We start from the raw sequence: 72,089 nt of genomic DNA, 5'->3' as shown, positions 1-72,089 counted from the left end.
TCAGTTATTCAGGATATGTTACGTGCATGGTGAAACATCAGAAGAAGGTCACTTACCAGATTGTCTCTTCTGCTGAGGAACACGTGCCTAAGCTGCAGGGGGTTACAATTCCTACCAACTGCAATTAGGATGGGAGCAGTCTATGTCAATGTCAGCTTGAGTCAAGCAATATCGAACGGAAATAGGCAACAGATGACTTACATACCTATAGGGAAAATTTATTGTCAATCTACCAGTTTGAAATGCTTTATTATTTTGACTTATTTGTACTAAGTTTTCTGTTTTCAGGATCTGTTGAGCAACTCATTTGGAATTTCTAATATATGGAATAAGGTGGTAGCACTGTAGTGGGTGTCATGTTAAACCTCCTAAGAAAGTTAGATTTGCTAGAGTTTTAGCACATTGGACGGGAGGAAGATGCAGAGGAAAATTTTTGAATGTTAGTCCAGTTAACGTGGATAAAGCCCAGTTCTATAAATGTTTATTAAACTTAGACTCTATCAGGCACTGTGCTAGGTGCTGAGAATGAATGAGATGTGGAATAGCACCTGCTTGGGAGTACTTCATAGTTTGGTAGGGAAAACAGACATGTATAGTCTGAAAAACACTGTAATAAAAATATGAGCAAAGTTATGTGAGAGCTCAGAGAAGGAAGTGTGTAAATATGTCAAGAAGAGCAAACAAGGGCTTCACAGGGTGATGATGTTTCATTATTTCATTCCTTCAGCAAATAACTAATCTGTGCCCAGTAAGCACCAGGCAGGAGGGCTCAGCGCTGGCGTGTTCTCATTTACCCCGGGAGAGCAGAGCTTGACGGATGCCTCAAGGCCATCTACTCTGTGACGAACATCAATCCAAGAAACAAAAGCAGCCTATGAAATAATCTCTTCTCATGGAGTTGTCATGGTTTTTTAAATTAAATTAAGCAGACATGCCAACTAACCATGTGTCGGGCACACTGGGTGCTTTATAGACAATGTGTAGTTTAATCCTCAAGACAAGTCAGAGTTCAAAGAATAATTCAGTTCTCTAAGCATTTAGTTCTTTAGCAGCTCCTCTGGACGGGGCATTGTCCTGGATGCTGGAATTTTGAGAGTCAGAAAACATTTCTATCTTCATGGAGCCCCTGGTTCAGTGAGAGACAGACACATCGATATAATTCTGATGGGCTATATTAGGTGCTGAAATAGAAATATGGCACACGGTGCTGAGGGCACACAGAAGCAGCCAGCACATCCTAACGTGTGGGCTCCAGGAAGGCTTCTTGAGGGAGACTCAAAAGGGCGGGTGAGTGGAGGTTAGTTAAGTGCAGATACAGAGGAAGGTATTCCAGGAAGAGGGCAGCCTGAGCCAGGCGTGGCGGCGTGGTGATGAGAGCTAAGACAGGTGTTGTTAGCTCCAATTCAAAGATAAAGAAACTGAGCCTCAGTGAATTTAAAGAACACCCTCCTGACCCCCCCGCCCCAGGATCGCCCACTGGAAGGGGTGAGCCAAGAGGACAAAGTTCCTATTCTTTCCATCCCCTTAAGCTGCTTCTTCCCCAGAATTGAACATGTAATCCTGATAACCGGGAGCCTAAGCACTCTAAGGGGAGGAATTAAATTGACTGTAAATGCCAAGAAGACAGACATCAGACAGACAGTTAAAGGAAATTTAATGAAAGAAAAAAACAAAAGAGAAAGGGCAGGAGACAGAAGATAAAGGGAGAAGGAGAAGCACTGAGAATCTGAATTATTGTGTGAATAGTTGTTACTAGCACCTCTTGAATGCTGCCCTTTTGAGAACAACGTACGGGTGTCCACATGCAGCTTCTCGGACTCCCACTGTCTCTTTGGTAACACACTTTATCCCAGTCATTGCAAAGCTTGTGTTCTCGTCATGGGAGTCCGATGGACGCCCCGACCTTTGCATAATAATTCTTTTTTCTACACTGGGATATGCCGTATGCACAGAAGGCTCCCTAGTAATTTTCCTATGACTTGTTCACTGAGACAAACTTCTTTCATACAATTACTGCAGTGATGACCTTGAAAGGCAGATGTTCCCCCTAAGTATTAATGGACCTGGAAAATTATTAACATTGGGCCTTTCCTTCTCTTCTTTTGTACCTTTTGTCATTGTAAATAGCCAGACAATACAAAGCCAAACCAAAAGGCACACTATATCTTTCTACCAAGGAAAACAAAGCCAGCTGGTGACCCTGTGTTTGAAAGTGAGTCCATTTGGGGGTGGTAGCCAGCTGCTTTTTTACACACCTACATAGTTGGTGGCTTAGAAGTGGAGCCAGTGTGAAGGATCCAGCCCATGGCTACTCCTGCTGACAGTTGATGGTTAGGATTTGTCATTGTTTTGCTGTATGCTTTCATAGGAATGTGACACAAGGTCTTACATTCAAGTAAAAAAGGAATAAAAGTTAATGAGCTGTTCAGCTTAGTATTGGGGAAATGCATTTATAAACTCACGTACTGAAAATGCTGCTTCCACAGTAAGGAACAGCCTGGCATCAATTAAATAGACCACAGTAGGAGCGCATTGCAACCAGTTTTCCACTTCTCAGTTTCTTTTGTTCACAAAAATGTGTTAATGTCTGTTAATCACCTGGCTTCACTGCTGTTGTAATTTCACTTTTCTCTGCTTCAGTTCATGAAGCAACTTTCTGTCTCTTTACTTTCTTAATGAAGGGCTTAGCATGTACATTCTCCATTAGAAGTCTGACAAGGAGAATGCAATTCAGCTTTTTCTCTTACCGTCAATAAAAACAAATAAGACCAGGGCAGATGCTGGAGGAAATGTGTAAATGTAAAAAAAAGAAAGTTTACTTCCTTCACCTCCTCCTCTACCCCAGCGCTGTCCCTGCCTCGTGTTCAGTAAAAGCCAGCATCAGCTATTCGTGTGTTCTCCACAAGGAGGCTATGTTTAACTTTTGTTTGCACTGAAATCGCTTCAGCAAACAGTGTTTTGGCATCACACAGGGTTGCCCACGTCTACTGCATGATCACGCACCATCTTCACCACAGCCACACGTGCACACACACGCATTTTCAGAAACAGCTTAGGCTCTGTGTCCAAAACATCAAAAGGACTTAAAATTTTTTTTTCTCTCAATTAACCAATTAGAGAAAACACCACGGGCTTGACTAAATAATAGAAGGCTGACCTCTCAGATACAATGGTTCCAGAGGTATGCCGGATGGAAAAGGAGGCAAGTTCCAAGAGAATTAGAGTTGGGTTTTCAGCAGGGTCCTGATGCCTTCATCAAGTAACTGTTCTTTCATAAAAAGGTCCTGTTACAAATAAACGAAGCAAGATTTAATTAAAAAACAAAAAGTCCTGGCATGTTACAGCGGTTTGGGGTAGATTGAAAGTCTGACCATGGGACATTATGTGCCTGTGTAATCCAATCTTCCCTCCACAAACTATGTACTATCCAAACTGCAAGTGATAAAATCAGGCCCGGCAATAAACTGCATACCATTAGGTTGGAAGTGTGATTTATAGGCCCAGTCTTGAGCAGACCTAGAAGGCAAAAATAAGTTGTAGGAGCAGATAACAGATTCCTAGTGTGATCACTCCTGCCATATGGTTATAACTCCCTCAATCCATTTCTATGGCCCCCTAGGTAGTTTCTATTGGCCAGGTGACTACAGAGGGAATATTTGTGGCCGTTACAGATGGAACCACACTATATGTTGGCACTAGCAAAAATGAGTGGCCCTGAGACATAGATAAAGGAAATCCTCCCAGTGGACATAACCTCAAGGAGTACATTCAATGGTCCAGTTTCCCTGGAAAGAGAGAAAACTGAAAACGTAGATTCGTGGGCATTGCTTGATGCTCAGGAATTTCAAAAGAATAAGATTAGATGATTGATGACAAGGATTTCTGCAGAAGAGCTATGCAAATAGACCTCTCAGAATGGGCACAGGGGTGGAAGATGAAATCTATCCCATGCAAAGTCTCACCAAAGGTTATTCAGTGCAGAGGAATCTCAATAATCAAATGGACAGAATGGCCCATTCTACAGATGTTGAAACATCCCTAACCATCTCCTGCTCGTGCGATGGGTTCATAAACAAAGAGAATCTAATGTCTAAGATGAAGGTCATTCATGGGCTGAATCACATGGACTTCCCCCAGCCAACATGATCTGGTTAATACAACTCCTGAGGGCCCAAACTGCCAACAGCAGAGCCCAATACTGTGTATCTTCCCTGGTACTGCAAACCAGCCAGCTATGTGGAGAAAGATGACTATTTGTGGCTTCCTTCCATCATTGTGAGTCTGCGATACCTACACAGGCATGAACTTTATTCTGAATTTGCATATGATAGCCCTGCCTGTCTGCAAATTTACAAATTACTTTAATGCCCAGTGATGCACTCCAAAACAATGGCTAAATCTCTTCCTAAAAAAGTGAAACATGGACTGTTGCCTATGGAATTCATTGGCCTATAACACAGAAGCAGCTGCTCTTATAAAATGAATGATAAACTGGACAATTGAAGACCCAATTTAGGAAACAGCAGGGAAATGACTTTTAGAGTTTGGAGTGCTGTCCTACAGAATAATGTTTAAGCTCTGAATCCAAAACAAATTTATATTTTGTTTCTCCCTTACCAGAATACAGGGGTCCTGGAATCACGGGGTGGCGTGAGAAAGAAAGGAGGCATGGTCCATTGTATTAATTGACACCAAATCACAGACCGTAGCTAATGTCTCCTCTGCTCAAATGATCAGAGACTTGAGATGAACAAGATTTGAGGACACTTGCCAAAGAGATTTGGGGAAGAGATGTGGATAAGATCAACTCAGAAGACACCCAGAGCGTGAGAATATTTGCAGCCCTTGTAAATCTCACCAAAAAGGCCGGAATTGTAGGGAAGGCTCTCTTATGAACTATTTCAAACATAAAATGGTGTCCATAAAAATATAATAAAAACCTGTGTACCCACTACCCAGATTATGAAATAAAACAGTACCAGTACTATTTAAGGTCCCTGGGTAACCTTCCATGATCTCACCATCCTTACTCTCTATACCCCCTCCTAGATGTAAACACTGCCCTGAATTTAGTTTTTTATGTTCCCATTCATGACTTCATAAGTTTATTATACACGTACATATCAACAAAAAATATGTCAATTTTCATATTTTTCCATTTTATATACATGGGAGCATACTATCTGGATCCGTCAGCAACTTATTTATTTTTTGCTCAAGATTAGGAAAAGCATCCATATTTAATTTTCAATAATGTATAATTGTCTAATGAGTGAGTTTATTATGATTGTAGTTAGCAAATACCTTTTGAGTATTATATAAGTTGTTTCTAAATTTCTTTTTGCTATTATAAATAATTCTGTAATTTTTGTACCTGTATTCTTGTACATTGAGTTTATCTTGATTTTTCTGTATAAGCAATCATCTTGTTTGAATAAAAACACTCATTTATGAACACTGATTTCTACTTTATTTAGTGTATTACATAGTGCATTATAAATACACACACATATATGCATGCATATATGTGTATGTGCATATATGTGTGTGTAGATATAATATATGGTGTGTGTGTGTGCATGTAATAACAGATTTATTAGGCTAAACAGTCTATGATGGGTGTTTGTTTCTTCTGAGACTTTTTCTGGAGTTGGAAGTCAGCAGGCAGGCAGTCAGGAAGAACATATGGGAAGTGAAGAGGGGAGAGAGCAAGAAAAACTGGAACCTTCAAGGATGATCTGGAACTCATAAAGATGGACTGGGACCCATGTGCCGTGTTGGTTGGGGGAAGTCCATGTGATACATACTGCCTCCAAGCCTCCAACTTACATGATGGGAGTGTCCTGCAGGAGAAGCTGGTGCCCTGAATCATGAATTTGTTTCAATACCTGGGCCAGGAGTTGGAAAAGATGAGGGACTTGTAGGCCCAGCTGCCACAGCGTGTAAACGAGTGAGCCAGTGGACAAGCTTTCTGCATGAGCTGCAACAATGCCTTTTGTTTTGCTTCAACCTTCTGAGCATAAAATATGTATATATATATATATATATATGGCTTACGTTGCTCTTCTGCTTTATAAATCACATGTGAGATGTCTCTTATAGTTCATCGCAACTGGGATCTATGCTGGGAGGGGAATTACGGGAAACATGGTTCCATTTTTAGCATTTCAACAAAATATCAACCTGCCAGATTAACCGTATCCCTTCTCTTTTGTGTCCATTTCTCTTTCATCTCCATTCTTCATACTATTGAGATGGGTTTACTGGTGGTAATTATCTTTACAAGTTAGTCTATAAGTTGAAGCCCTCTTGTGGAGGGCTCACAAGAGTCCTAGGGATGGAAGGGAAAACCTCTAGAGATTCTGGCTTGAAAATGGAATAAATCATTCGGGAGAATTTGGGTCTTCTCTCAGAGAGGGCATGAGCGTGCCTTTGGTTGTATGATGAAGAGTTGCGTCATGTCAAGGAGGACTCTGTTTGGTGGGGGGATTGGCAGCAGGAGCAGTGAGAGGGGTGGGCTGTATTGGGCACGTTCAGCTGGTGATAGTACAAAATAAAAACAAATCTTCCTTTTGGGAAATTTTCTCACTGTGAATAGATTCGGTGGGAGGCAATTTCCTCATGCCTGACTCCTACTTTATAGAACAGTGAGGAAAGACCCTCTACCTACTTATAAATCACTTCTGGAACTTTGAAACTTCAGTGAATAGCATAAAGATGGAGCAAACAATTGCAAGTCAGCTTCATCACAGTAAAACAACAAAGGCCACACATTAAATACAAAGGACAATGGGATTTTAAATACTTTAAGTGAATAACAATGAGGACTCTACAGTTAATACCCATTTACCATCCATTGTTAGTAACAAACTTTTCAGGAATTTTTGTCCTAGAGAAACCAACTGATCCTCCATTCAAATATTTGGTTTATTTTAATTTTATTTACTTAAATAACATCATTGACTTTATATATATTATATATAATTATATTAAAAAATATATATATAATTACAGAAATGGAGGATGTGAAGAATTATATGGTGATGTTTGATTTATTGGATGGTCCCAACAGCTGGTAGAGTTGGGAGCATAATTTACTTCTTGGTGGGCTGCTTGATTAACAGCATGAACAGTCTCCTGGGCGAATTAGAATGTCATAGGGCACTGGTAACCATTTAAGTGTAATGGCATGAAATCAGAAATTACAATGGGAAAGGTATCTGGGCTGTCCAACCTCTTAATGACTAGTCCTGAAATATCAGAGATAGCAAGGTTTTTTTAGATGTTCTTATAGAAAAAGACAAAATTGAATTAATTTCAGGTAGAAGCATGTTGCTTTAATTCAGTCTCTAAAAAGAGTGAAACAGAAAAATATATGGCAATGAATTTAAAGTATTAGAAAAGTCAACACCACATTGCTTTTTGAATACTGATTTCTACTATTTGTAGAAAGTCTTGTAATGAAGAGCTCGAAATTCTCCTTCTGCCTCCAAAAGCCAATTATGGACAGTAATAACCTGTACGACAACACTGGGTAAATATTGCCAGAATATGTTAAATGAATTGCTATCAACAATGGCAGCTTACTAAAAGGCATATTGTATATAGAAATAAAAATCATTTCTTCTTTTTAGAAATGGTAGGTGAGTTATGGTTTTCAATAAATCTATAATTTATAAATTTATGTGTTTATAAATTTATAATATTTATTTGTAAATAAATACAGTGTTGGTGCAAAAACAGTCGTATTATCAATAACAGCTATTGCATAGCAGGCACCTACTTTGTGTTAGCCAGAGTCTCAGATCCATTATATAGACTATCATTAATCCTTACAACCTCTGTGCAGGAGATAATTATTTTCCCTACTCACGAATAAGTACATGAAGGCCCAGAGAGGTCAATTTTCTTGCCAACATTCACAGAGAAAATTATTGGTAGATCTAGTATTTAAACATTTTCAGTCTGACTCCAAAACCCTTACTCTTAACCATTATAGCATGCTGCTGTTTCCATTTGAAACTTGCTTTTCCCCTACAACTATGTTCACATGGAGCAACACAACTGGAGTAAAACCAGCCTCTTCTTTGAATGAATGGGTCCATTTTATGAATGGTTTAGAATCAGCAAATTCCATGGTATGCAGATATCTCAAGATAAACTTCCAGAGAATGCTTTGATTAGCCAACTTCCCCATGAGTACTTAAAGAATTTGGAGTAATCATTCATGTTCCTCCATCTTGTAGGAAGCAGAAAGGAATCAAATCAACTCTGAAAATCTAGATTTTTAGGATCAAGACAAATACCTAGATCTGTGAAGTCATGAGAAAATAATAGATGTTTCAATTTAAGAATAGTATTAGAATGGATACAGAGGGACTTGATTATGAAAAGTTTACAGTAAATAATGTCTCTCAGGTCGTCATCACTTTTAATATTAGCAGGAGAATATGTTATAGGCATGACATAAACCAGAGCCCATGTTGCCAAGGTTCCGCATTATGGTATCAGATTTGGGCAGCCCCAAGCTAAAGATTTGTTGGCTGTCTTCACCATAAAAAACTGGGACGAGACTACAGAGACAGAATGATGACCTCGAGTTTCATTGACTTAGGGGACAAAGGAGTGCAGGCCATCCTGTAATATACATGCCAGTGATTGTGACGTAATTAAGATTGTGTGTGCTTTTTAGTTTTCAGCAACTTCCTTTGGCCACACTCCTACACTGAATTGTCAGAGTGTTGATCAGCTCCTTATATTAATAGCACAGTTCTTTCTCTCTCGGCCTCTGGACTGCATTTAGATTTCCTCAGATTAAACCACTTATAAACTTAGGACAAAGAGAGACTTTGGAAACTGATAAGACTTACAAAGAGCATCCACTTAAAAGACAGAAGACTTAATAAAATTCATGTCAAAATGTTTCTCTTTTCTCCTCAAATGGAATCTCCATTTGCTCACTGCCCAAGTATTAAACTCGATTCTCCTTTTCAAATCCTCTGAGCATAGAATTTATAATCTCGTAATCTCAAGGAAATAATTATTTTCCAGAGAAAAAGAGTGGAAGACTACGAAGTGAAAATAAAATATTCTTCCTGTTCCTTAAATTAAAAAATCATAATATTATGATATTTATAATGGTATGTAAAGGTTTGTGTAATTAAGGCAGCTTTATTGGTGAGATAGTGCTAATGAAAAAAGAAATTTGGCTGATTCCCGTAAAACTGATGGTTTCCTAAACCTAGAAATTATATCCATTTAGCACACTCCACACCCTAGGGAAGTTATAGACGAGATGCTTTGTTCACGGAATTTTTTTGAATAGCTAGTGAATATTGGTATGTGAAAATCTATCATTAAAATAGTCCTGAATGAAAAAAAATGCGATATTATATTCAATGTTATGAGGAGACCCAATTTCGAAATAAGAAGCTAAATGAAGTTCTGTAACACCTCTAAGCAACCATATTTCCACAGTTCTAACAAGCATATCTAAGAAATATATATCCTTTGCTATAACATTAATTTGTAACAAAAGCTCCACGAAGTCTGAGCTCTTTAATAAGAACGTCAGGGGTGTTAGATCAAACAAATAGGTCTTTACTAAATAGGCATGCTATTACTTTTCTTAATTTCCTATTACCTCCTTTCTCTATCATATTGATTACTCTATTTGCATACACAGTGAACACATTGGCATTTTTCTTCATGGTTTGTAAGTTTCATGGTAGAAGTAATCCAATAAAACTTGACTGTCAGCAGCCAGATTTTAGTAGGAAGATACAAAATCATGGAACCATCGTTACTCCTTTTTCATGTATTACCCTTTCCCAGTATTGCCAGGGTGATTAATATAACATGAAAATCTATACCATCTCACTCCCCTAGTTAAAAGCTTCACTGAACTCATTTATTAATCAGCATTTGAATGAAAAAAATCAGCATTTGCTAAGCTCCTACTACATACTGGACACCCTAAGGTGCTGGGGATGGAGGAGCTGACAGTCTAGTCATGGAGACAAGAGGAGTAAACAGTTGATTACAGTGTACTCTAGATCAGCGGTCCCCAACCTTTTTGGCACCAGGGACCAGTTTCGTGGAAGACCATTTTTCTACGGACGGGGTTGGGGGTGGGGGGATGGTTCAGGTGGTAATGCGAGTGATGGGGGGCTGCAGATGAAGCTTCGCTTGCTCCCCCGCCGCTCACCGCTCACCTCCTGCTGTGCGGCCCGGTTCCTAACAGGCCGAGGACTGGTACCTGGGGGTTGGGGACCCCTGCTCTAGATAAATGCTCTACTAAAAGAGTACTCTAAGGCGGTGAAGGACACTATGTGAACATTTGGAAGGCGCTCCTAAAGCCAAGCTTCTCATTCCCTCTAGAATAAACTCCAAGTTCCTTAGTGTGGTTTGAAAAGCTGTCATGGTCCAGCCCCTTTCTACCCAGCGACACCAGATGGTTGGTTTGTTACCGTCCCTCCCATACCCTGCTGTTTCCTAGTTTTCCTCATTTTATCCCATCTCCTTAGACTATGCTACCCCATCCTGTCTGCCTGGTAAATACCTACATTAGGTATCAAGACTTAGCTCATAGAACCTTCCTGGCTTTCCTCACCCCTCTACCACTCTGTACCCCATGTCCAGCCTTCTAGTACTTCTATGAGAGCTCACACAGTGTTTGTAATACCCACATTTACACGACTGACCGCCTCACTAGACCATCAGTTGCGTGAGATTAGAAATGAGGAATACTCATTTTGGCACACTCAGGGTCCAACATAGCCTCAGATGAGTTAATGCTAATGAATCATTTTCCTGTGACTATAGCAGTGTCACATCCTCCTTTATCTCGGGAACAACTCTCTGAGGTGGGTGGGGCAGGGATCCTCCCCTTCTGTTTTACAGGTAAGAAACTGATGTTCAAGGTAGTTTACCTGACTTGCTAAAGTGTACATCACCAGTAAGTGGACAAGTTCGTTCTAGAACCCATTGCTGTCTGTTTTGTATTTCAGGGCTCTGGCTGGCATATCTTACTGATGTCAGTCAAATAAATGAACATGGTTCCTACATACTACCACTTCTCTTTTCACAGCAGACCTTCTATCCTGTGACAAAATGATAGGACAAATAAGTAAAGCGGCTAATCAGTCCAAATTCATTCCTCCATGACAGAGAACTATTTCCTAGGAAACCAAACCTGGGCAATTTTCTCAAAAATCAAAGGGAACAAATAGATGGCATGTTTAGTTAGCAGCAGCTATTCAGTAAGGAGGCTGAAATTAGTCATTAAGGTATTAAAAAAAAATCCACCACATAAAAAAGCTTGAATATGATACAGTACCCAAACCGGGTGTATTCAGTTGTGAGACTTTCATATTAAAAGAAAAATAGGCTTAAGTGGAAAATAATAAAATGGTGAATATTAATAATGCTCTAATGTCTCTAACCCAAAAGTACTATTTTCTAAGTAAATGAACAATTTAACCATCAGCTAAAAATAATATTTGTTTCTTCCTTTATTTTTCCTTTTTAAGAAATCCATCATATAGTAATGAACTCAGCCTGTATCAGCATAACTGCAGTGGCAGACGAGAAAAAGAAAATGGCAATCATCCATTTAAAAAGAAATCTAAGCAGGTTGCGTTTCTCCCTATGACACCTCCCATTCCACACACATACACTACAAGCACAGGACAGACACTCACGCAGATGATTTTGATGTGTGGCGCATTAAAGAGAAGTTGCCCCTAACATATTAGCTTAAGCTGTGTATAATGCAAGGCACACCTGAAAAGGAGTGCAGGTGTACTTGCGTGGCTTGGGGAGGCTCAAATTTCTTCATAGGCACAGCTCCTGGAGGGAGATTTCCCATGAAAGGGCAGGCGTTAGTGCTTATACCTTAACCCACCTTTTCTGGCTTGTGGCTAATTTGCTCTGAATTGCTTTATTCTTATTATGCCTCTGGAATTGTATGGTTTATTGATGTCAACTTGGACAATTTTGAATTGTTAGAGACAAACATGAAAGCTGACCATGAGAGACCTCTCTATATGATATTTGGTTACACTTTTGAACTATTAAATCTACAGCTCTTTTCTGTTGGGCATGTGGGGAGATTGCCCTTATGATCTCTTATGACCTTGGAGTCACCTGCTCTTCTGAAGACCAGTCCAACTTCTTGCCCACAAGCCCCCTATATCCCTGTAGTCCCACTAGGTGACTAGGCATCGGGTGCTGTTTAAGCATTTCATTTACTGAAGAATCAGGTAAGCATCCCAAAGCAGGGCCAAATATTGGGACCAGAACTTGGGACTTCAGATATCTCCTGTCTTTATGCTTTTTCCCTGCCTCCTGTTCAGGGGGTGGTAGAGAGCAAGACGGGATAGACGACTGATTCTACCACATAGGAAACAAAGTCCCTAGAATGTAATATTGGTCTGTATACAGATTCTCGATAAGAAAGTAGTGGCTAAAGTGTTAATTTCAAGATTAAGTCCTCTCTGGGCCAGTGGCTGGATATTTCAAAATCAAAAATTACATAAAAGTAGATACGGAGGCAGTAATGATAGAATCCAGTGTTATTCATCTTGTAAAATTACAAGAACTCCTCCTATTGATCAGAGCCTCTGATGTCTAAGTGCTGTCACCTCTTACATTTTGCAGCATGCAAAAATATAGCCAACTAGCTGATACTGTCTTTCCTTTCTAGCCTTCTGCTTTCTTAGTTGTGAATTAAGGTGATTTACCATTTAATATCTGCCAGCAGCCAGCCATTTTTCTTGATCTGCTGCCTATAAGTGAATTGATGCCTTGCTTTTTCCACCGTCAGCCTTACAAAGTTATGAAGGGGGACAATTCAGACTGGTGCTCCTTAGCATGTGAAATGTCACCAGAATAATGTTTGCTAGTGCCCGTTGGATCAAGGCTCTGCCAGCAGTTCTAATCTAAACTTAATTTTCTGGAGTTTGTAAGAGGAAAATGGGAGATTAAAGCTTGACTTTGGAGAGAACATGTTAGTACAATGAATCAAATTCATGTTGTCAATGCTTAACCACTAACCCCAGAATAAAGTCCATACTTCCATATATGGCTTCTAAGTCCCTCCCTGCTCTGATCTCAACCATCTTTTCCTGGTTTTAGCCCCACAGTACCTGGAGCATTGTAAATCCCATTCTCTACCCTGCTGTGAAAGTAATTTTCTTAAAAAAAATAAACTCATCACCCCCTTACTTGAAACCTTTCAGTGATCTCCCATTGACCTCAGGATAAAGTACCAAACCCAGAACATGGCTTAGAAGCTCACACATGATCTGACACCTTCCCAGTTCTCTACTACCTGCTGAACAGCTTTCTAATTCCTTTTTTTTTTTAAACATCTTTATCGGAGTATAATTGCTTTACAATGGTGTGTTAGTATCTGCTCTATAACAAAGTGAATCAGTTATACATATACATATGTCCCCATATCTCTTCCCTCTTGCGTCTCCCTCCCTCCCACCCTCCCTATCCCACCCCTCTAGGGGGTCACAAAGCACCGAGCTGATCTCCCTGTGCTATGCCGCTGCTTCCCACCAGCCATCCACTTTATGTTTGGTAGTGTATATATGTCCATGCCACTCTCTCACTTTGTCACAGCTTACCCTTCCCCCTCCCCGTGTCCTCGAGTCCATTCTCTAGTAGGTCTGTGTCTTTATTCCCATCTTACCACTAGGTTCTTCGTGACCTTTTTTTTTTTTTTCCCTTAGATTCCGTATATATGTGTTAGCATACTGTATTTGTTTTTCTCTTTCTGACTTACTTCACTCTGTATGACAGACTCTAACTCCATCCACCTCACTACAAATACCTCCATTTCGTTTCTTTTTATGGCTGAGTAATATTCCATTGTATGTATGCGCCACATCTTCTTTATCCATTCATCTAGTGATGCACACTTAGGTTGCTTCCATGTCCTGGCTATGGTAAATAGAGCTGCAGTGAACATTTTTGAACATGTCTCTTTTTGAATTATGGTTTTCTCAGGGTATATGCCCAGTAGTGAGATTGCTGGATCGTACGGTAGTTCTATTTTTAGTTTTTTTTTTTTTTAAACATCTTTATTGAAGTATAATTGCTTTACAATGGTATTTTTAGTTTTTTAAGGAACCTCCATACTGTTCTCCATAGTGGCTGTATCAATTTACATTCCCACCAACAGTGCAAGAGGGTTCCCTTTTCTCCACACCCTCTCCAGCATTTATTGTTTGTAGATTTTTTGATGATGGCCATTCTGACTGGTGTGAGATGATATCTCATTGTAGTTTTGACTTGCGTTTCTCTAATGATTAGTGATGTTGAGCATTCTTTCATGTGTTTGTTGGAAATCTGAATATCTTCTTTGGAGAAATGTCTATTTAGGTCTTCTGCCCATTTTTGGATTGGGTTGTTTGTTTTTTTCATATTGAGCTGCATGAGCTGCTTGGAAATTTTGGAGATTAATCCTTTGTCAGTTGCTTCATTTGCAAATGTTTTCTCCCATTCTGAGGGTTGTCTTTTCATCTTATTTATGGTTTCCTTTGCTGTGCAAAAGCTTTTAAGTTTCATTAGGTCCCCTTTGTTTATTTTTGTTTTTATTTCCATTTCTCTAGTAGGTGCGTCAAAAAGGATCTTGCTGTGATGTATGTCATAGAGTGTTCTGCCTATGTTTTCCTCTAAGGGTTTGATAGTGTCTGGCCTTACATTTAGGTCTTTAATCCATTTTGAGTTTATTTTTGTGTATGGTGTTAGGGAGTGTTCTGATTTCATTCTTTTACATGTAGCTGTCCAGTTTTCCAAGCACCACTTATTGAAGAGGCTGTCTTTTCTCCACTGTATATTCTTGCCTCCTTTATCAAAGATAAGGTGACTATATGTGCATGGGTTTATCTTTGGGCTTTCTATCCTGTTCCATTGATCTATATTTCTGTTTTTGTGCCAGTACCATACTGTCTTGATTACTGTAGCTTCGTAGTATAGTCTGAAGTCAGCCTGATTCCTCCAGCTCCGTTTTTCGTTCTCAAGATTGCTTTGGCTATTCGGGGTCTTTTGTGTTTCCATACAAATTGTGAAATTTTTTGTTCTAGTTCTGTGAAAAATACCAGTGGTAGTTTGATAGGGATTGCATGGAATCTGTAGATTGCTTTGGGTAGTAGAGTCATTTTCACAATGTTGATTCTTCCAATCCAAGAACATGGTATATCTCTCCATCTGTTTGTATCACCTTTAATTTCTTTCATCAGTGTGTTATAATTTTCTGCATACAGGTTTTTGTCTCCTTAGGTATCTTTATTCCTAGATATTTTATTCTTTTTGTTGCAATGGTAAATGGGAGTGTTTTCTTAATTTCACTTTCAGATTTTTCATCATCAGTGTAAAGGAATGCAAGAGATTTCTGTGCATTAATTTTGTATCCTGCTACTTTACCAAATTCATTGATTAGCTCTGCTAGTTTTCTGGTAGCATCTTTAGGACTCTCTATGTATAGTATCATGTCATCTGCAAACAGTGACAGCTTTACTTCTTCTTTTCCAATTTGTATTCCTTTTATTTCTTTTTCTTCTCTGATTGCCGTGGCTAGGACTTCCAAAACTATGTTGAATAAGAGTGGTGAGAGTGGGCAACCTTGTCTTGTTCCTGATCTTAGTGGGAATGGTTTCAGTTTTTCACCACTGAGGACGATGTTGGCTGTGGGTTTATCATATATGGCCTTTATTATGTTGAGGAAAGTTCCCTCTATGCCTACTTTCTGGAGGGTTTGTATCATAAATGGGTGTTGAATTTTGTCAAAAGCTTTTTCTGCATCTTTTGAGATGATCATATGGTTTTTCTCCTTCAATTTGTTAATATGGTATATCACATTGATTGCTTGGCATATATTGAAAAATCCTTGCATTCCTGGAATAAACCCCACTTGATCATGGGGTATGATCCTTTTAATGTGCTGTTGGATTCTGTTTGCTAGTATTTTGTCGAGGATTTTTGCATCTATGTTCATCAGTGATATTGGCCTGTAGTTTTCTTTCTTTGTGACATCTTTGTCTGGTTTTGGTATCAGGGTGATGGTGGCCTCGTAGAATGAGTTTGGGAGTGTTCCTCCCTCTGCTGTATTTTAGAAGAGTTTGAGAAGGATAGGTGTTAGCTCTTCTCTAAATGTTTGATAGAATTCGCTTGGGAAGCCACCTGGTCCTGGGCTTTTGTTTGTTGGAAGATTTTTAATCACAGTTTCAATTTCAGTGCTTGTGATTGGTCTGTTCATATTATCTATTTCTTCCTGGTTCAGTCTTGGAAGGCTGTGCATTTCTAAGAATTTGTCCATTTCCTCCAGGTTGTCCATTTTATTGGCATATAGTTGCTTGTAGTAATCTCTCATGATCCTTTGTATTTCTGCAGTGTCAGTTGCTACTTCTCCTTTTTCATTTCTAATTCTATTGCTTGAGTCTTCTCCCTTTTTTTCTTGATGAGTCTGGCTAATGGTTTATCAATTTTGTTTATCTTCTCAAAGAGCCAGCCTTTAGTTCTACAGATCTTTGCTATCGTTTCCTTCATTTCTTTTTCATTTATTTCTGATCTGATCTTTATGATTTCTTTCCTTCTGCTAACTTTGGGGTTTTTTTGTTCTTCTTTTTCTAATTGCTTTAGGTGTAAGGTTAGGTTGTTTCTTTGAGATGTTTCTTGTTTCTTAAGGTAGGATTGTATGGCTATAAACTTCCCTCTTAGAACTGCTTTTGCTGTATCCCATAGGTTTTGGGTCGTCGTGTTTTCATTGTCATTTGTTTCTAGGTATTTGTTGATTTCCTCTTTGATTTCTTCAGTGATCTCTTGGTTATTAAGTAGTGTATTGTTTAGCCTCCATGTGCTTGTATTTTTTACAGATTTTTTCCTGTAATTGATATCTAGTCTCATAGCGTTGTGGTCGGAAAAGATACTGGATACGATTTCAATTTTCTTAAATTTACCAAGGCTTGATTTGTGACCCAAGATGAGGTCTATCCTGGAGAATGTTCCATGAGCTCTTGAGAAGAATGTGTATTCTGTTGGTTTTGGATGGAATGTCCCATAAATATCAATCAAGCCCATGTTGTTTAATATATCATTTAAAGTTTGTGTTCCCTTATTTATTTTCATTTTAGGTGATCTGTCCATTGGTGAAAGTGGGGTGTTAAAGTCCCCTACTATGATTGTGTTAGTGTCGATTTTCCCTTTTATGGCTGTTCGTTTTTGCCTTATGTATTGAGGTGCTCCTATGTTGGGTGCATAAATATTTACAATTGTTATATCTTCTTCTTGGATTGATCCCTTGATCATTATATAGTGTCTTTCTTTGTCTCTTGTAATAGTCTTTGTTTTGAAGTCTATTTTGTCTAATATGAGAATTGCTACTCCAGCTTTCTTTTGATTGCCACTTGCGTGGAATATCTTTTTCCATCCCCTGACTTTCAGTCTGTTTGTGTCCCTAGGTCTGAAGTGGGTCTCTTGTACCAGCATATATACAGGTCTGGTTTGGTGTGTCCATTCAGCCAGTCTATGTCTTTTGGTTGGAGCATTTAATCCATTTACATTTAAGGTAATTATCGATATGTATGTTCCTATTACCATTTTCTTAATTGTTTGGGGTTTGTTATTGTAGGTCTTTTCCTTGTGTTTCCTGCCTAGAGAAGTTCCTTTAGCATTTGTTGTAAAGCTGGTTTGTTGGTGCTGAATTCTCTCAGCTTTTGCTTGTCTGTAAAGCTTTTAATTTCTCTGTCAAATCTGAATGAGATCCTTGCTGGATAGAGTAATCTTGGTTGTAGGTTTTTCTCTTCCATCACTTTAAATATGTCCTTCCACTCCCTTCTGGCTTGCAGAGTTTCTGCTGAAAGACCAGCTGTTAACCTTATGGGGATTCCCTTGTGTGTTACTTGTTGTTTTTCCCTTGTTGCTTTTAATATTTGTTCTTTGTATTTAATTTTTGATAGTTTGGTAAATATGTCTTGGCATGTTTCTCATTGGATTTACCCTGTATGGGACTCTCTGTGCTTCAAGGACTTGATTAACTATTTCCTTTCCTATATTAGGGAAGTTTTCAACTATAATCTCTTCAAATATCTTCTCAGTCCCTTTCTTTTTCTCTTCCTCTTCTGGGACCCCTATAATTCGAATGTTGGTGCGTTTAATATTGTCCCAGAGGTCTCTGAGCCTGTCCTCAATTCTTTTCATTCTTTTTTCTTTATTCTGCTCTGAAGTAGTTATTTCCACTATTTTATCTTCCAGGTCACTTATCCGTTTTTCTGCCTCAGTTATTCTGCTATTGATCACTTATAGAGAATTTTTAATTTCATTTATTGTGTTGTTTATCACTGTTTGTTTGTTCTTTAGTTCTTTTAGGTCCTTGTTAAACGTTTCTTGTATTTTCTCCATTCTATTTCCAAGATTTTGGATCATCTTTACTATCGTTATTCTGAATTCTTTTTCAGGTAGACTGCCTATTTATTTCCTCTTCATTTGTTAGGTCTGGTGGGGTTTTGCCTTGCTCCTTCATCTGCTGTATATTTCTCTCTCTTCTCATTTTGCTTATCTTACTGTGTTTGGGGTCTCCTTTTTGCAGGCTGCAGGTTTGTAGTTCCCGTTGTTTTTGGTGTCTGTCCCCAGTGGCTAAGGTTGGTTCAGTGGGTTGTGTAGGCTTCCTGGTGGAGGGGACTAGTGCCTGTGTTCTGGTGGATGAGGCTGGATCTTGTCTTTCTGGTTGCCGGTCCATGTCTGGTGGTGTGTTTTGGGGTGTCTGTGGCCTTTTTATGATTTTAGGCAGCCTCTCTGCTAATGGATGGGGTTTTGTTCCTGTCTTGCTAGTTGTTTGTTTGCCATAGGGTGTCCAGCACTGTAGCTTGCTGGTCGTTGAGTGGAGCTGGGTCTTGGCATTGAGATGGAGATCTCTGGGAGATTTTCGCCATTTGATATTACATGGAGCTGAGCGGTCTCTTGTGGACCAGTGTCCTGAACTTGGCTCTCCCACCTCAGAGGCACAGCCCTGATGCCTGGCTGGAGCACCAAGATCCTGTCATCCACATGGCTTTGGGTAGCTGGTTTTCCTTAGTTAACAATCATCTTTTGATGTTCCCCATTACCTGCACAAGTCCCCTCCCCTGTCACCTCCCCCCTGGTACTTTAGCTCAGGGAGGAAGGAGCTCAGAGGGGCTTGGCTGAATAATCTCCAATTCCTTTAACATGCCACCCTCCTTCCCACTTTATAACCATCATGTATGCTTACATTTTGGCTTGGGACAGTCTTTACTAACATACACATCATAAACCTAGTTTACTCATTCTAACACAGGCAGACCTTGTTTTATTGCACTTCACTTTATTGTACTTCGCAGTTCACAGGTATTGTTGGGGGGGGGTTCTTTTCTGTTTGTTTGTTTGTTTGTTTTTTTAACAAATTGAAGGTTTGTGCCAACCCTGTGTCAAGTAAGTCAGCCAGTGCCATTTTTCCAATAGCATTTGCTCACTTCGTGCCTCTGTGTCACATTTTGGTAATTCTTGCAATATCGCAAACCTTATTATTATTATATTTGTTATGGTGATCTGTGATCAGTGGTCTTTGGTATTAATATTGCAAAAAGATTATGACTCAGTAAAGGCTCAGATGATGGTTAGTATTTTTTAGCAATAACATATTTTTAAATTAAGGTATGTACATTGTTTTTTTAGACATGATACTACTGCACACTTAATATACTACAGTATTGTGTAAAGATAACTTTTATATGCACTGGGAAATCAAAAAAATTGTGTGGCTCACTTTATTGCGATAATTGCTTCATTGCTGTGGTCTAGAAACAAACCCACAGTATCTCTGAGGTAAGTCTGTAGTCTCTCATTAAATATGACTTTCTCAAAGAGATCTTCTTTGACCATCTTCCTAATGTAAATTCATTCCTAAATATTCTATATCATAACACCCAACATAATAATTTTGATAAATTTCATGTGTGAATATTTGATTATTGTTTCTTTTCTGCACTGTCTCATAAACCCTCTGAGGGCAGAGATTCTATCAGTATCCCCAGGGCTAATGAACACAAGTCTAGCACATAGTAGGTGGTCAATAATATTTGATGAATGAATGAATGAGTAAGAATACAGAATAAATAAGAGTTCGGCACAAATACACATATTCTAAAAGGATGAATGAAACCCACACTCTTGCCAAATTAAACTATATGTTTCCACCAAGGCAGCTTTTCTCTTGCTCTATTTTCTGCTTAAAATTCCCTTTCCAAATCTCTATCTGTCGTTTTTTAATAACTTTTATTTTCTCAGCACTTACCTCAAATGCCATAAGTAAAGTCTACCTGGTTCCCCAACCAGAATTTATTTCCTCTTCATATGCTCCCTGTGCCTATAGTACTATTATTATTTTTTGCCACTTCCTTAGAGAAATTACCACATTCTACCACAGACCATGCTCAAAACTTTGCATATTTTTTATTGTCTAGACTTTATGCTCCCAGGGAACATCAATCACCACTGTTAATGCTTCTTTCATACTGCATATAGTAAATGCAGAGAAGGTGACTTTGCAAGATAATGGCAGCTGTCTCCTCAATAGCCATTTCTCCCTTCTCCTAATGTAATGAAATTTTTAGTTGGGTCCATGGCTTCCAAGAACAAAAGACTACATATTCCAGCCTCCTTTGTAGCTACATTCAGCCATATGACCAATTTCTGACCAATGGGATATAAACTGAAGTTGTAACTTCTGGGTTATGTCGTTGAAGGGAACGGGTGTGTCTTTGCCTTCGTATTTTCCTTTTGTTTGAGAGAATGCAAGTGAGTAGTTCTTTCAGAGCTGTCTCAACCAGGCAGGGAGGGACAACGCCCCAGGAAAGACAGAACAAGAAGAGAGGAGTTCAGAGCCTGACACCAGGGAACACGGTGTAAGCCTAACAATGCAGCATTTCAAGGAGCAGGTCCATGCTACCAGTTCAGAGCCTGACACCAGGGAACACGGTGTAAGCCTAACAATGCAGCATTTCAAGGAGCAGGTCCATGCTACCAGTTCAGACTTCAACATTTAGGAGAAAGAAACTTCTCTAGTTTCAGCCACTGCTATGTTTTTGTCTCAATTACATGCAGCTGACTAGATATCTTCACTAACAGCAGTGTTATTGGCAACTTTCTAGTTTATATAATTTTCAAAGGAATAAACAACTTACTATGGGCTACTTGAACAGCATTTTTGCTAGATGCTACAGTAAGCACGACTGCTACCTTTTTTGAATGTTCTTAAATGCCTTAGCTTTCTTTTGGTCAGTATCTGATCTGTGTTGTTGTGCACTCAAAAATGATCATAATTCTACAAATAAGTGCCTTGCATCAGGCCAGTATGCCACTTTTTCAAATAGGCAAGATCACTCAGCATTTGTGGCCAACCCTTGCCTTGCTCTGTCTTCACAGTGACTTGTTTATCTACCTACTGCTTCTGAACCTGGTTTGTTAAAAATCAAAAGGAGAGATTGGTTTTGTCTATGAAGTAGAATCATGAGCTATAACTGGGAAGTCCTCTTCACAGTTTCTAGCTTGGAACTGATGTTAATGGGGATGGAATACTGCCCACAGATTCATAAGGGCAATGTGTTTTAACCAAACATGGGTGTGCACGGCAAACTAAAAATATCAATGTGATTCATTTTGAGCAACAAGTGATCAAGGATCTAGGCAGGCATGGTATAAACAATAATGTTGCCTGTCACCCCAGTGTAGACATTAATAATAACTGTTCCTCCCTCAAAAGTGTCCCTGTTCAGATAATAAATATTATGTTCATCCTAGGACCTCCCAAGGCTCATAACTGTAACTCAAGGATGTCAAGTTAGAATGAAATGGGGTTCATTTAGTAGTAGAGTCTAAAGAGCCTGTGAGAACAGAATAGAAGGGAGCAGCCGAGGGCTAATGACGAGGAGCTCAGGTCAGGGAAAGAAATGTGAGGCTGGGAGTGGAAACAAATAGCCTCCCCATCCAGTGAGGTGTGCCTGTTGAAACAACAGTCAAAGAATGGCTGGAGGGACCTCCATTTGCTAGAAGATGTGGTGAAGTGCTAGGAATATGTCTTATCTTGGTGCCTCAAGTTATAGAACTTATTTCTCAAGTTCAGGGATGGCAATAAGGATTTTATTCTTCATTATTTCCTTAATTTAATTTTCAAAGAGAACATCAATCTATCATCAAATACTGTTCACTGGTATAAATCTTTTCCACAGTCCTCCAGTAATTTTAAACTAACTCTACTACTATCACTGTTATTTAGTAATGCGTGCAGACAGTTAAAAACAAATGGTATATAATAGCCATAAATGAGGAGTAAAAGTTATACCTTGGCTTTCCCTTTGTGATAAAGAGTTAAAAACTACACACACACTTATAGTGGTTATAACCAACACTGTAAACTCACCAAAAAAGATAACCCACATCCAAAGACAAAGGAGAAGCTGCAATGAGAAGGTTAGAGGGGCACAATCATAATAAAATAAAATCCCATAACCGGTGGGTGGGTGACTCACAAACTGTAGAACAATTATAACACAGAAGTCCACCCACTGGACTGAAGGTTCTGAGCCCCACATCAGGCTTCCCAAACTGGGAGTCTGGCAACAGGAGGAGGAATTCCCAGAGAATCAGATTTTGAAGGCTAGCAAGATTTGATTGCAGGACTTCGACAGGACTGGGGGAAACAGAGACTCCACTCTTGGAGGGCACACACAAAGTAGTGTGCACATCAGGACCCAGGGGGAAGGAGCAGTGACACCATAGGAGACTGAACCAGACCTACCTGCTAGTGTTGGAGGGTCTCCTGCAGAGGTGGGGGGGCAGTTGTGGCTCACCACGGGGACAAGGACACTGGCAGCAGAAGTTCTGCGAAGTACTCCTTGGCGTGAGCCCTCCTGGAGTCTGCCATTAGCCCCACAAAAGAGCCTGTAGGCACCAGTGCTGCGTTGCCTCAGGCCAAACAGCCAACAGGGAGGGAACTCAGCCCCACCCATCAGCAGACAAGCAGATTAAAGTTTTACTGAGCTCTGCCCACCATAGCAACAACCAGCTCTACCAACCACCAGTCCCTCCCATCAGGAAACTTGCACAAGCCTCTTAGATAGCTCCATGCACCAGAGGGCAGACAGCAGAAGCAAGAAGAATCACAGTTGTGCAGCCTGTGGAATGAAAGCCACATTCACAGAAACATAGACAAACTGAAAAGGTAGAGGACTATGTACCAGATGAAGGAACAAGATAAAACTCCAGAAAAACAACTAAATTAAGTGGAGACAGGCAACCTCCCAGAAAAAGAATTCAGAATAATGATAGTGAAGATCATCCAGGACCTCGGGGAAAAAAAAAATGGATGCAAAGATCGAGAAGATGTAAGAAATGTTTAACAAAGATCTAGAACAATTAAAGAACAAACAAACAGAGATGAACAATACAATAACTGAAATGAAAAATACACTAGAAGGAATCAATAGCAGAATAACTGAGGCAGAAGAACGGATAAGTGACTTGGAAGACAGAATGGTGGAATTCACTGCCGTGGAACAGAATAAAGAAAAAAGAATGAAAAGAAATGAAGACAGCCTAAGACACCTCTGGAACAATATTAAAGGCACCAACATTCACATTATAGGGGGTCCCAGAAGGAGAAGAGAGAGAGAAAGGACCCGAGAAAATATGTGAAAAGATTACAGACAAAAACTTCCCTAACGTGGGAAAGGAAATAGCCACCCAAGTCCAGGAAGCGCAGAGAGTCCCAGGAAGGATAAACCCAAGGAGAAACATGCCGAGACACACAGTAATCAAGTTGACAAAAATTAAAGAAAAATTATTAAAAGCAACAAGGGAAAAATGACAAATAACATACAAGGGAACTCCCATAAGGTTAACAGCTGATTTCTCAGCAGAAACTCTACAAGCCAGAAGGGAGTGGCATGATATATTTAAAGTGATGAAAGGGAAGAACCTACAACCAAGATTACTCTACCCAGCAAGGATCTCATTCAGATTCGATGGAGAAATCAGAAGCTTTACAGACAAGCAAAAGCTAAGAGAACGCAGCACCACCAAACAGGCTCTACAACAAATGCTAAAGGAACTTCTCTTAGTGGGAAAAACAAGAGAAGAAAAGGACCTACAAAAACAAACCCAAAACAATTAAGAAAATGGTAATAGGAACATACATATCAATAATTACCTTAAATGTGAATGGATTAAATGCTCCAACCGAAAGACACACGCTCGCTGAATGGATACAAAAACAAGACCCATCTATAAGCTGTCTATAAGAAACCCACTTCAGACCTAGGGACACATACAGACTGAAAGTGAGGGGATGGAAAAAGAAATTCTATGCAAATGGAAATCACAAGAAAGCTGGAGTAGCAATACTCATATCAGATAAAATAGGCTTTAAAATAAAGAATGTTACAAGAGACAAGGAAGGACACTACATAATGATCAAGGGATCAATCCAAGAAGAAGATATAACAATTATGAATATGTATGGACCCAACATAGAAGCACCTCAATACATAAGGCAACTGCTAACAGCTATAAAAGAGGAAATTGACAGTAACACAATAATAGTGGGGGACTTTAACACCTCACTTACACCAATGGACAGATCATCCAGACAGAAAATTAATAAGGAAACACAAGCTTTAAATGACACAATAGACCAGATAGATTTAATTGATATTTATAGGACATTCCATCCAAAAACAGCAGATTACACTTTCTTCTCAAGTGCACACAGAACATTCTCCAGGATAGATCACATCTTGGGTCACAAGTCAACCCTCAGTAAATTTAAGAAAATTGAAATCACATCAAGCATCTTTTCTGACCACAACACTATGAGATTAGAAATTGATTACAGGGGAAAAAAATGTAAAAAACACAAACACGTGGAGGCTAAACAATACGTTACTAAATAACCAAGAGATCACTGAAGAAATCAAAGAGGAAATCAAAAAATACCTAGAGACAAATGACAATGAAAACACGATGATCCAAAACCTATGGGATGTAGCAAAAGCAGTTCTAAGAGGGAAGTTTATAGCAATACAATCCTACCTCAAGAAACAAGAAACATCTCAAATAAACAATCTAACCTTACACCTAAAGGAACTAGAGGAAGAAGAACAAACAAAACGCAAAGTTAGTAGAAGGAAAGAAATCATAAAGATCAGAGCAGAAATAAATGAAATAGAAACAAAGAAAACAGTAGCAAAGATCGATAAAACTAAAAGCTGGTTTTTTGAGAAGATAAACAAAATTGATACACCTTTAGCCAGACTCATCAAGAAAAAGAGGGAGAGGACTCAAATCAATAAAATTAGAAATGAAGAAGGAGAAGTTAAAATGGACACTGCAGAAATACAAAGCATCATAAGAGACTACTACAAGCAACACTATGCCAATAAAATGGACAACCTGGAAGAAATGGACAAATTCTTAGAAAGGTATAACGTTCCAAGACTGAACCAGGAAGAAATAGAAAATATAAACAGACCAATCACAAGTAATGAAATTGAAACTGTGATTAAAAATCTTCCAACAAACAAAAGTCCAGGACCAGATGGCTTCACAGGTGAATTCTATCAAACATTTAGAGACGAGCTAACACCCATCCTTCTCAAACTCTTCCAAGAAATTACAGAGGAAGGGACATTCCCAAACTCATTCTACAAGGCCACCATCACCCTGATACCAAAACCAGACAGATACTACAAAAAAAGAAAATTACAGACCAATATCACTGATGAATATAGATGCAAAAATCCTCAACAAAATACTAGCAAACAGAATCCAACAACACATTAAAAGGATCATACACCACGATCAAGTGGGATTTATCCCAGGGATGCAAGGATTCTTCAGTATACACAGATCATTCAATGTGATACACCATATTGACCAATTGAAGAATAAAAACCATATGATCATCTCAATAGATGCAGAAAAAGCTTTTGACAAAATTTAACACCCATTTATGATAAAAACCCTCCAAAAAGTGGGCATAGAGGGAACCTACCTCAACATAATAAAGGCCATATATGAAAAACCCACAGCAAACATCATTCTCAATGGTGAAAAACTGAAAGCATTTCCTCTAAGATCAGGAAAAAGACAAGGATGTCCACTCTCACCACTAGTATTCAACATAGTTTTGGAAGTCCTAGCCACGGCAATCAGAGAAGAAAAAGAAATAAAAGGAATCAAAACTGGAAAAGAAGAAGTAAAACTGTCACTGTTTGCAGATGACATGCTACTATACATAGAGATTCCTAAAGATGCCACCAGAAAACTTCTAGAGCTAATCAATGAATTTGGTAAAGTTGCAGGATACAAAATTAATGCGCAGAAATCTCTTGCATTCCTATACAGTAACAACGAATGATCAGAAAGAGAAATTAAGGAAACAATCCCATTCACCTTTGCAACAAAAAGAATAGAATACCTAGGAATAAACCTACCTAAGGAGGTAAAAGACCTGGACCCAGAAAACTATAAGACACTGATGAAAGAAATCAAAGATGACACAAACAGATGGAGAGATATACCATGTTCCTGGATTGGAAGAACCAATATTTTGAAAATGACTGTAGTACCCAAAGCAGTCTACAATTTCAATGCAATCCCTATCAAATTAGCAGTGGCATTTTTTACAGAACTAGAACAAAATATCTTAAAATTTTTATGGAGACACAAAAGACCCCGAATAGTCAAAGCATTCTTTAGGGAGAAAAAACAGAGCTGGAGGAATCAGACTCCCTGACTTCATAGTATACTACAAAGCTACAGTAATCAAGACAGTATGGTACTGGCACAAAATCAGAAATATAGATCAATGGAACAGGATAGAAAGCCCAGAGATAAACCCACGCACCTATTGTCAATTAATCTATGACAAAGGAGGCAAGGATTTACAATGGAGAAAAGACAGCATCTTCAATAAGTGGTGCTGGGAAAATTGGACAGCTACATGTAAAAGAATGAAATTAGAATACTCCCTAACACCATACACAAAAATAAACTCAAAATGGATTAAGACCTAAAGGTAAGACTTGACAGTATAAAACTCTTAGAGGAAAACATAGGAAGAACACTCTTTGACATATATCACAGCAAGATCTTTTTTGACCCACCTCCTAGAGAAATGGAAATAAAAACAGAAATAAACAAATGGGACCTAATGAACTTAAAAGCTTGTGCACAGCAAAGGAAACTATAAACAAGATGAAAAGACAGCCCTCAGAAAAGGAGAAAATATTTGCAAACAAATCAAAGGACAAAGGATTAATCTCCAAAATATATAAACAGCTCATGCAGCTCAATATCAAAAAACCAAACAACCCTATCAAAAATTGGGCAGAAGACCTAAATAGACATTTCTCCAAAGAAGACATACAGATGGCCAAGAGGCACATGAAAAGCTGCTCAACATCACTAATTATTAGAGAAATGCAAATCAAAGCTACAATGAGGTATCACCTCACACCAGTTAGAATGGGCATCATCAGAAAATCTACAAACAACAAATCCTGGAGAGGGTGTGGAGAAAAGGGAACCCTCTTGCACTATTGGTGGGAATGTAAATTGATACAGCCACTATGGAGAACAGTATGGAGGTTTCTTATAAAACTAAAAATAGAATTACCATATGACCCAGCAACCCCACTACTGGGCATATACCCATAGAAAACCATAATTCAAAAAGACACGGACGTAGAGAACAAACGTACAGATACCAAGAGGGGAAGGGAGGGTGGGATGAATTGGGAGAATGGGATTGACATATTTACACTAATATGGATAAAATAGATAACTAATAAGAATGTGTTATATAAGAAATAAGTAAATTAAATTAAAAAATATATATATGGGTCTTTTTCTGGACTGTTTCATTTCAGAAGTGCATCTATCTCTCCTTACTTTAATACCATGGTGTTTTAATTACTGTCATTTTATCAATAAGTTTTGATATATGGTAAACCAAGTTATTCCACCTTGTTCATTAAGATCTTCTTAGTTACGTATACCTGTACGTTTGCACTTTCACATACATTTTAGAATCAGTTTGTGAAGTGTAACAGATTTAAAAATTTTTAGTTATGTTAAAGCTATAGATCAACTTGTAGAAAACTGATATCCCCATATAATTGAGTGTTTTAATCCATAAATATAGTATAGCTCTCTGTGATAGTTTTTTCTCAACTTGGCTGGGCTAAGGGATGCCCATACAGCTGGTAAAACCTTATTTCTAGGTGTGTCTGTGAGAGTGTTTCAGGACGTGATTAGCATTTGAATCAGTAGACTGAGTAAAGAGATCTTCCCTCACCAATGTGGGCAGGTACCATCCAAGCCATTGAGGGCCCAGATAGAAAAGAAGGGCAGAGAAAGAACAAATTCTCTCTCTTCTGGGGCTGGGACTTCCACCTTCTTCTGCCCTCCCACCTTGGAGCTCCTGGTTCTCAATCCTTCAGACTCCCAAGACTTAAACCAGTGCACTCCCTACCCCCACCCCCAGCCCTGTTGTAAGCCCTTTGGACTTGGACTAAATTACACTGCCAGCTTTCCTGGTTCTCCAGCTTGTAGACAACCAGTTGTAGGACTTTTCAGCCTCCATGACAACGTGAGCTGATTTCTGTAATAAACCTCTTTAATATATATCTATATACATAAATATCCTACTGGTCTGTTTCTCTGGAGGATCCTTACTAATACATCCTTATTTCAGTCTTCATTAATTGCTCATAACAATAGTTTAGTAATTTCTGTATAGAGGTCTTGCACACATTTAGTTAGATTTACACCTAGGTATATGATATATTTGCTATTATTTAAATGCTATTTTAAAATGATAATTTTCAAAAATTATAAAGGTATTCAAACTCTTTGCTAGGACTCCAATGAAGTAACTGAATAAAGGGGAGAGAGGTTGTGTGAAATGATACAGCAGTGGATTTGTAGGGCAGTGAAACAGTTCTGTATGATACTGTAATGGTAGATACATGTCATTATACATTTGTACAGACCCATAGAAATTACAACAGAAAGAGTGATCCCTAATGTAAACTATGGACTTTAGTTAATAATGATTTATCAATATTGGCTCATCAGTTGTAACAAATGTATCACCTGAATGCATGTCAATAATAGGAGGAAGTGTGGGAGAGGGAGTGAAGGGGTATATGGGAACTCTGCACTTCTCATTTTTCTGTAAACCTAAAACTGCTCTAAAAAACCCTATTAGTTAATATATTTTTAGTGTAATTACTGATATTTTACTGATGATATATATCTACCATCTTATACTGTGATTTATATTTGTCCTCCCTGCTCTTAATCTTCTTTTCTACTGGCTTTCCTATTTCTTTTAAATGGATCAAGTATTTAAAAAAAACATTTTCTTTTTCTTTCCTTGTCAGTCAGTTTGGAAGTCATACATATATATATATATTTAATTTACAAAGCTCTTTCATTGATTACCATAGACTTTACAACATCTTGATATATATTTGATTTATCAATTTTTAATGTTTATTGATACCTTATCTACATCCAGGACCTTGGAAGAGGAGGAGGGTATTAAAAACATTAGACCATTTAAAAATCTTTTACCCACTCCCAAGTTATTTGCTATTCAGTATGCCATGAGGAATTTTTATTACTGATTAATGAATTTAGCATGCATTGACATGTGCTCATATATTTAACATTTTTATTCCTCTTTATCCCCACCTTCAGCTCCAGCTTTATATCAGGAATCACTTCCTTCTGCCTGAAGAATAACCTTTCCATATATATGTGTGTTTGTGTGTGTATATGTACTATACATTTATTTTATATACATGTTCTATATATGTGTGTATATATATATATATACACACACACACACACAATGTGTCTACTGTTGAATTCTATCAGTTTTGTTTGTACAAAAAATATTTTAATTTCATCTTTATTCTTTGAAGGATATTTTTGCTGAGTAAAGTATTACAAGTTGGCTGGTTTCCATTTTTCTAGTCTTAGTCTAATTTTTGGTTCTTTCAAGGTTTCTCTCCTTTTATCTTTGGTTACTTTAAACATATTCTGTTTGCCTTTATTTTTTCTTTTCAGTTTTTGGTTTTCTAAGATGTATTTAAGTGCATTCTTATTTAAATTATTTTGCTTTGGGCTCCTTGGGTTATTTGCATATATAGATTAATGTCTTTCTTGACTTTTGGAAAATCTAAGGACCTGATCTCTTTCAAATAGTTCAGGTAATGCTTACATACTATTCTCTTTACCTTCTCCTTCTAGCATTTTAATTAAACATATGTTAACATATTTTAACATTTAAAATTTCTCCATTACACAAAAATGCTTATTTTAGAAATATGAAATGCATAATAAGAAAATATTGAAATTTACTTCTAATCTCATATGACCTGTAGAACAATTCTGTTAAGAACCAAATAAATATCATTAGAATTTTGATTGGATTTCAGTTAACAGTTTATGGTTTTGGAAATAATTTCTATCTTAGCAAAGTTAAGATTTCCTCTCCTAGGGAATGCCATATTCCAATTTAGGAATCTTTGTGCCATTTTATTTGCTTATTTATCTACTTATTTTTAGTGGTAATAGATGATTTGAAGAAAATTATTTGATTTTTGTATAATTAAATAATAGTTTTACTCTACAGAATTATTCATTTGATGAATGTGTCTTCCTTTCTGGAATCACAATGCTTATTTCTAGCATTGGCTAAAACCTACAGAATAGTACTGGATGGTAGGGCTGAGAGTTGGCATCTTTTCTCCTTTTTAGATAGGTTTATTAAGATATAAATTCACCCACTGAAAATGTACAATTCAATAATATTTAGTATGTTCACAGAGTTGTGCAACCATGATCACAATCACTTTTAGGAGATTTCATCACTGCTCCATATCCATTAGCACTCACCACTATTAACCTTCTACCCTCTCCTCAGGCCCTGGCAACCCCTAATCTACTTTCTGTTTCTATAGATTTGTCTAATCTGGACTTTCCATACAAATGAAGTCATACAATATGTTTCCTTTTGTTACTGACTGCTTTCACTTCCTGGAATTTTTTTCAAGGGTCATCAGTGCTAGATAATGTATCAGTATTTCAGTCCTTCCTTTTACTGCCAAATAATATTCCATTGTATGGCTGTAATATATTTTATGTATCCATTCACTAGATGATGGACATTTGGGTTGTTTCCTTTTTTGGCTATTATTAAGAATGCTGCTAAGAATATTTGTGGACACTTTTATATGGACATATATTTTAATTTCTCTTGGGTATTTATCTGGGAGTGGAATTTCTTGGTCACATAGTAGCTCTGTTTAACATTTTGAGGAACTGCCAAACGTTTTTCTAAAGAAGGTGGCTGTTTTACAGAGCCACCAGAAATGTATGAAGGTTCCAATTTCTCTACCACTAGCCAACACTTGTTATTGTCTGTGTTTTTTGTTATAACCATTCTAGTTGGTGTGAAGTGGTATCTCATTGTGGTATTGATTTTCATTTCTCTAATGGCTAAAGATTTTCAGCATCTTTTCATGAGCTTATTAGTCATTAGTGTTTATTCTTTGAAGTAATGTTTGCAGATACTTCACCTATTTTATAATTAGAATATTTGTCTTTTTGTTGTTGCATTATAAGAGTTATTTATATTTTCTGAATATGAGTATCTTTCCAGAGAATATGAGTTGAAAATATTTTCTCCCATTCTGTGAGTTGTCTATTCATTTTCTTTGTGGTATACTTTGAAGGACACAGGTTTTTAGGTATTGGTTTTTATTTCGATGAAGTCAGATTTATTTAGTTTTTCTTCCGTTGCTTGTACTTTTGGTGTTATATCTAAGAAATTAGTGCCTAACCTAAGGATACGAAGATTTACTCCTGTGTTTTATTCCAAGGGTTTTATAGTTTTAGCTCTTACATTTAGTCCTTTGTCCCACTTCTTCAGAAACTTAAAGCCATTTCTATGCTGGGTATCTGTTATTCATTCCCAGTATATTTCATCTTTAACTCAGTTCTCAGGTAGAAGCAATTTTAAGAGCAGCCCTTCTTGCCCACTGGAGTTCTATTTGGACTGATGTATACTGCTCCTTCCAAATGCTGATGATCCAAAGCAGCAATGAAATCTCAAAGGGAGTTGCCTATCTTCTGTCTCATGGCCAACCCTGACTCCATCCTTCAACTCTCTAAATTAGGTAGTAGTAGTAGATTCTGCCAGTACCTTCTCTGCCTACTTCCTGTGACACAAACCACCTTCTGAGGAAGAAAGTTTGATTTTCAGTTCTTCTTCAATCAAGGGCCATCTGCAAGTCCCTTAGAAATTGCTTGTAAACCATGCATTTCTTTTCTCAAGTTCACAGATGTGTTTTCCCACTTTAATGCTCCTTTTGCCAAGCACAATGCTTGGCCTATGGTAGGAGCTCAATAAATATTTGTTAAGTGAATTGATGAATTTCACCTAATTATTTGAGATATAAACAGAAAATGTGTGGTGAGGAATGGACAGAAGAGGAGTTAAACCCTCTGCGCAAGTCCCCATCTTTCTTTGGAATCAGGATATACTTTCCATCAAGCAAAATTCTATGCTTTACACCTTTATCTGTCTTCCAGCCTCAGCACCACCCTTTATCTCCAAGTCGCTCATCTTCTCACTTTGTGGACTCATGTGAATTGTATCCTTTTAACTCCAATCTCTTAGCTCCTCGTTCTACACACAATTGTCATATCACCTTTCCTGAAGAAATTTGTTTTAATGTTACTTGTTTGTTCGTAATGTTGTGATTGACTCTCTCTTGTCTATAAAATAAATGACGCTCTTCAGCGTGGTGGAAATTTTTAAAATAAATTAAAATTAGATGTTTTTCTCCCTTTCTTTTCTTTTTTTTAAATTTTTTTAATTTATTTATTTTTGGCTGCTTTGGGTCTTCGTTGCTGAGCGCGGGCTTCTCTTTGTGGTGGCTTCTCTTGTTGCGGTGGCTTCTCTTGTTGCAGAGCACGGGCTCTAGGCGTGTGGGCTTCAGCAGTTGTGGCTCTCGGGCTCTAGAACGTGGGCTCAGTAGTTGTGGCACACGGGCTTAGTTGCTCCGTGGCATGTGGGATCTTCCCGGACCAGGGCTCAAACCCATGTTCCCTGCATTGGCAGGCAGATTCTTAGCCACTGCGCCTTCCTTTATTTTCTCCTTTGCTTTGTTTTTATTCCAAAAGATATCAAATTCTGCTTTTTTGCCCCAGGGAAGGAATATGGTTGAGCACAAAATAGAAGTAACTGTCCAGAAAATTTCCTCTTTGGCTTTTGTTTCCCCAAAGATTAATAAGCCTATTGAGGAGAATATGCCATGCATCTAATAGGGAGAGTAGAGAAAAAGAGTGCTTCTGGGGGAGCCATTTCCCTCTGACTAAAGAGAAATTCCCCTGAAATGAAAAGGAGAAAGAGGTCTTCGGGTCTCATGAATGATGAGCCTGGGACTCTGTTTCGTGACTGTGCCTTGGGGAGAAGGCAAGGTTTTAAAGAGAAGTGGCTCTAGGGTTCTGATGTTTGTTAGTTATTGATCCTTTGCCCCAACCATGACATGTAAGCAGCGGAGTCAGTGCACTTGAAAGGAACACATGCCTTGGAACAATGTGCTTCCTGATCAATGACTGATGACCAGAGGTTACGTCCCAAGGCTGTGTGGCTGCAGAATTCCCTATATAGTTTGGTGCTGCCCTGGGGAAGGATCCTCAAAAGTGACTTTAGTTGAAATTCCCACCTGTGCAACAGGTCAAAGCCTTCAAGTCAAAATTCATTTTAAAAACTAAGGAAATATTGACTCTCTTGTAGACCAGGGTTTATGCACTTTAAATGTTATCCATTACACTGGACTTTTAGCTCCATGTATTCAGTGTAGTTTACGGTAAACTCACCAGCTACCTAAGAAATCTTCTCTTAGTATTGCAAGAGCCAGTTCAAATGGCTATACCTTTAAGTTCCCAAGCAGAATTAACTGCAACCTTATCTTTTTCTCTTATAGTGTGTTAAATGTGTATATACCTCCATGAAAGCTCCATTATAGTTACACATTGTTCTTCCTTATTATAGATGAGCATTAAAAGAGTAGGTTCTATGTCATATTAAGTTCTGTATCCTCATGACCTACCCCCGTAACTGGAGCATACTTTGTGCTCAGTAAAGATTTTTCAAATTATATTATTATCTTTATTATTCTTTCATTTTTTATTTATAAAAATTGAGCTCCATTGATTAGTTGTGCAAAAACTATGAATTACAAGCCATTTGACATAAGAGAAATGTTCTTCCATAAAACATTTTTCTTTTGAGACTATGTAATGCTTTCAACTGAAATATCAGTGATCATTTGCATAGTATGCCAAAGGCTTCAGATAAAAGATAAATAAAATATTCAGTGACATAATTTCCAGGGGATAATATTTGCCTTATGTTAAGAAAGCTACTGAGGTCTTGGCAGTGATAAAGAAAAAAACGAAACCCAAAACTCTCCATCCAGGTGAGGAAAGCATAACAAGGACAAATTCGAGCATGATTTAGTTAATGCATGAGATAAAATTTCTTTTGGTGTATATAAGCAGTGGGACTAGACAGTTGGAAAGAGAAATTAAATATATCCTTGGGGCTAGAAATGGATTTGGGACAGTAGCTTCTAAATCAATTGCTAGAAGAAAGACCAAGGTTAAGTAGCAGGTCAAGAGACAATGTTATTGGCAAAATTTTAGCATTGTTGTAGGCCAAAAAAAGGTCGATATCTTAAGAAATGTGGTTTTCCGGCAAGACCTAGAGGTTAGCAGCAAATAAAGTCTGGAAGCAGGACTCTTGGTAGAACTCTAGTTCTTGGGAAGGATGGATAATATGTAGCATCTGTCCAAAGCACTCTTGTCTTCTGTCAACACTCAATCTATTCTTTATCCAAAAGCCAGTGTGCTATTTCTTTTTTTTTTAAATAAATTTATTTATTTTTGGCTGTGTTGGGTCTTTGTTGCTGCACGCGGGCTTTCTCTAGTTGTGGCGAGTGGGGGCTACTCTTCCTTGCGGTGCACTGTCTTCTCATTGCGGTGGCTTCTCTTGTTGCAGAGCACAGGCTCTATGTGCGTGGGCTCAGTAGTTGTGGCTTGTGGGCTCTAGAGCGCAGGCTCAGTAGTTGTGGCGCATGGGCTTAGTTGCTCTGCGGCATGTGGGATCTTCCCGGATCAGGGCTCGAACCCATGTCCCCTGAATTGGCAGGTGGATTCTTATCCACTGCACCACCAGGGATACCCCAGCATGCTATTTCTAAAGAGCAACTCCGGTCCTGTCACCCCGGGCTTCCTGCCTAAAATCCTTTAATGATCCGCTGTTGTCCAAAAGGTAAAGTCTAAGCTTCTTAACATGGCACACAAGACTCTTCATTAATTGACCTCTGCTTATTACCTTTCCAGCATCATTGCCATTTCCTGCCCCATACTTTATACTCCACTCACAGAGAACTACTGTAAGTTCTTTGATATCAAAATGCTTTGGGTTCAAGTGATTGAAATTGAATTCAAACTGGCTTCAGTAAAAAGAAGAATTTGTTGACTCCAGAATTTAAGAGGATCAGACATCCAGTCCTTGGAGAGGGTAGGGATGCTGCTATATGCCTGACCAACACTTGGTACTTAAGACATGAACACCACCAGAGCTCTTTTGCACCTCTCTTAACTTTGCTTTTGTCTATTTATTAGATCCATTCTCTCTTAACACTAGTTGTAGGGGATTGAATAGTGTCCCCTTCCCCCCCCCCAAATTCATGTTCACCCAGAAGCTCAGAATGTGACCTTATTTAGAACTAGTGTCTTTGCTGTTATAATTAAGATGAAACCATACTGGATGAGCGTGGGCCCTAACTCCAGTAACCAGTGTCCTTCTAAGAAGAGGAGAGGATGCACAGATGTCCACAGAGGAGAAGGCCATGTGAAGATGGAGACAGAGATTGAAGTGATGCTGCCACAAGCCAGGAACACCAAGGTTTGCTGGAAGCCACCAGAAGCTAGAAGAGGCAAGGAAAGAGTCTTTCCTACAGCCTGCTGACACCTTGATTATGGACTTCTGGCCTCCAGAACTGTGAGAGAATAAATTTCTGTGATTTGAAGCCACTGGTTTGTGGTAATTAGCTTTCCCTGGGCAACTAATACACTAACCAACCTATTTAATTCTGCAACATTACCACATTCCCTTGACTCTGCTTTTCCCGTACTGCTTTCTTTTCCTATTACTTATGACCTACTGATTTTTTTCATTGAAGTGTAGTTGATTTACAATCTTGTATTAATTTCTGCTGTACAGCAAAGTGATTCAGTTATATATATTTTTTCATATTCTTTTCCATTATGGTTTATCACAGGATATTGAATATAGTTCCCTGTGCTATACAGTAGGACCTTGTTGTTTTTCCATTCTATATATAATAGTTTGCATCTGCTAACCCCAAACTCCCAATCCATCCCTCCCCCAACCCCCAGGAACCACAAGACTATTCTCTGTGTCTGTGAGTCTGTTTCTGTTTTGTAGTTTCATTTGTGTTATATTTTAGATTCCACATATAAGTGATATCATAGGGTATTTGTCTTTCTCTTTCTGACTTACTTCACTCAGTATGATCATCTCTAAGTCCATCCATGTTACTGCAAATGATATTATTTCATTCTTTTTTATGGCTGAGTAGTATTCCATGGTATATATGTACCACATCTTCTTTATCCATTCATCCATCGATGGGCATTAGATTGTTTCCATGTCTTGGCTACTGTGAATAGTGCTGCTATGAACATAGGGGTGCATGTATCTTTTTGAATTGTAGTTTTGTCTGGATATATGCCCAGGAGTGGGATTGCTGGATCATATGGCAACTCAATTTTTAGTTTTTGAGGAACCTCCATACTGTTTTCCATAGTGGCTGCACCAACTTACATTCACACCAGCAGTGTAGGCCTCCACACCCTCTCCAGCATTTGTTATTTGTAGACTTTTCAATGATGGCCATTCTGACCGGTGTGTGGTGATACCTCATTGTAGTTTTGATTTGCATTTCTCTAATAATTAGTGATGTGGAGCATCTTTTCATGTGCCTACCAACCATCTGTATGTCTTCTTTGGAGTGATGTCTGTTTAGGTCTTCTACCCATTTTTTGATTGGGTTGTTTGGTTTTTTGTTGTTGAGCTGTATGAGCTGTTTGTATATTTTGGAAATTAAGCCCTTGTCAGTCGCATCATTTGCAAATATTTTCTCCCAGTCCGTAGGCTGTCTTTCATTTTGTTTATGCTTTCCTTTGCTGTACAAAAGCTTGTAAGTTTGATTAGGTCCCATTTGTTTATTTTTGCTTTTATTTCTATTGCCTTGGGAGACTGACCTAAGAAAACATTGGTGCAATTTATATGACCTACTGATTTTTTACTATAGGTCATCAATTCCAAGATGCAATGCTTTTTTCACATTGTACTATCTCTGAAACTGTAATGCATTATGCAAACAATGGCCTTTCATATTTACTTACCAATGATTTTTTGTTTCTTTTTTAGTGGTATATATAAAAGAGTGGTATGCCTTACAACCAATGGCATCTTAGATGCAATGAAATACGGTTAATTTTATCCATTATTTATGTTGTTTATTGTCTGTTTCCCTCAACTCCACCCAACCTACCCAGGTACTACATGAGAGCAAGGATCTTTGATTTGTTCACTGCTCTATCCTCAGCACCTAGACCAATGTCTGGACTAGAATAGGTACTGAATGCATGAATTGACAGTATATTCTCAGCAAATATTTGGTGAACTGAAGTATATTCCTAGGCATTGAGAAACAGCCACTTGACCATCTCTTACTTTTGAAAGAACCCCTGGAAAAAGGTTGAACTCTTTTCTTTCTAATTATTCTGAACTTGCTCTTATTTTTTTATATTGATAATATAATGTTAATAATGATAACTTGCAATTATTTAGCACTTCAGAAGTTTAAACCTTTCTCATCATTGTCACCTTTGATAAAATTTGCCTGATTTGCAGGACTGTGAGGTTAATTATTTTCATTTTAAAGATGAGTAAACTGAGGTTCAGAGGGCCAAAGCATTTGTCTGAAGTCAACTGAATAGTAATCCATGGGCCACCAAGAATTTCCTTATGCTCTTCTTCCTAGCCCAGAGCTCTGTTTGGGGTCCTCCTCTCTGTAAATGCTATCTATAATTTATCACATATAGGACTTCAGGAACCCATGCAGATTTTCCTGATTTGCTGGGAATTTTTAGAATATAAAAGAGAAATCAGAGGAACAGATGGCAGTGAGTTATATATAGCAACACATTCTAAAATGGCATAAGTAATCTACACTTCAAATATATATTAGTGGAGACACATATGTTAATGAGATGTGGATATAGTTATGTACATATGTAGTGTGTATAACAGTATTATAAATATATCAGAGAGATAGACACCTTGGTAAGGGTATTTCTGTATCCTTCCTGGGAGTTCATTCATTCACAAAAATTGAGATATATATTGGGTTTTAGATCTTTACCCTTGCTATGAAAAAAACATACTACTGTTGAGAGCAGTTCTCATTATTTTCAAATGTAGTATACAATGTATAGTAAAATATGTCAGGAATTCTTACAATGTATTTTAACCAAAAATTGAGTGGATGTGAAGAAAGCTGGCATGTAAAACCATAATACACAGTGATTATCACGCAAATCAAAATTGCTTTTGATTTTGGAGCGTAAATTTGAGTTATGTTGTATTCTGGGAGTCTACTTGGAAAGACACAGTGAGAGAGCCGGGAAACTACTTTGGGCTCACTCCTTGCCTGGGCACAGCTTTTTAACTCTGCTGGATTCTTCAGTTGCGTGCCTGTTCTAGGCACAATATCTAAGACAGTCGAGTATGCAGAGTTGCACTGGGCCAGGGTTTGGTTGATATGATATTTTATCCCAAGTGTCAAAAGCAATGGGGTTTTTTATTAATGCTTCACTAAGAAATGGTGAAGTAAGAGGGGCAAAAACAAAGTTGATTAATACTATCCATAAGATCATTGTTAAGAAGTCCTCAGTCTCACATTGAGGATTTCCACAATACAGGCCCCGCCTACCCTTCCATTTCCATCACGTATTACCCCTACTCCTATCATAGGTCAAACTACACTAAATGTATTTTTCTTCAAATTTTTCTCATGGACAAGACTTTAATTACATCCTCCAGCTGCATTGCTTATTGAGAAACTTACATGGCTTTCTTCTTCCTCTTCAAGTTAAAGTAACCTGGTGATTAGGGGCCCAGACAAAGGAGTCAGACTAAACGGAGTTTAAATCATAGCTCTCTCACCTGTTTTCTGTGTAGACACATTACTGAATTTTTCTGACCATCGATTCCTTCATCTGTAAAATACAATAATGTAATATGTGTCTTATATAGTCAAAAGTACAGGAAATAATGCACTTATAGCATACGGCACTAGGTTCTAAGAAATAACTATACATATATACATTTATGAATGTATGCATGTGTCTGTATATGTATGAGTATATATATTTAGATATATGTATATATTCCAAAGGAATCAAGTGGCGTGAAGGCTTATCCAAGCTAGTTCAGGGTTCATGTAAAAGCACTTTTGGTTTGCCTATGACCTCACTCTTTTTCATGTTTTTTATTTTTATTTTTCTGTAAGTAAATGATCAGAATTGTAGCTTCCTGGGGCTGCTGTAACAAAGTTCACCCCTATGAACTGGGTGGCTTAAACAACAGAAATTTATCATTTCATGGTTCTGGAGTCTAGAAGTCTAAAACTGAGGTGTGAGCAGGGTTGTTTCCATCCAAGGGGGGGTGTAGGGAAGGATCTGGTTCAGGTCCCCCTCCTTGCCTTGTAGGTGGCTGTCTTCTCCCTGTATCTTCACATCATCTTCCCTCTGTACATGTCTGTCTCTGTCCACAAATTTCCCTTTTTTTAAGGACACAGTCATATTGGATTAAGATCCACTCTATTGACTTCATTTTAACTTGATTACAATCTGCAAAGACCCTATTTTCTTTCCTAACAAGGCCACATTCAGAGGTACTGGGGATTAGGACTTGAACACCTTTTGGGAGGACAAAATCCAACCCATTGCAAGAATTAAGACAGTGAAAATGGGGCTGGGGGCAAAAAAGGACAGCGGGGTCCAGCACAACAGCTCTGAAGCCTGAACTCAGAAAGTAGCGGGGCCAGCCTGCCAGAGTGCTCCGCTCACATGTTGAATAGAGAGGACCGGCCAACCGGAATTTGTGAAATACTCAAATTTCCCAAGTCATTTCTAACGTTTGAAGGAGTCTAGTTGTTTCTGTAAGTGTGTCTGTATTAAATTAAAATCATTTCCATGCAATTATATAAAATTAGCCTTAATATGTAAACTTTGAATGAGAAATTTCTCTAGGAAGTACAAGGCCCTGCTTTGGGGGTTAAATTATGATTCAATACAATTCAAATGAAGTGTTCTTACTTTCATAGAAATGATAATAATGCACATAAAGAAATCACTTTTAATTGATTGTCCATTTGTCCTACATAAAAAGATAGAAGACATGCATTTGCTCCAGAAAAGGGACTCATTGGGAAGCTACTTGCAAGGCTTCCATACCAGTGTATTTGGTGAGAAACTCAGAAAGATATTTTATTTTAATTACATCACAGTGTTAATATTTCTTCCTGTTACTAGATCTGGTCTACTAGTCTGGAATGCTAAATAAGCTTTTAGGAAATGTGCCTACTGTATACAGAATGCGTCTAAGAGGATATGATCTTACAGCCCTGGATGTCCTTACATGTAGACACACTTCAACAGGGTTAATATTAATTACTATTCATTTAAGCTTGGTTGCTGATCCAACTTATATCCCAGGAGATGTTTCCCTCCAGTTAGGTAAAAGTGGTCAGATTTCTGGCTCCGAAATCCAGTATATTTAGCTTGTCATCTTCTTTCTTTCTCTGCCATATTGCTCTGCTCCACCCTACCATCTGCCACCCCACACCCCACCTTCAAAAAGTATGTCTCCATAAGTTCAGAAAAAAGAGAAAAGAATTAAGGAAAATGTGACCTGTTTTTCCCTTGCAAGGTCACATGTTTAAATGTAATATCCTGTTAAAAAGAAAAATGATACCTCTTATGTAATTAAAGCAAGCACAGTCCTCTGCTCTGGTTCCATCTATTTCCTCTTTAACAAATGTCAGCATCTTGGCTGAGTGTCTAAGTACCTGAGTCATAATTCCCAATGTTTTATTGGCTATGTTATCTATAATCTCTCTCATCTCCAGATCAGATATACATGATAAATAAGTTTCATGTTATTTTCTTCTTGTAGGAGGGCCCCAGAATCTCTAGGACCCAGACTTTGCTTTCTGAATGACAGTGTATATGGGCAGATACCTTTCGCATGTCAGTTTCACCTGTTCCCTGACCTAGGTCCTTTTCTGTGTATTCAAACCACAAAATAATGTTACCTAGTTTCTCAGCTAAACATTGTCCTGATCAATTTTTTTTTCTTTCATTCAGGACCAGGAGCTAACAGTAGCTATGGGTGAGAATGAAAAGCAGTGTTCCACAAAATATGAAAATGCCCGAGAGTATCTGGAGCATATGGGAGCAATTCTTCACTCTTACGTCAGAGTATATTTTACTAAACATTTACTATTTACAAAACACTATGTGGGATACAGGCAGGCATAAAGCATAGTCCTTTCCTTCAAGGAACTGCAGATCAATAATGGAGTCCATGGGATATCAACAAATATAAGGCAGAATGCAGTAAATGCTATAATTGACATCCAAACAATGTCCTGTAGGAATAATAATGCATTCTGATTATAGGGAAAGCTTCTAAGGTGTATGATATTTGACTTGATTTCAGAAAGCTGGGTAGGATTTTGATAAATCTTTGATAAAGAACCCACCAGGCTGAATGCTGTCGTTCCTAGGAATGTAGAAGTGTTGAAAACATGTGAGAAAAGGCAAGTGACTGATGAGGAACTGGGCATCTAAATATGCTTTTCAATATTTTCAAAATATTTTCTTTCTTTCTGGGAGCTTCTTTATTCTCTAGGTCAATTAAAAGCCATTCATAGTACTGCTTCTGGATTCTCATACTGACCTGAGCTACAGAGAGAGAGAGCACATTTCTTCGTTGGCAAACACGAATGATAATTCATAGCAAGGGTTTGAGCAAGATCAGATGAGAGGGTATATGTGGAAGGGTTTGCCGTCACTGGTCCTGCTTTTTTCACTTATTGAGTTTGTAATTATATCTTTGTTTTATTTTGTCTCTCCCAGTGGATTGTAAATTCAGTGAGAATCTGTCTTGTTCATCATTTTATCCCAGTATGCAGCACAACATCTAATGGGATGTGTGTGCTTAATAAGTTTTTTTGAGTGGATAACAAATAAAAGAAGGAGGTAAGGATTTTAAATTCCCCTACAGACATGTCATATGGCTGGTATTAATGTGCTAGATCCTTGACCTTTACCTATTTGTGACCATAAAAGCAATTATAAAGGCCTAAGCCTATTTGTGACTCAATCCCATGGTCTTGACCTCAATTAGTGCTACTCCCTCCATATAGTACACATTCCTTATTAAAAGTGAAATATGCACCCAAAACTTGGTGTTGCCCAGAATTTGGAGAAATAAATATTAGGGCTAGCAAAAGCCTTTGGTTTCTTCTAGTGCAATCTCAACCTTTTACAATTGAGAAAAATGAAGATCAGAGAGGGAAGGGACTTGACCAATTCTGACAATATTATAGCAAAGCCAGGGCTAAAACCCTGGCCCCCTGATTCAAGTCTAGTCCTCATTCCAGACAAGATGTTGATTTTCCCACTTTTACCAAACTAAGCCAGAATATTTAATGTGCTATGACTGGTTTTCCTCACAGGCTATAGTTTAAAGGATAAAGTTTAGCAAATCATGTTCAGTGAGTATCCAAACCATGATCTTCAGGGACATTTCTTTGTTTCAATGCTGTTTCACCATTTCGTTGGGAAATTGATTGGATGAATTAATCCATGTCATTATTATTTGGGATATTCCACAGGCAGTAGGGAATGCCGTCAAAAATGGTCTAATATAACAGTTTCATTAACCAGAAATGCTAGAGTGACAAACTCTAGAGTGGCAGACAGCTATTCATTGCCTATAACTACCTTCCAGGAGTGCCAAAGGTGTCTGAGTCTGCTATGGCAGCGGTCCCCAACCTTTTTGGCTCCAGGGACCAGTTTCATGGAAGACAATTTTTCACGGACCGGGGGTTGGGGGGGGCAGTGTGGTGGTTCAGGCGGTAATGCGAGCGATGGGGAGCAGCAGATGAAGCTTCGCTGGCTCGCCCGCCGCTCCCCTCCTGCTGTGCAGCCTGGTTCCTAACAGGCTGAGGACCGGTACTGATCTGTGGCCCGGAGGTTGGGGACCCCTGTGCTATGGGACATAGCTTAAATTAGAAAATTTTCTTTTCCTTGAAAATTAATATCAAGGAAGTGGACAATTTGAAAAGCAAAATAAAACCAGACACCAACAAATAAGTAATGAATATAAACGCATAGCTTATTTGAGGAAGATTGTAGTGTCATCATCATCATCTATGGAGAATTTATCATACACTATGAACTGTTCTGATTCCTTTTTTGTATCTTCTATTTTAATCCTCACAGTAGTCCTACAATTATTATTTTTTTATAAATTTAGTTTATTTATTTTTGGCTGCATTGGGTTTTTGTTGCAGCATGCGGCCTTTCTCTTATTGTGGTGAATGGGGGCTACTCTTCGTTGTGGTGTGCGGGCTTCTCATTACGGTGGCTTCTCTTGTTGTGGAGCACAGGCTCTAGGTGCGCGGGCTTCAGTAGTTGCAGCATGCGGGCTCAATAGTTGTGGCGCACGGGCTTAGTTGCTCTGCAGCATGTGGGATCTTCCCAGACCAGGGATTGAACCTCTGTCCCCTGCACTGGCAGGCAGATTCTCAACCACTGTACCACCAGGGAAGTCCCTATAATTATTTTTATCCTAATTTTTCAAATGAGGAAACCAAGGCATTCACAGGTTCAGCAAATTTCCCAAGTTCATACATCTAATAAATGGTGGAAGTTATTTGGACCAAGTCCATTTGATTCTTAGACTCTATAATATTTTGTTATATTGGGTTAAAATACAGGTAAGATGGAGCCAGTTTTGAGAAATCCTTGAAGGCCTGGCTGCACAAATATTTGGAATAATAAATAAAGAAGGCTTTATAGGGGACTTCCCTGGTGGCTCAGTGGTTAAGAATCTGCCTGCCAATGTAGAGGACACAGGTTCGAGCCCTGGTTTGGGAAGATCCCACATGCCACGGAGCAACTAAGCCTGTGCACCACAACTACTGAGCCTGTGCTCTAGAGCCCACGAGCCACAACTACTGAAGCCCGCGCGCCTAGAGCCCATGCTCCGCAACAAGAGAAGCCACCGCAATGAGAAGCCCGTGCACCGCAATGAAGAGCAGCCCCCACTCGCTGCAACTAGAGAAAGCCTGCACGCAGCAACGAAGACCCAATGCAGTCAAAAATAAATAAATTAAATAAATTTTTTAAAAAAAGGCAGCTTTGTAGATTCTTGAGCAGGGTAGTGGATGCTTAAATGGACAGATTATAATTAATTTGACAAGCAAATGCAAGGTAGAATGAGCAGAGCCACGAAGCAGGGAGAACCAGTGTGAAGAGGGCTGAGGCTGGAGAAGTGGCAACAGTATCAGACATGTTCTAAGACAGAGACTAGAAAGAACTGACAGGACTGGGTGATTAATGGAGTGTGGGAAGGGAAAATTGAGAAAAAAGCCAAAGATGACTCACAAGGTTCGATCCTCAGAAGCAAGAATGGCAAGCTGGAGAAGGGAGCATCTTGGATGGAGAGTGAGAATTGGGGGCTGAGTACTTTTTGGAATTGTTCAGTTGAGTGAAAACCAGGATTCATATAATAGAAAACAAGGATTCATCCAAAGAAGACATACAGAAATATGATGGGGTCCTGACTGCACAGAACAGATGACATCACTGCTTTCTTCTATCCATTTTAACTATTCGCCTGTAACAACTGGATTCAACACAAGGTTTTGAGCTTCCTTTGAAAGACCTGCATTTCCATCGACAGACAAACGGATAAAGAAGATGTGGTACATATATACAATGGAATATTACTCAGCCATAAAAAGGAACGAAATTGGGTCATTTGCAGAGACGTGGATGGATCTAGAGACTGTCATACAGAGTGAAGTAAGTCAGAAAGAGATAAACAAATATCGTATATTAACGCGTGTATGTGGGATCTAGAAAAATGATACAGATGAACTGGTTTGCAAGGCAGAAATAGAGACACAGATGTAGAGAACAAACGTACAGACACCAAGGGGGGAAAGCGCGGGCATCAGGGGGGATGAATTGGGAGATTGGGATTGACATATATACACTAATATGTATAAAATAGATAACTAATAAGAACCTGCTGTATAAAAAATAATTAAATTAAAAAAAAAAAAGAAAACCAGGATTCATGTAATAGCCATTTGTCTGGCCAACATTTTGACCTGTCAAGGCCTGCTGCCACGTTTTGAAGCCTATTTTGAAGTGACAATAAAAATCAAGGTCCTTTTTTAGGCAGTGAAAGATGTCTCTACCTCATATTATTTCCTCTTGGCCAGCTGGCCGGGCTAGGTGTTACACACAAGTGAATGCCACCCACAGAGTGGGTCAAGAAGGGTGGTGCCAAATTGCCCTTCACCCCCCAACTCTCCCCTCACCAGTGTGCTAGGCTTTTTAATATTTAAGCGACTTCCAGTATTCAATAAACTTTTGACTGTGGTTTATATTCATTTGGCTGGGGCAAACCCAAACATACAAAGATCAAACACACACAGAGGCCTGTAGACAGTACAGAAGACATCAGGCAAAGGTTATGGTCAGAGAAATAGTGATGAATATCCCTAATAGAAGGTCACAGAAGGATGCCAAATGAGTATGTACATAGGGAAAAAATCAGAAGGTCAAAAGAAAGTAGGATCAAGAGTAAATCATAAGCATGGGAGAAAATATTTGCAAACGATGTGACTGACAAGGGATTAATCTCCAAAATTTACAAACAGCTCATACAGCTCAATATCAAAACAACAAACAACCCAATCAAAAAATGGGCAGAAGACCTAAATAGACATTTCTCCAAAGAAGATATACAGATTGCCAACAAACACATGAAAGGATGCTCAACATCACTAATCATTAGAGAAATGCAAATCAAAACTACAATGAGGTATCACCTCACACCAGTCAGAATGGCCATCATCAAAAAATCTACAAACAATAAATCCTGGAGAGCTTGTGGAGAAGAGGGAACCCTCTTGCACTGTTGGTGGGAATGTAAATTGATACAGCCACTATGGAGAACAGTATGGAGGTTCCTTAAAAAACTAAAAATAGAACTACCATACGACCCAGCAATCCCACTACTGGGCATATACCCAGAGAAAACCATAATTCAAAAAGATACATACACCCCAATGTTCATTGCAGCACTGTTTACAATAGCCAGGACATGGAAGCAACCTAAATGGCCAAAAACAGATGAGTGGATAAAGAATATGTGGTACAAATATACAATGGAATATTACTCAGCCATTGAAAAGGATGAAATAACGCCATTTGCAGCAACATGGCTGGGCCTGGAGATTATCATACTAAGTGAAGTAAGTCAGACAGAGAAAGACAAATATCATGATATCACTTGTATGTGTAATCTTAAAAAAAAATTGATAGAAATGAACTTATTTACAAAACAGAAACAGACTCACAGACATAGAAAACAAACTTATGGTTACCAAAGGGGAAAGGTGGGAGGGATAAATTGGGAGTTTGAGATTGGCATAAACACAATACTATATTTAAAATAGATAACCAACAAGGATCTACTGTATAGCACAGGGAACTCTGCTCAATATTCTGTAACAACATAAATGGGAAAAGAATTTGTAAAAGAATGGATACATGTATATGCAAAACTGCATCACTTTGCTGTACACCTGAAACTTACACAACATTTCAATCAACTATACTCCAATATAAAACAAAAATTAAAAAAAAAAGTAAATCACAAGCAATCCAGGGCCAAAGCTGCATCCAAAATGCAAAACTTGGGCATTCACTTTTACATCATGATGGCTGCAGGGTGAAATGACTTGGATTTAATGACCTAGGAATCATGCAGCACTGCACAGAATGAAACATTTTCTCCTGTAAGAATACTCACGAAGCAGGTTCAGACCCCTTAGCTTATATGTAATAATAATATTCTTCCAGGTGGGATGGATTCAAATTTCTTTCACATCTCATGTTTCTTTTTTTTAATTTAATTTAATTTATTTATTTTTATACAGCAGGTTCTTATTAGTTATCTATTTTATACATATTAGTGTGTATATGTCAATCCCATCTCATGTTTCTTTTAAACACTTTCATCTAAGCAATTTTCAAGTAATTTGGAAAGAAAATTAAACAAATGGGATATATTCACTTGTAACTATAAAAAGTTAAAGCTCCCACAAAAGCAAACACTAACCAAAATGTTCAGAGTAGGTGTCACGTAGGCTCAAGGATCACTTACAGTAAAGTGCCATCCCATTGAGTTGCAAGGCGGAAGACAGCATATGCTGGTGTTACCAGCATCAAGCACAGTACCTGGTCTATAGTAGGACCTCATTAAATATTTGTTGAATGAAGGAGAGAAAGAAACCACGCTATGAACAACATCATTATACCCTGTCTTCATGGAGTTTATATTCTAATACAACAGACATGAAAATCAATAAGCAAAATGAAATAATTACAATTTTTAGAAGTATTAGAAGGAAATCGGTAGGGTGCTAATAACAAAGAAAAGCAGGCAGCCTGTTTAAATAGCAGGGTCAGAAGAGGGCCACTCTGAAAAAGTAGCATTTACTCTTGAAACCTAAAATATGAGAATGAATCAGTCATGTGAGGAGATAAAGTTAGATAATTCCAAGCAGAGGAAGCAGTGAGCACAAAACCCCCGAGGAGCTGGAAAGAGCTCAGTATGAGAAAAGAACTGACAAAAAGCCTGTGTAGGTAACTTTTTTCCTATCTCCTCAACCCTTTTTCTTAGGGTCCTAAAATTTTACTTGAATATGCCTAGGTATTCTTTTTAAATGTTTGTTCACTGTTGTGAATTTTAAGACACTTAGTCTTTTCAATCCAATTATTTTAAAAATATTTTTCATCATTCCCTGCCTTCCATAATCTCAATTTTCTATTTTGTGTATTTTAATTTTTTTTATAAAAAGGGAAAAATCACTTTTATTTTTACTCTTCAGGGATGACCATTGTTAACATGTTGATATTTAATCTTCTAGTTGCATAGAAATATATTATGAAAATTTTGAGTATTCTCCTTTCAAGTATTTTGGAACTTCTGCATCTGTTTTCTGTGTCCGTTAATTATTCTCTCATATTTTTCATCACTTGTCTTATGCTTTGGGTTCAGAAATGACATTAAACTTGATAGTTTATCATCAATTACATCTTCAGTAGTGATCACTCATGATTTATTTCATCTAGACTTATTTTTGATGATTTATTGTAGTAAGAATATTTAACATGAGATCTACCACCTTAACAAATTGTAAGCATACAATACAGCACTGTTATCTATAGGCACGATTTTGTACAGCAGAACTCAAAAATTTATTCATCTTATATAACTGAAACTTTATACCCATTGAAGAGCAACTCCTCTTCCCCCCAGCCCCTGGCCCCTGGAATCACCATTCTGTTATTTGCTTCAATAGTTTCACTATTTTAGGTAATTCATGTAAGTAGAATCATGCAATATTTGTCCTGTGACTGGGTTATTTCATTTAGCACAATGTCCTCCAGGTTCATTCATGTTGTCCCATACGGTAGGATTTCCTTCTTTTTAAAGGCTGGATAATATTACATTGTATGTATATGCCACATTTTTTTTAATCCTTTCATCCGCTGATGGAAATTTAGGTTGTTTCCATGTCTTGGCTATTGTAAGTAATGCTGCAGTGAATATGGGAGTGCAGATTTCTCTTCAATATACTGATTTCAGTTCTTTTAAGACAAAAACCTAGAAGTGGGATTACTGGATCATATGATAGACCTATTTTTAATTATTTTTGAGGACCCTCCATACTGTTTTTCATAGCAGCCACACCATTTTGCATTCCCACCAACAATGTGCAAGGGTTCCAGTTGCTTCACATTTTCACCGATGTTTGTTGTTGTTGTTTTGAAAATAGCCATCTTGACAGCTGTGAGGTGGTATCTCATGGTGGTTTTGATTTGCATTTCCCTGATGTTCAGTGACGTTGAGCACGTTTTCGTATACCTGATGGCCATATGTATGATGGGCCATATTCTTTGAAGAAATATCTATTTAAGTCCTTTGCCCATTTTGAAATTGAGATATGTGCTTTTTTGCTACTGAGTTGTAGGAATTCCTTATATATTTTGGATATTAGCCCTTAACAGATATGATTCGCAAATATTTTCTCCCATTCTGTAGGTTGCCTTTTTCTCTATTTTCTTTGCTGTTTAGAAGAACCATTTTAGTTTGATGTAGTCCCACTTGTCTATTATGCTTTTGTTGCCTGTGCTTTTGGTGTCACATGGTCAAACTCCTTCCCTTCCCAGTGAGAAGGTGGGATCTGAGTTTTTCTCCTGCTTGCTTTGTACTGAACCAGGGGAGGGGCTCTGGTGACTGCTTGTGTGGTAGTTCAAACTTTCATCTTTATTCTCACAGGCCCCCAGGAGTTTGGAGCATGACAGGTCCTGTCAGTGCTCTGAGCAAGTAAGACGGAAGCCAGTCTCTTGGACATCCCCTGGAAAAGGTGAAATGTTTGCTGTGTAGTCCAACTCTTTCCTTCCCCAAGGAGAAGCTGGGAGTTGGGGCTTTCCTTATGACCACAGGGCTCTGTGCTGGTCATGGGGATTATGGTGAGGGGATGTCCCTAATGTTCCTTCTGGCTTCCTTATGGCTAGTTTTGCAGTCACTGTGGGTGCAGGAGCCTCTCAATTCTTTCCTCAATTTCTCAGTAAATGACTTTGTCCATGTTTTGTTGTTGAACTGGTGTGTTTGTGGGAGGAAGGAGCATCCAAGTCTTCTAATTCTGCCATCTTGCTGACATCACATTCTAAATTCTTTCTTTTTTCTTTTTTTTTTTTTTAACATCTTTATTGGAGTATAATTGCTTTACAATGGTGTGTTAGTTTCTGCTTTATAACAAAGTGAATCAGTTATACATATACATATGTTCCCATATCTCTTCCCTCTTGCATCTCCCTCCCTCCCACCCTCCCTACCCCACCCCTCCAGGTGGTCACAAAGCACCGAGCTGATCTCCCTGTGCTATGTGGCTGCTTCCCACTACCTAGCTATTTTACATTTGATAGTGTATATATGTCAATACTACTCTCTCACTTCATCCCAGCTTACCCTTCCCCCTCCGTGTCCTCAAGTCCATTCTTTATGTCTGCGTATTTATTCCTGTCCTACCCCTAGGTTCGTGAGAACCTTTTTTTTTTTTTTAGATTCCATATATATGTATTAGCATATGGTATTTGTTTTTCTCTTTCTGACTTACTTCACTCTGTAAAGAGTCTCTAGGTCCATCCACGTCTCTACAAATGACCCAGTTTCGTTCCTTTTTATGGCTGAGTAATATTCCATTGTATATATGTACCACATCTATTTTATCCATTCGTCTGTCGATGGGCATTTAGGTTGCTTCCATGACCTGGCTATTGTAAATAGTGCTGCACTGAACATTGGGGTACATGTGTCTTTTTAAATTATGGTTTTCTCAGGGTATATGCCCCATAGTGGGATTGCTGGGTCATATGGTAGTTCTATTTTTAGTTTTTTTAAGGAACCTCCATACTGTTCTCCATAGTGGCTGTATCAATTTACATTCCCACCAACAGTGTAGGAGGGTTTCCTTTTCTCCACACCCTCTCCAGCATTTACTCTTTGTAGATTTTTTGATGATGGCCATTCTGACTGGTGTGAGGTGATACCTCACTGTAATTTTGATTTACATTTCTCTAATGATTAGTGGTGTTGAGCATCCTTTCACGTGTTTGTTGGCAATCTGTATATCTTTGGAGAAATGTCTATTTAGGTCTTCTGCCCATTTTTGGATAAATTCTTTTTTTTTTTTATAGCAATTTGTTCTTTTTTTTTGCATGTAATAGTCCTTGAATCTCCCACGGATGTTAATTTCACATACTTCACAGATTGTCTGATATTTCTTTTCAAAGTGGTAATAATTACAAACATTTAAAAAAAATAATTCCATGCCATGCTCTATTCTGAGCATTTAATAGGTTTTAACTGCTTTAACCTCCTCACAATGATTTCTTCATGGGTTAGTAGTTTTTGTTGAGATTGCTTCCTCTGTTGGCAATGATTTTAACCAAATATTTGGTGATTCATTGTTGCATCCATATTTATAGTTAGGGACTAAACTGAATAGCATTCAAAAACCAAACCCTAGTTAAATCCACATTTAACTATAACTTAGGGGCTTAGTGTGCTTGGAACACTACAACATACCATACCATTGGTTCTCACCTTACATGTATGGTGCTGAGCTCAGGTGGACCCTCAGCAGTGTCTGACTGCATTAATTTATTCTGACCTAGTTAATTTATTCTCCCACTCTCTGAGGCAAATGTTATACACTTTCTCTACTTTCTTCAAACTTCTTTCACACTCTTTCCTATTACCACTCTTTGTTGATGGCCATGCTTTCTATTTCACTGAGCCAATAGAAACAGTCAGAATGAGGGTGTGCATGTTCCTTAGATACCAGCATCTGTACCTACATCCTCACTAGTCTCCATGGATGAACTCTCTCCTTTCTAAGGCTATCTTAGATGCTGAATATCAACCCTCTTGCCCATGTAAGGGCTTCTCTCCTGCAATAATATCCTTTCTTTTATGTCTCATCAATTTCCCCCCTCTATTGAAACATTCTAATGACTAAGTCAGCATTCCCTAATATATGTCACCTTACAGAATGCTGACATATCCCTCTATCTTCTTCCCTTTTTCTCTGCTCTACTTTTCAGGAAAATTCCTTTAACTGTTTAAACCCTTGCCTCCTCTTATCCTCTTTCCATTCTCTCTTAAACTCACTCCTATCAAGCTTTCATCTTAAGGACTCCAGTGAAACAATTTTTTGTCAGTCACCAGTAATGTTCTCATTGACAAAACCAGTGGTTGATCATTGGTTCTCATTGTACTCGACCTCTCAGCAGCATTTGACACAGGTGATCATTCTTTCTTTGAACACTTTTCTTAGCGTTGCTTCTGAGACACCACATTCCTCTGTTTTCCCTCCTGTTTAATTAACTGGTTCTTTCTTTCTGGTGTTCTCTGCTATCTCCCTCTTTGTTTGAACTCTTAATGCTGCACAGCTCAACATCATCTTTCCTCTGTATAAACTCTCTCCTTAGGTATTCTCACCCAGCCCGTGGCTTTACATATCATCTATATGCTAATATGATTTATATGTCTAGTCTTGAGTTGCTACAACTAGCTGTCATTTTGGCTATCTAATAAGAAAGTCAGTTTTCCTGTCCTTTTCCCTACTCAAGCCTGTTTTTTTCTAAGTCTTTCTCATCCTCCTATATGGCACCAGAATCCATTTACCCATTTGCTCAAGTCAAAACTCTCAGTCATCCTTCATTTCTCTCTTTTCCTCAGTCCCTTTCTCTCATCCAATTAATCAGCTTGTCCTCTTGACTAGATTTTTAAAACATATCCTAAAGTTCTCTTATTTTCTCCATCTCATCACATTAGTCATTATAACAGCTTAAAAATTTCTATACAATCACACCAATTACCTTTTTGACCTGTTCTCAAATTACTCTCCCCCCTATTGACTCTGGTTTAGACACACTGGGCTGCCTTGCTGTTCTTCAAACACACCAGGCATATTTCTACCTCAAGACTTTGCATTTTCTTTCTGTGCCTAGAATGTTGTTCGCAGATATCTTCAAGGCTTGTCCCTATTTTCCTCTAGTTAATTACTCAAGTGAAAGTTACCTAACAAACAGTGGAAACTTCCTTGGCCACTATCTGAAATTGCATTCCCCAGGCCGCCTGGAGTCCCTTTCCTTCTTCCTTTATGTTTCTTTTTAGCACTTATTTTCATCTATATACTACTTATTTTACTTATTTATCTAGTATTGTCTGTTTCCTTTCACTATAAGGCAGCAGGAAATTCCCATTCCCTCCATCCCCAACAACTCCAATCCATCCAGGAGAATGCCTGGTACATATTGCTTGAATATGTGCCCAGCACACAGTAGGTGTCCAATAAATACTTGGTAAATGAATTAAATGATTTAGCAGTAAAATGAATACTCCCAAGGAATGATCAAAACCATAAGTCTACCCAAATGGACCAAGGTTATGTAATATGTTAACATCAGGAGAAATTGATAAAGCGTATATGAGAACTTTTCTGTACTTAAGTATCATTGCTGGAAAGGCCATTAGGGACCCAATGGAGTAATCCTTTTATATTATAGATGAGGACATTTAAACAAAGTTTCATGGCTGTACAGTAGCAGAGCCAAGGCTAGATTCCAGGTCTCTGCTTTCTAATCAAGTGCTTTGCCTACCTTTGCACATTGCTTTTCCTTTCGTAATCAAATGAGCCAGTTACAGTGTGAGGAATTTTTCTTATCCCTGAACTTTTGCAGCTTTTCAAACCATTCTTGGTAATCATTTGTAAATAGGATCAAATATGATTTTTAAAAAGTCATGTTGTCTTTAGCAACTAAGGGACAGACTTACTCAGTTCTGTCATAAACTTTACATATGCAACACCATTATTTGAATAGCGAAGAATAAAATCTACCAGTTTACAAATAATAGAGTTGACATAATATGTTTAATGTCAACAGAAGAGCTATTTTTCATTTAATTTATGGTGCCTAACATTAAATGGTATTTGTAGTCTACATTTTCTCACAACATAACATTAAATGACAAAAAAGAATCTCAGATAGTGTTTGTGGGAAATCTATCCTGTGTTCTCTTTATAACATCAAAAAATCAGACTATGTGTTAATAGTTGCATTAGTAGCTTGGTAAGTGTTGATTAAAAAAACAAAATCCAAGATAAAAAAGCTATTCCTATTCCATTAATGGTTTATATTAATATATATTCATTTTACAAAAGCATCTACAATTACTTGAAAGAGTAGTTACGTATATGTGAGAATTTTATTTAATTCACAAATAAGTCTTAATGATTTTAGAAATTTATATTTGTTTTATAACAATGAATGTCTGGTAATAAGAATATGGATAATTTTATCTACTTCTTTACACTTTCTTGTATTTTTCAATTTAAAAAAAATCATGTCTTACCTTCATTGTTTCCAAACATGAACAAATGCCCTTTTAAAATATGTGCATTTATTCTTATTTGTCATCTCAGCTGCTCCTCAGAGATACTAAAAGACTTAGAATCTAGATGCCTGCTTGAAAAATACTGGAAAAAAATTTTTTATTTTTGGCTGCATTGGGTCTTCACTGTTGTGTGCGGGCTTTCTTCTAGTTGTGGTGAGCAGGGGCTGTTCTTCGTTGTGGTGAACAGGCTTCTCATTGCAGTGGCTTCTCTTGTTGTGAAGCATGGGCTGTAGGCGCACGGGCTTCAGTGGTTGTGGCTCGTGGGCTCTAGAGGGCAGGCTCAGTAGCTGTGGTGCATGCGCTTATTGGCTCCGCGGCATATGGGATCTTCCCAGACCGGGGCTCAAACTTGTGTCCCCTGCATTGACAGGCGGATTCTTAACCACTGCGCCACGAGGGAAGCCCTGGAAAATATTTTTAACATTTTGACAAATCACTTTCTTTCTTCCATATTCCTTTCCAGTTTCTCCTTTTCCTATTTCAATAAAATGTCTGAAATAAATACTTCAAGATCTGAGTTCTAAATACTTGACCAATGGCTGACGGACTTCCAGTATATCTCCTTGATTCTGAAATGCAGTGTTCATTTAATAACATCTTCTATTGATATAACCTTCTATAGGCTTCTCTTACGAGTTGAATTGTGTCCCCCCAAAAGATATGCTGATGTCCCTACCCCCAGTACCTCAAAATGTGACCTTATTTGGAATAGGGTTGTTACAGATGTAATCATTTAAGATGTGGTCATACTGGAGTTGCTGGACCCCTAATCCAATATGAATAGTCTCCTTATAAGAAGATGGCCATGAAGAAGACATCAGCAGGATGGCAGAATAGGAGATCCCCTATTCATTTTCTCCCAGAGCAATGATAATTTGACAGCCATCCACAGACAGAAGTGCCTTTGTTGGAATGTTGGGATCCAGGTAGGGGGTTGCTAAACTCTGATGGAGCCCAAGATCAAGGAGAGATGTTTTGAGAAGGCAGCAATTTAAGCATGGTCCTGACTACAGACCCAGAAACAGACTTTCCCCTTTCGGACTCAGCTATAACCCCTTGACCTTGGTCTTGCCACCAGCACCATTTGTCAGGGGACCTGGAAGGAGCCAGGCCCACTTGTGCCTCAGGTAACAGGCCTGCTGAACTTGGTCCCATTTGTGGACCCTGAAACAGCCCTTTAACTCAGCTCCATTTCCTCTCAGAGGAGGTCTAGAGCACTCCTGCCCACCCAGGGGCTGGGAGGTAGACACACGTCCTTGTCCCCAAACACAGGCCCACCAACATGAGTCCCACTACAGATTCTGAAGTGGCCCTGTATCTTGGCTCTAGCCCTTCGCAGCTAGGGTCTGGGAGCAGTCTTGACCACTCAGGGAACCGGTGGGTGATATGCTTGTCCACATTTCTGGAAACAGGCCTCCTGACCTTGTTCCAACAGTGGATCCTGAAATAACCGTGTAAACTGCCTCCTGCTACTTTCAGCCATCATCCAGAAGCAGTCCTGTCCATTGAGGGACCCAGTGGGAGAAATGCCCATCTGTGCTCCTAGAGGCAGGACTGCTGACCTCAGTCCGAATGCTTCAGGGATCCTGAAGCATCCCTGAGACTTGGCTCAAGCTCTTCCCAGCTGCAATCTGTAAATGGATTAAATTTTCCAAACAATTCTCCAATCAAAAGTGCATACTGACTAAGTTCCAACAATATACTGCCTACAAGAGACTCACTTTAGCTTTACAGGCACACATAGGCTAAAAGTGAAGGGATGGAAAAGATACTCCATACAAATGGTAACAATAGGATGTAGGGGTGGCTATACTTATATCAGAAAAAATAGACATTAAGTCAAAAACTCTAAGAAGCGACAAAAGAGGTCATTATACAATGATAAAGGGGTCAATTCATCAAGAGTATATAAAAATTGTAAATATATATGTACCCAACATTGTAGCACCTAAATATATAAAGCATAATAACATAACTAAAGGGAGAAACAGCAACAATAATAGCAGGGGATGTCAGTACCCGACTTTCAACAATGGATAGATCATTCAGACAGAAATCAATATGGAAAGAGCAGACTTAAGCAACACTATAGACAAAATGAACCTAACAGACATATACCAAACATTCTGTCTAATAGCACAGAATATACATTCTTCTCCAGAGCACATGGAACATGTTCTAGGATAGATCATATGTTAGGCCACAAAATATATCTTAGAAAATTTAAGAAAACTGAAATCATATCAAGTGTCATTTCTAACCACAGTGGTATGAAACTGGAAATCAGTAACAGGAAGAAATTTGGAAAATTCACAGACATGTAGAAATTAAACAACTAACTTCTGAACAACGAATGAGTGAAAGAAGGAATCAAAAGGAAAATCAAATATTTTGAGACTAATGAAAAAACAGAAATACACCATCCCAAAGTTTATGGGATGCAACAAAAGCAGTTCTAAGAGGAAACTTGAAAGCAATAAATGACCACATTAAGAAAAAAGAAAAATCTCAAATAAATAACCAAACATTACTCAAGAAACTAGAACAAACTAAGCCCAAAGATAGAAGAGGAAAGGAAATAACAAAGATTAAAGCAGAAATAAATCTAATAGAGACTAGGAAGAAAATAGAAAAAAAATCAAAGAAAGTAAGAGCTGTTTTTTTAAAGATAAACAAAGGTGACAAACCATTATGTACACTAACAAAGAAAAAAGGGAAAGGACTCAAAATTATGAATGAAAGAGGAGACATTACAGCTGATACCACATAAATACAAAAGATCATAAGAGGCTACTCTAAATAATTATATGCCAACAAATGGGATAACCTATAAATAGGAAAACCTAATAAATTCCTGGGAACATGCAGTCTACTAAGACTGAATCTTGAGTATGAAATCTGAACAGGGCAATAACAGGTAAGGATATTTAAGCAGTAATCAAAAAAACCCCACAAAGAAAAGCCCAGGACTAGATGGTTTTATGGGTACATTCTAGCAAACATTTAAAAGAAGAAGAAATGCCAAATTCTAACAAAAAGTTAAAGAGGAAGAAATGCTTCAAAACTCACTCTGTGAGTTGGACTCGATCAACTAAAAAGCTTCTGTACAGCAAGGGAAACCATCAACAAAAAGAAAAGGCAACCTACAGAAGAGTAAAAATATTTGCAAACCATATAACTGAAAAGGGATTAATATCCAGTATATATAAGGAACTCATACAACTCAATGGGAAAAATAATCAAATAATCTGATTAAAAAATGAGCCAAGGACCTGAATAGACATTTATCTAAAGAAGATATCCAGATGGCCAGTAGTAACATAAAAATGTGCTGAATATCAGTAATCATGAGGGAAATGCACATGAAAACCACACTGAGATACACTTCACATGGGTTAGGATGGTTATTATCAAAAAGATAACAAGTGTTGGCCAGGTGTGGAAAAAAGGGAACCCTTCTACACTGTTGGTGGGAGTGAAAATTGGTATAGCCATTATGGAAAACAGTACGGAGGTTCCTCACAAAATTAAAACTAAAAATTAAAAATAGAACTACTGTACAATCCAGCAATCCTACTTCTGGGTATATTTCTAAAGGAAATGAAATCAGTGTTTCAAAGACAGATTTGCACTCCCATGTTCATGCAGCATTATTCACAATAACCAAGATACAGAAACATCTTAAATATCTGTGATAGATGATTAGATAAGGAAAATGTGTTATATACATACAATGGAATGTTATTCAGCCTTAAAAAGAAGGAAATCCTGCCATTAGCCACAACATGGATGAACCAGAAGGACATGATGCTTAGTGAAATAAGCCAGACACAGAAAGACAAACAAATGCTGTTTGCTTTTACCTATATGTGGAATCTCAAAAACTTTAACTCATAGAAGCAGAGAGTAGAATAGTGGTTGCCAGGGGCTGGGCGGGGGGGAGCGGGGGGTGGGGAATGGGAAGATATTAGTCACAAAGTATAAACTTTCAGTTATAAGATGAATAAGTTCTGAAGATCTACTATGCAGAATAGTGACTATAGTCAATATAGACTACTGTATTGCATACTTGAAAGTTGCTAAGAGAATAAATCTTAAGTATTCTTAACACACAAAAGAAATGATAACTATGTGAGGTGATGAATGTGTTAATTAGCTTGACTGGTAATCATTTCACAATGTTTGGGTATGTCAAATCACCATATTTTATACTTTAAATATAATTTGCATTTGTTAATTATACCTCAGTAAAGCTGGGAAGAAAAAAAATGATGGGCACATGAAGACACAGACACACACAAGGAGAGTGCCACATGATGATGAGGGCAGCTACGAGACAAGGATTGCAAAAGTTTGCTGCCAAACCACCAAAAGCTAGGATGAGGCAAGAAAAGATTCCCCTACAGGTTTCAGAGGGAGCATGGCCCTGCTGACAGCTTGATTTCAGACTTCTAGCCTCCAGACCTCTAAGACAATAAATTCCTGTTATTTAAGCCACCCAGTTTGTGGTCCTTTATTAAGGCAACCCTAGCAAACTAATACACGTTCCATGAAGTTATATATTTCCCTTTAAATCACTTGAGTGTAGAGCAAAAATTAGAATATTCAGTGATGCAGTCATAACCTCAACAGGAAAATTTGATAAATTCTAAAAAGAGAAAAATACTTTAAACCAATCTGTCATATGAATATAGATTCAAAATGTGAAGTAAAATGCTAACGATCAAATCTAGTAGTACATTTCAAGAATAATCTACTGTGAAAAAGTAGGATCTTTTTTAGTAGGAGTAATATTAGTAGTAGTGATCATAATAAACTACTTGTATTGAACCTCTGCATGCTGTAGATCCTGGTGCTGTGTGCTTTATACACATTACCTAATTTAATACTTATAAAAATATTACGTGGAGAAAGACAGTCTCTTCATAAGTGGTGCTGGGAATACTGGACAGCTACATGTAAAAGAATGAAATTAGAACACTCCCTAACACCATACACAAAGATAAACTCAAAGTGGATTAAAGACCTAAATGTAAGGCCAGACACTATAAAACTCTTAGAGGAAAACATAGGCAGAACACTCTATGACATAAATCACAGCAAGATCCTTTTTGACCCACCTCCTAGAGAAATGGAAATAAAACCCAAAATAAACAAATGGGACCTAATGAAACTTAAAAGCTTGTGCACAGCAAAGGAAACCATAAACAAGATGAAAAGACAACCCTCAGAATGGGAGAAAATATTTGCAAACGAAGCAACGGACAAAGGATTAATCTCCAAAATTTACAAGCAGCTCATGCAGCTCAATAACAAACAAACAAACAACCCAATCCAAAAATGGGCAGAAGACCTAAATAGACATTTCTCCAAAGAAGATATACAGATTGCCAACAAACACATGAAAGAATGCTCAACATCACTAATCATTAGAGAAATGCAAATCAAAACTACAATGAAGTATCACCTCATACCAGTCAGAATGGCCATCATTAAAAAATCTAGAAACAGTAAATGCTGGAGAGGGTGTGGAGAAAAGGGAACCCTCCTGCACTGCTGGTGGGAATGTAAATTGGTATAGCCAATATGGAGAACAGTGTGGAGGTTACTTAAAAAACTAAAAATAGAGCTACCACATGATCCAGCAGTCCCACTCCTGGGCATGTATCCAGAGAAAACCATAATTCCAAAAGACACATGCACCCCAATCTTCATTACAGCACTATTTACAATAGCTAGGACATGGAAACAACCTAAATGTCCATCGACAGATGAATGGATACAGATGTGGTATATAATACAATGGAATATTACTCGGCAATAAAAAAGAACAAAATAATGGCATTTGCAGTGACATGGATGGACCTAGAGATTGTCATACTGAGTGAAGTAAGTCAGAGAAAGAGAAATATCATATGATATCACTTATATGTGGAATCTAAAAAAAAAAAAAGGTACAAATGAACCTATTTACAAAACAAATAGAGTGACAGATGTAGAAAACAAACTTATGGTTACCAAGTGGGGGGAGGAGGGATAATTTGGGAGATTGGGATTGACAATATACACACTACTATGTATAAAATAACTAATAAGAACCTACTGGATAGCACAGGGAACTCTGCTCAATACTCTGTAATAACCTATAAGGGAAAAGAATCTTAAAAAGAGTGGATATATGTATATGTGTAACTGATTCACTTTGCTGTACAGCAAAAACTAACAACATTTTAAATCAACTATACTCCAATATAAATTAATTTAAAAAAATAAAAGGGGAAATGGTATCGCTCCTCCAGGGTTATTATGGGAATTGAGTGAGGAAAAAAAAGTGTTATGAGGTAGATACTAATATTATTCTCTTTTACAAATGAAGAAAGAAAAGACTAAAAAGATCAAAAGATAAAATCAGTGTTTCAACGGTACTGATGAACCTAGCGGCAGGGCAGGAATAAAGACGCAGACGTAGAGAATGGACTTGAGGACACGGGAAGGGGGAAGGGTAAGCTGGGAAGAAGTGAGAGAGTAGCATTGACATATACACTGCCAAATGTAAAATAGATAGCTGGGGGAAGCAGCCGCATAGCATAGGGATATCAGCTTGGTGCTTTGTGACCGCCTAGGGGGGTGGGATAGGGAGGGTGGGAGGGAGACGCAAGAGGGAGGGGATATGGGGATATATGTATACGTATAGCTGATTTGCTTTGTTATACAGCAGAAACTAACACACCATTGTAAAGCAATTATACTCCAATAAAGATTAAAAAATCAGTGTTTCAAGATCAGGTGTAGGAATTGAACACAAGTCTGCTAAACTCTAGACTGCAGTCTCTTCACCATCATGTTATACTTTTAATTCAAGAAAACCAAAATAGGCCAATATTTTAAATTCCAGAGTATAATTCATCTTATGCCAAAGAGGAATGTCAATGATTAGCTCAGTACCTTATGGAACATTGATATCAGCCTGACAGAAACTTTGTCAGTTACACTACACTTGGAGATTCTTCCTACCCAGTCCTTCCTTCCTCCGCTCTCTCCTTCCCAAGTGTCAGATCAGTATCATAGGCTGAAGGTGCTCCCCACTTTTTTCAGCTCACTCCACTTTTTTTCCCTTACAGGATTTTCTCTCAATAAATTTCTTGCTTGTCTAATCCAATCTTGACATCCTCTCAGAGGACACAAACGCACCATGTAGAAAGGCCCCATGAAATACTGCTTTTTTCTAATATACTCAGTTTTTGGTCTTTCTGCCAATCAAGGTTCCATTCATCCCTGACTTGTCCCTGTTCTTCATTCCTCTTTTCTCAGACAAATGTCAATATGTTCCTATTTTCCTGTCTCATTGCAGAGCAAGATCTGTCTGCTTACATTCCCATATACCTACCGAAAGACACGTCCTAAAATTCAAGTTTCTGCCAGGGTTTATTTAATCACTTACCCAAAGAAACAGTTCTCCATTGGGGTTGATTCCCATACATGTTGTTAATAAAAATAAGATTGTTTCCATTATTTTGTATACAAAAATATTTAGAGATAAACTTAACCAGATATTGCAAAAGCTATCTTTAGAAAATTACACTTACAGAGGAACACCACAGATGTCTTGAATAAATGAAAAGACAAAGCAGATTACTGAATAAAAAGACTTCTTGTCATAAAGTTGTCTATTCACCCTCACGTTAATCTACAAAATCTAAATCCAACAAGTGTTGTTGCCGCCGGGTTTTAAATTGTTTTTTCTTATTGTTGTTGTGAACAATATAATCCTATTGATCATGTGAAAAAATGACGAACAATAATGTCCAGGGAAATTCTAGCCAAAGAAGAAGAATGAGGGAATGTTTACCCTAAGAGACATCATTTTCTAATCCAGGGTAATTCATAATAGACCGCATTCAAGATAGCTGTCAATAAAGCCCTGCCTGCCCCCCGCCTCCCACTCACCCCCATGAATGTATTTATAATAGGTTGTGAAGCAGGACATTTCCTGGAACCTCCGACTGGTGACTAGGATCCAAACCTGAAGACAAAGAGTCTTCAAACAACCTATAATTTAAAGAAAGTCAGGTTATCATGGGGGCCTGAAACCCTGTTATGATTTGAACTGTGTCCCCCTCCCAAATTCATATGTTGAAGTCCAAACCATCAGTACTTCAGGATGTGACCTTATTTGAAAATAGGGTCTTTGTAATGGTTAAGAGGATGTAGGCTGGGCCCTAATCCAGTATGCCTGGTATCCTTATAAAAAGGGGAAAATTGTATACAGACATGCACACAGGGTGAATGAACATGAAGGCAGAGATGGGATAATCCATCTACAAGCCCAGGAATTCCAAAGATTGCCAGAAACCACCAGAAGTTAGGAGAGAGGCATGAAACAGGTTCTCCCACACAGCCCCTAGCAAGAACCAACCTTTCTGACGTCTTGATCTCCAACTTCTAGCCTCCAGAGTTGTGAGACGACAAAGTTCTGCTGCCTTATGTACTCCGTTTGTGGTACTTTGTACAGCAGCCCCAGGAAACTAATACACACACCCCTTGCAGAGCTTACTAAAAAGCAGCTGAGCAGGTTCTGCAAATCCCAGTGTTAGACTAGAGAAAAAGGTACAGAGTGCTGGAAAGCATGCATCAGGGACCTTATGGAAATTCACCCTGTTGGAGAAAAGAAATGGGAACTTCTTTATCAGAAGATAAGTGAAAGGGCTCCAAGAAATTCACTCATAGAGATTGGAGGTGTCTGTAATGAGGAAGACAGGCAACTAAGTACCTTGTTAGATTTCTCCTTATGCCAGTGATTCTTCAAGTGTGAGCCCAGGACCATCATCTTCCTCACCTGAGAGTCTGTGAGTCATGTAAATTACCAGGCCCCACTCCAGAAGATTTTGAGCCATCCTGCTGTAGGCAGAAAGGCTGGCTGCAGGGTGAGGGAAAGTCTAGAGGCAACGTGCTATGGGGTATGCCCCTAAGTGTGAAGAATGCAGGGGTGTTGAAAAGGTCTGGCTGGTGTGAATTTACCATAAATGTTCACTTAAATCTGAATTGAGAGCTCTCATATAGTATTCCTTAAAATATCTTCTCTACTAGAAAATGGATTAACAACTCCAGGGCTTGCTTTGGTGCTGAGCAGACAGGCCAGTGCTACATGGTCCATGGAAATTGGGCTGAAGGATCTGGGAGTCTGACAGAAGCTGACAGATGAAAGTTTGTAGCTATCATTTCCATAGAAGAAAGACAATTTTTTTTTTTTAACGGAAACAGTGTGTTGATTTGAAAAGATTTAGAGATGTGATTGTTTCATACTATATTCTACATTTGTTACAACTTGCCTTGACTAACATAGCTTTTTTGTTTGTTTACTTTTTTTTGGACAGGAGAGAAACATGTTATGAATATTCAGAATCCATACACAGATATGTGACATTTGTCAATTTATACCCAAACCTGAAATATAAGATGCAGAAAGTAGTTCTTGAATGGTTATATGTTCAGGAGATAAGAAAACCAATAATTTAGCCTAGAAACCAAGCCCTAGACAAAAAGTTTCTAAAATGATGGGCCTTTGCATTAGCTACCATTCATAAAGGTGATGAATCATAGACCACAGGCTAAATAGGTAGACAGATTTATTGCATGGACTTAACAATATTGGGACTAAAATCATCTATACCATGCCAATATCTAATTCGAGAACTTTCTCTATAATTTCTCTTCAAGTGATCAACCAGTCATCTGTTGAATGCCTCCAGTGACAAGGAGCTCACTGCTTCCTGAGACAGTCTGTACCATTTTTGAACAACGCTATTGGTCTGAAAGGCTGTCGTTATATTGAACTGGGCTTTGCTTCCCTGTAACTTCCACCCATTGGCATATTGGTGGAGAATTGGAAGAATCAATACTGATTAAATTGAATGGAAATTGGTCTTGAGCCAAACCTCTGTGGCCACACCAATTGACATTACCCAGATTTAGGACATTAGTCATGATGAATGTTATATTGAAACATGTATTTGTTAATGTCTTAAGTGGAGCAGGATAAATTACCTAGGCGACTGAAGTCATCCACATACGCAGAAGATTAAATAAAATAGAGATGAAAGATTTTTGTAGTAGTAAAGTGCTATACAAATTTAATGGGTATTATCATAGCAGCGACACTGTCTGTCCTTGGCATGAAAATTTTACCAGGACAAACAGCAGAGAAGACTGATGTTGCTGTGTAAGTGAAAAGGGAATGTCCCTAGCACTGCTTTTCTCTGTAGACACTCAATGTTTCATTTCTGTTTTGTTTCTGTCTCCACCCAGTTAAGTCACAAAAGGAACGAGGCGATTTATGTAGATACCAGCACAAATGGGAATCACTATCACGTGCTGGAAATTCAAGGTAGGCAATTGGTTTGGGTTAGGTGAGTGAAGCCACTGCTGCACATGGTATCCAGTACTACAATACTGGTTGAAAAGAGAATTTGAGGGAATAATACTGGATGTTAGGAAGTGTTACTGCCAATGAATTGGACCACTTTGTGCCATGAATATTTATCCTTACGTGTAGATATCTGCCTAGTCTGGGAGGCCTTCTGATCCAAAGTCTTGTCCTCACAAGGATAACACATTGACGCATGAACTTGAATTAATCTACCAGCGTTGGAACACTGGGAAGAATGGTTTGTTTTTCCTGCAGAACGAAGGATGGCCAAGAATTTCTATGGCAGCTTTTAGAGAAACAGACATACTAGCTGGGGGAAGAGGTATACTGAAGACAGTCACAAGGATGACTTTATCGATACTGTGGTCCTACTGACGTTTACATGTTTGCACACCGATGCTAATACAACTTCATACCTTCTCATAAAGGGCTGAATCGACTTCTACTGAGTGACCCCAACCACTAGCCTAGTTGCCTTCAGGTCTTTCTTTACAGCCTCTAGGGATCTTCTCTTATTGATATTGAAAATGTTTTCATATAAAATACGGCAGGAAGTGAAAGAGGAAAATCATTTGAGACCAAACCTTAAAGGTCTAGTAAATGTGCCCTATGGTAAAAACTGTCATAATAGCTGCATCAGACTGACCAATGGAACTCACACTGTCTCCCATAGGAGAAGCTATGAAAGGGGTGGAGGACAAGGTGGCTGTCCAAATGTGGCAGTTCCCTTGGTTGGGACAAGGGGGTAAAAATTCCTCCCTTAAATATGTCTTTCTGAGTATCAAGAAGTAATTTCCGTGATATATATAAGCTACTAGATTTGATTTCATTCCTCTGACATAATTAAACAAAGGGTTTTACTTTCTTGTGCATAATGACTAAATCCTATATTTTCTACTGTTAATCATAAGCGAAATAGGCAGAATTTAAAATATGAACATTTTAGAAAGGTATGTCTTCCTATGACATTGTTATTCACTTAGTCCTTTAACTGAAGAATCATTTATTTGTAGGGAGAGAGCAGGAAGGTACCACACACTCATCTGTGTCATCCCCTCATTTTACAGAGAAAAAGTGAGTCCCATTGTGTCTCCCACCCAACCCAGGGGACTAGGTAGGCACCAGTTCAAACAGCCATGTGGGCCTTCAAGGTGTCATTTGGGCAGGGGATCCTCTTGAAGTTTGTCTAATTCAAAAACAAACAATAAGGGTAGTCTGAGAAGAGTCCTTGAGGAGACATTCAGGATACACAAGGTGACCCAATTAAAACAGCAAGTTTGGAGGTGCAGAAGCAGAATTATTAAAGATAAATTGTGCCTAATTTCTAGACCTAAGTGGGTCGAGATTCCAGTGGGACCAGATTGAGAGCAGATGCAAGCGAGGACAGGCTCTTCTTTCACAATCCATAGCTCACATCTGTTGGTCTATGGTGAATGATGCTTGGATTGGGCTGGGTTAAAAGAACAATCATGATAGAAATAGATGGGTGTGTAGCTTCCGGAAATTACAAAGCAAAGACTAGAACCGAGTCCTGCCTCCTAGTCCAGAGCACTCTCTTCTAAGCCATTCACAAACACACTTGCAGAAATATTTCATGCAGATCAGATGACATGGCAATGGATTCTGGGAAGTTTTCTCTCATCTGCTTTTTTTTTTTTTTTTTCATTTACAGCTCAGGGTAAGAACATCAGAGCTGAGTTGACTCACTGATGCAACTGATAGCTTTAGCACCTGCCACATTTTGCAAGTGTGGGGCTGGACTTTTCATTATGTGCAGGGCTGGAGTCTCATTCTACAGACTGGTCACACTCTTCCTAAGAATGTTACAGAGACTCACTTGGAAATCTGATTCATATTTGAAGTTCTGCTGAGAGGCAGGAGATGAATTCACACCAGGGAAAGTGGCTTTTTGGTAGAAAAGCTCTATGTTGATGATACGTGTCAATGACAATTTGTAGTTTGACATAAAATTTAAACTGACTGGATGTTCAGAGATAAGAATTCAGTCAACAGTTCCTCTATTCCTGGAGGTGAAATGGTTTCTGGAATAGTTTTCTCTTATTTTCTATTCAACTTAAGAAACAAAATATGTTTGATTGTTCTGTGCTTCCACGTTTAAGTGCTAAGACTGTCCTATCTAAGCCTTAATTTTAAGATACACCATTAAAAACTGTAAATGCAATGAACACAAGACTCCATTATTTTGGTGTTTTCTTTAGGCATGCCTCTGTTGGAATACTGAGAGCAGCACTGAGCCACTACCGACAATTGCTTTGCCTTCATGGATCTGATTGCTATTTTAATTTGAAAAAATTACAGTATTAGGCAGATAAGACTTGTCTAACTGTTGACTCTAGTATCACATCATGCTAGATATAGCTTAATGGTCTTCAGTATTTGTTCGTAACAAAAAGAAAAGGAAAAGGTAAATAGTTGGAAAGTGATAAGTCATTTTGCGGATCTGCCTTCCTACCTCTGCAAGCTTGTTGACGACAAGGACCATGGTTTCTTCATCAGCTACTAGCTTAGTAGCTGGTAATAGTAGTCACCAAACACATTCCCCCTGGAAGTATGAATGAATGAACAGAATTCAATGCCTGTATCTCCCTCTGCATCTTTTGTTTTGTTTTTGTTTTTGTTTTGTTTTAACAAGTATTACTTCATTCTGAACTAAGACATCCCTAGCCCACTCCCTGTCACTTGCTTCAAAGAGAGATCAATAGGCATTTGCGGAATCCATTGAAAGTTAAAGGGAAAAAAAAATAAACTACCCAGCTTCAGTCCAGTAGCATCACTTAAGTTGCATTATTAGCAGGTGGCAGAAATGATACAGTGATGTCACCACTGCTGAGGCAACAGTGTCTACAATATGTTTAATAAAGTTCAGTTGATTCGGTCAGACTGCAGGTTTATTTACAAGTCGTAGGGTTCAGATATAGGCTTTTTCATGCCGGTTCACTGCACTATTTCATATAGTAGCCATTTCTCAAAATATTTCTATAGATCTGGGTAAACTGACCTCAAAAACTCATAAACCAAAAGGCATCTTTCAACCTGTGCAACCATCTATGTCCTCTGATTCCTGAGGAGTTATTCTTTTGCATATCATGACTTGCAGGTGTTCTTTCTGGTTCCAAGTCTACAGAAACTCTGAGGCCTAGTTCTTTGATTTTTCAGATCAGCTGTTTTATTCAGCAAGGTAGTATGTTTTCTGAAGCAGCAACGTATTTTATATATGGATTTGAAATGTTCAGTTATCATCAGGATCCATATCAATTTTAAGGTCCTTAACTGCACCCAGATTGCCCAATTTTTGTACAAGTTATTCAAAGCCAAGGACCAGGCTCCTTAAAGCAAATCTAGCTGTTCCCATTGCTTTGACACTAGGCATTTCAGCACCATTAATTTCAGTGTATGACAGCTCTGATCCTCACTACCCCAAGGTCTTGGCTTTGTATCTTGACTTCCTACCTTAATTCAGGGTCTGTGCGTTCTAGTCTTGAAACTCTCAGTGGTTTTAATAACAATTTGCGCAAAGCCATGTAATTGTCATCCCCTGCAGATACCATCTCAGGAGGTAGCCCCAAGCTTTCTGCCAGTCCTCCTACAGGATGGTAGCCTTCCCCCGGTCCCTAGATGTCCCTGATTTCCTCACTGGAGATTCTTCCAGTTGCCCGTGGCTGTGGCTGAGGTGAGACTGAGCTTTTATGTTGCTGAGATCAGATCTGTCGTGACTTCTCAAGGGCAGTCTACTAGAGCTGCTACCTACTACCACCCCAGTGGTCTAAGTTTGGCACACGTCAGTACATAGAGTGGGGAGTAGTTTGCGGTCCACACCTGGAAAGACACCCAGAACATCTGTGAACTCTAGTTTTGAACCTTTCAACTAGACCATCTTCAGTTGCTAAATGCTATAAGGTTCTTCTTCCCTGCTACTTCGTATAGCACAGTTCCTATAACCTGAAAATGGAATCAGATTTGAAAATTTAAAAATTTTCAATATCAGCAATTATTCAGGCAAAAATCAGAACAACCGTCAAGTCCTTCACAGGTCCCCCTCCACTAATCTTCCGCAGTGAAGGAAGTCTGGCTTCCAAATGGTCATTGGAGTACTCTTTCCTTTCCTTATTAGTTCTGACTTGCTAAATCTGAGTTGAGTCATTAAGGTTTTTTGTTTTGTTTTGTTTTGTTCTAAATAATTCTCCAGTACTTTTTCAAATATCTCCTATAGTGTCAACAGAGTCCCAAGAGTTTCAAGTTACTTATAATTGACAAAATGTTGCCTGTTGATAGTAGTAGAATTCATTCCAGGATTTGCGATCACTCCTGGCAATACTCCAGTCAACATTAAATTCACTTTTCTACTTACTCCTCACCTGCACACAAGCAGCTAAATGTAACTGGAGAAAAACACAAAGACACAGATTGGTCTCACATCTGAATTCATGGCCAGGACCCACAAGTGGGCCTTTCCTCTGTCCAGAAATCCTGCTGTGTTTTTCCTGGTCCTTTCATGCTTACACTTTCCTCCTTCAACCATTATTTTTCACCTTCTCCATTTTTTTCTCATCCATTCATTCAACAAATATTCATTGAGCACCTACTGTCTTCCTGACACTGTTTTCTCCCCCAGCTTTAATGAGGTATAATTGACATATAACATTGTGTGAGTTGACGGTATACAACATGTTAGTTTGAAACACTTCTATATCGCAAAATGATTACCATAGCTAATACCTCCATCAAGTCACATAACTGCCATTTCCTTTTTGTGGTGAGAACATTTAAGATCTTACACAACTCACAAAAATGAACTTGAAATGAATTAAAGACTTAAACATAAGACCTGATACTATAAAACTCCTAGAAGAAAACAAAGGGGAAAAGCTCCTTGATACTGGTCTTGGCAATGATTTATTTTGGATAGGACACCAAAAACACAAGCACCAAAAGTAAAAATTAATGAGTGGGACTACATCAAACTAAAAAGCTTCTACACAGCAAAAGAAACAATCAACAAAATGAAAAGGCAACCTACAGAGTGGGAGAAAATATTTGCACCTTCCCCGTTCTTAATCCATAACATTCTAACCTGATGACCTTGATCTGTAGTTCACTGAGAAAATAGGAGCACTCAGAAGACAAATCCTATATGTTCTACCATCAAACCTGTCAAACTGCCTACATCCATATCCACATACTCTGCCCTCCCTCCTGACACAGTTAACTTTTCATGCTGAGACTGAAAGCAAGCCCCTCCAGTGGTACAATAGGGTCCAACCCTTCTTGCCTGCTAAGGTACCTCACTACAGTAATTCCTTCTCCTGCATTATCATTCATTTACCTCTCTACAGCATCATTCCTATCATGTAAACATGTTGGAATGAATCCCTTTTTCAAACAAAAGTTCGAACAGACAAAAGCCTCTCTCAGTGTCGCATGTTTATTAAGTTGTTCCCTACTTCTCGATCCCTTTTTGCAGCCAGAAGCACTGTTCAATCCTCAGTCCTCTCCTTCATCAACCTCTCAACAGCATTTGATACAATTGATCATCCATCCTTTGAAACACTTTCATTGTTTTCCAGGACACCACTCTCTTAACTCTTCTGGCCACTGCTTTTCAGGTTCCTTTGATGATTTTCTTTATTGTCTTCACTTCCATTGGTAAAGAGTGTCCATGGGCTCTGGAAACACTTTCTCTAGCGACACTCAATGCCCCAGATGGTTATACCTATTCTGCCAGTTACTCAGATTAAAAAAAAATTTGCATTATCTTTGATCCATCTCTTTCTTTCACCCTCACATCCAATCCATCAGCAAATCCTGTTAGCTCTTTCTTTGAGATGTATCCAGAACCTGACTATTTCTGACCTCCTTCACTACTATCACCTTGGCCTGAGCCACCATTGCCTGAACAAATGCACGAGCCTGCTGGTTTCCCTGATTCCATTCTTTCCCCAGTTCCAGCTATTTTCCATACAGCATTCAGAGTGATCCTTTTCAAAATGTAAATCAAGGGACTTCCCTGGTGGCGCAGTGGTTAAGAATCCACCTGCCAATGCAGGGGACACGGGTTCGAGCCCTGGTCCGGGAAGATCCCACATGCCACGGAGCAACTAAGGCCGTGTGCCACAACTACTGAGCTTGCACTTTAGAGCCCACGAGCCACAACTACTGAGCCTGTGCACCACAACTACTGAAGCCCACGCACCTAGAGCCTGTGTTCTGTAACAAGAGAAGCCACCGTAATGAGAAGCCCGTGCACTGCAGCGAAGAGTAGCCCCCACTCACCGCAACTAGAGAAAGCCCACGCACAGCAACGAAGACCCAACACAGACAAAAATAAATTAATTAATTTAAAATATATATATATATAAGTCAAATCATATCCTCTGAACAAAACTGTCCAGTGATGTCCCATGTTGCTCAGGTAGAATCCATAATCATACCATATTCTACAAGGCCCTGCATGATAAAGTTTCTGCCCACCTTTCTCACCTCCTCTGCTCTTCCCTTCTGTAATTTACTCTGGTCAAGCCACCAGGCCCCCTTGCTCTTCCTTGAACATTTCAACCACATACCCTCCCCAGGGCCTTTGCGTCACCATTCTGTTCCCTGGAAAGCTCTTACCTCTGATAAATATGATTTGCTTCCTCATTTCATTCATACCTCTGCTTAATTGTCACCATACGTGAGAGTATTTCTGAGTCCACCTTGCAAAAATAACCCCAATCAACCACCCTCTAGGACGCACCCCATTTAAAAATAATATTGTACACAACACCTCTCAACACCTGACCAATGTTGGATGTGTTTGTTTCCTACCTCTTGCCTGCCCTGCACATTAGAATAAAAGTAAGATTTAGAACTTGGTTTTCTTCAGTGCTGTATTCATAGTGTCTAGGATATTGTTCAGCACAAAGTGCTCAGTAATAAATATTGACTGAATAAATGAATGAACTCCCACCTTCTATTCGTATCTCCTCTCACTGCCCTCTCACTTACTGCAGCTCCCAGCCTCAGGGCCCTTACACTCTGTGTTCATTCCCTCTG

The sequence above is a fragment of the Eubalaena glacialis genome, chromosome X (assembly GCF_028564815.1).
Source record: "Eubalaena glacialis isolate mEubGla1 chromosome X, mEubGla1.1.hap2.+ XY, whole genome shotgun sequence".
NCBI classification, from domain to species: Eukaryota; Metazoa; Chordata; class Mammalia; order Artiodactyla; family Balaenidae; genus Eubalaena; species Eubalaena glacialis.
Note: the sequence above shows the minus strand (reverse complement) of the source record.